The sequence below is a fragment of the Salvelinus fontinalis genome, chromosome 38 (genome assembly GCF_029448725.1).
Source record: "Salvelinus fontinalis isolate EN_2023a chromosome 38, ASM2944872v1, whole genome shotgun sequence".
In the NCBI taxonomy this organism is placed as follows: Eukaryota; Metazoa; Chordata; class Actinopteri; order Salmoniformes; family Salmonidae; genus Salvelinus; species Salvelinus fontinalis.
In genome coordinates, this window is record NC_074702.1 from 9,197,340 (window position 1) to 9,267,584 (window position 70,245).

Here is a 70,245-nt window from a genome sequence, read left to right on the forward strand (position 1 = left end):
CTTCACCTCCCTTATCTCACCTCATTTGCTCACATTGTATAGACTTATTTTTCTACTGCATTATTGACTGTATGTTTGTTTTACTCCATGTGTAACTCTGTGTTTTTGTATGTGTCGAACTGCTTTGCTTTATCTTGGCCAGGTCGCAATTGTAAATGAGAACTTGTTCTCAACTTGCCTACCTGGTTAAATAAAGGTGAAATAAATAAAATAAATACAATTATTCACGATTCATTCAATACTATCCTGGTAGCATCCACCTTAATGTATAAGAGAGGATTTGACAGGTGCAATGTGGAGCTATTGCCATATTACTAACACCTGTCAAATCGTCTTAAATCTGCACAATTGCATGGGGTGTAGGGTGTAGGGGTTGATTTTAGATTTGCCTACTGTTCTGTCTCTGATGCATCTCAATGACGTAATATTTGGCGCCGGAAAAGGAATGGTAAAGATTGAGAGGGGGCGGGATTTCTCTCATCTGCCTCACCGTTGTTTGCTTCACACAATAATCAGAAAAACATCACCAAAGATTCCTTCCAAAAGCAAATGCGTAAAACGTTTACGGATAAAAGCTGGATTTTATATTTAAAAGGTAAAAAATAAAGGTCCAGGAGATTGAGGTAAGAGAAAGAGTTCACAAAGCCTTGCAATTAACTTATTATCTAGCTCTAGCTTGATAGCTAGCTAGCTATGCTAACGTTAGCCAGATGGACTATTGCTGCAATGATCTCGCCTAGGTTTTGTTCTAATTCAACATTGCCAGTCATTGAAAGTAAATTATATAGCTATCTAATATCAAACGAAATTGTCTGTCCTTCATTTTGAATGTCTAATTTAACGTTTTAAACGTTTGGAAGAGCACACTTGTCCGTCCATGTTCTCTCCTGGTGCATCCCTTTCGGTCATCGATCATGTTGTTGACAGCCAGCCGGTCTCCTACCGCTAATGACAATTTCACCCATTGCATTCGCTAGCTAACAATAGCAACAACATAAAGCAAGATATAGCTTTAACAGTTATGGCCAGTTAATTTATAGATTAGATTAGAGCGTGATACCTGGGTAGGGGTCTATTGAGGTCAAATGTCTGCTACTGAGAATATAGATTTCTAGTTAATAAAATTGCTTTGCAATTGTTATGGTATATATTTTCATATAAGAAAGAAAAAAGTATTATTTGACAGTACTGTAAGATATTAGTGCATGATTTGATTGACATCTGTGTTTTGTGCAGAGAGCATGGATGCAGGTGATGACCAGAACACGGGCTCTACCAATGGGAATGCTCCGTCTGCTGGGAACTCCCGCCCTCCCCAGATAGCCCACATGTCTCTGTATGAGAGGCAAGCTGTGCAGGTGAATTATTATTATTATTTTTTTTAAGCCTGCTGCATGAATTATTATCTTTGACAATAGGGCGACTGTCTGCACTGAATGTTGAACTACTAGCCTTGCCTAGGAATGACCAGTCAAGAAGAGCATGTGCATACTGGAGGGTTGCTGGTATCAAATCCTAGATGCCATTGCCTGCAGTTGTGCCCTGGAGCAAGGCACTTAACCCCCCCCCACATTAACAGCACCCCGGGTGCCCAGTGTCGCAGCCCCCCGCACCTCTCCAAAAAATACCTGTATGTGTGTCTTTCGTAGTGGTTGGGTTAAAAGCGGAAGTCAGATTTCGCTTGGACCTTGTGTGTATTTGAACAATAAAGTGATGTTAATCTTAATGAATATGATGTTGAGGATGATGGTGGTGATTTGTACTCTCTAGGCCCTTCAGGCGCTGCAGAGACAGCCGAACGCAGCCCAGTACTTCCAGCAGCTCATGCTGCAGCAGCAAATCAACAGTGCCCAGCAGCTTCACAACCTGGCTGCCGTGCAACAGGTAATAATAACGGGTAGCACAACAGATAATAACACAATGAAAGGTAACAGAACAGGTAATAACACAAACAGGTAACACAACAGGTAATAACACTAATGGGTAACACAACAGCTAATAACGCAATAATAACAGGTAATAAGACAATTGCAGGTAACACAAGTAATAACACTATTATACCATGGCATTGTTGAATACTTGTTTCTGATGGGCTTGAATGGCATTCTAGAGCATGCACTATTTCCCTATAACACACTGTAGAATTCAATGGCTATAGTTCATTCTTGCATGTTCTGTTTGAGCTTCTTTTGAAAGCAAAAGTTGAATTGAAAACATTGGTATTGTTGAATTCGATGTTCATAGCAGCAAGCTAGGTATGACGTTTTGGTTAGCTAAACTAGCAAGTCTGTTTGTTTACTAAGACAACTGTGGCTATCTATTAAACTTGCTAGCTACTTCAGTAGATGTTGAACACATTTCTACCGTCAAATTAACACATTTCTAGCGCCAAATGTGTTAAATTATAGCCATGGTCTAAAAGGGATAATCAACTCGGCACTTTGCGTTCTCTGGAAAATAATGCAACCCTGTGGAACGTCACTTCCACTTCGCTAGCGCGTCGCGGAGCACACCTTGCACGTCATTCATTATTTTCCATAGAACACATAGCCCCTCGTTAATTATCCCTTACATAACAGGTAATAACACTAAGCAGAGGAATGCACTGCACTGTCACAAAACGTTCAAAGTTGTTACTTTCTCTTGACCTCTTTCATTTTGTGTTTCTCTCTAAGGCCACCCTTGCTGCTAGTCGCCAGTCCAACTCTCCCAACCACAGTGTCTCCCAAGCAACCACCACTGTAAGTTTCACAGTCAATAATTCAAATTAAACGTGGCAAGAATTGTTATCCTGAATTGCAGTTTCTTAGCTTTCTTTGAGAGTCCTGACATATGGCAGCGTCAACATTTTCCCTCTTGTCACAGGTCAATCTGAGCACCACCTCTGGGGGAGGGACCATGAGCAATCCCCGCCCACTCGGCCCTGCCACATCAGTGACATCATCAGCTCTCAGCCAATCAGTGCTGCTGGGTGGGAACTCAGCCGGACAGGGCCAGATGTACCTGAGAGTGAGTTGAATGAGGAGAAGACTGATGTTTTTGTCAATTGAGAAGGAGCCTCTTTATATTCAATAACCTCTGACCTATGAGCCCACAGGTCAACCGCTCCCTCAGGGCACCCCTCGCAGCCTCCCAGCTCATCTTCATGCCTGGTGGCACAGCAACGGCTGCTGTAGCGACAGTTGCACAGCAACAGCCTCAGCAACAACAGCAGCAACAGGAAGTCCATCCCACCTCCAATGCCCAATCTGACAATGACCAGGTAGTGACCACTTCCTGTTGTGAGAAGCATTTTTTTCTCAGTCAACAGTTGTCTGCAATTAAGATTTTGCACAGATAATATTGTTTCTAATTGTTTGCCTTATTTTCTCTCTCACTCGACTTACTCTTTCAGGTGCAAAACCTGGCTCTCCACTGTATCTCCACTCCCAGAGTGGCCGCAGTGAAGACGGAGTTTCCAGACAGGAGAGACGCAGGTGAAAGGACTTATCTTTGCCTCCAATATGCAGACACAATTCTCTATCAATTTGTGTGCCACTAAGATGCAAAGAACTGTGTCTCTCATTCCAACTTTAAACATGCTTTAAACTCTCTCCCTTTATCAGCCAACTATTCTCCTAGTCAACAACAGCATCCTCAGCAGCAACAGCAGCAGTTCTCTCAGAACACCCAGCAGCAGATACAACCCCAGCAGCAACAGCAACAAATGGCCAACAAACTGACTAGCTACACTCATCCCACTACTCTCCCCAGTATAAATGTCAAGACTGGAAACCAGCTGAATATGGCCCCAACCGCTGCCACCTCAGTTCCCGCCTCCTCTCCCACGCTCCCTCTCTCCCAGCTCCTCCTCTCCCCCTCAGGCCTTTGTCAGGCCCGGGCGGTAACCACGGTTACCCCTGCTGCCACGGTGACGCACATCCTAGTCCCCACCTCCAACGTTCCTACCTCCTCTCAGGGCTACCCCATAGGTTCAGTCGCCCCCAAAACTAACGTCAACACCCAGACCTTGGTGGTGCAGCCACTGCAGCAGTCCAACACTAACATGGACAAGGTGAGCCACAGCTCTGGCCCTGTGCACATACAGCCCAAAACCTCACAGGGTCACCGCTTACCTGTCCAGCTGCCCCCACGCCACCCTCCCCCTATCCTCCCGGCTCCGCTCAACACGGGGGGCCATCACCCGCCCCATGTCCCAGTCCAGCTGGTGGGAGCTAGGCAGGGCTCAGTAGGAAACTCCCAGGCTTTGGCACAGGCCCGAAGCTGCTGCCCCCAGGACAAAAGCATCGCTATAGCCTCTACTGGAGGGAACACCACGGTAACTCTCTTAGAAACTAAAATAGTTGGGATGTGTGTGTGTCTGTGTGTGTGTGTGTTAATCAAAACTTGTCTCTTCCTGTTGCATTAGGCAAAGCCTGCAATTGGCTCATTGAAGAGGAAGTCGGAAACTGATGCAACCAATGAGATGGCAGTCGAACCTTCCCAAATTTGCTGTCCACCAATGAGAGATTCTGCCCCTCTATGTCCCGCCCCCATGTTGGACTCAGGTAAGATGTCTGAAGATATAATGTATGTTCTTGTTTAGTTGAATCCTATCTAAGGTTGGCGATTGCTTGATACAAGGATTTAAGGTTAAGTTGTAAAACACAGCATGATTCATATTTGGTAAACTCATGTTTGTTTTTTGAATCAATAGTGTAAATTCATGTTTGTTTTTTGAATCAATAGTGTAAATTCCCAAATTCCCACACTCTTTTCTACCCTGGTTCCCTCACTTTCTCTCGCGCTCTTTCTCCAGCTCCTAAAGCGGTGCCAGCCTTCTCCTCTCCCCCCACCCTGTCTTGGGGGGTGGGGGGTCAGGGAGACAGAGCCCCTCTGCCCCAGGCGGTGGTCAAACCTCAGGTCCTCACCCACCTCATAGAGGGTTTTGTCATCCAGGAGGGAGCTGAGCCTTTCCCTGTGAGTTCACATACCTGGCTAGCACCTAGCTACCTGCTTACCATGGATCAGGTTTGCACAGAACTTATCCTTCTCTAACAACCAAACCTGACATTGATTAACAGGTGACTGGGCCAGTGAAGGAGCCTCTAGCCATGAGTGTTCAACAGGCTGACAATGGAGGCCCTGCAGGTTAGTGGGTGGTACATTTTCTACCTTCCTTAAAGAATACACTCTATACTAGCTGACTGATGCGCTAGCCTTTTTAAAAAATTGATTTTGCCTCTGATCCAGTTGCCTGGGAGAAGTTGCAGTACTATAGCTCGATTCTGCCTCTGATCCAGTTGTCTGTGAGATGTTGCAGTACTATAGCTTGATTCTGTACAGTAGTTGTCATCCCTAGCATTGGAGGCTGGTGGGAGGAGCTATAAGAGGACAGGCTCATTGTAATGTGTTTGACAACGTTCCATTTATTCCATTCCAGCCATTATAATGAGCCCGTCCTCCTACAGCTCCTCCCACCAGCCTCCTCTGACCCCTAGTCATCTCTGTACTAACAGTCTGACTCTCTCCTCACCAGTGTTGAAGTGTGAGTACTGTGAGAGCTTGGCTCCAGCTAGCCAGTTCAGGGGCTCCAAGAGGTTCTGCTCCAAGACCTGTGCTAAGAGGTACCCTAGCCACCTCACCTGTCTTCTCACTATATCACACACCTCTCTGACCAGAACAGATCTACACTTTAAAGTCAGCACTGTTGACATCACATTTTTGTCCTGGGTGCATCCAACAGTATTGACTCCTTGTTATTACCTGCTTTGTCCACTCTCCTCCAGATACAATGTGAGCTGCAGTCACCACTTCCAGGTTAGTAGGGGGCGAGCTTCTGCACGGCCGCCTGGTCCTCCCGTTCCCCCAGACAGCATCGTCAGACGCAGGGGTCCTCGCAGGAGTAGCTCGGAGATCGCCTGCGCTAAAATAGCCGGCAGACATTTGCCTGTCAAGGAGGTAAAGTGGAAATTTCTGATCCATGAAATAGAAATGTTGTTTTTTACTCTCCTCCTGTTTCAAGTTTGAATGTCACATACACAAGTACAGTGAAATTAGTTTCTCACCAGCTCTAACCCCAACACTGCAGTAATCAATAACAATGTAATACCAAAAATAACAAGGTAGAACTGAAACACACCAGATAGAAAAATAAGAAGAACATGATAAAGTAAGTAAGCATACTATACTGAACAAAAATATAAACGCAACATGTAAAGTGTTGGTCCCATGTTTCATGAGCTGAAATAAAAGATCCCAGAAAATGTCCATACCCTCAAAAAGATTATTTCTCTCAAATTTTGTGCACACATTTGTTTACATCCCTGTTAGTGAACATTTCTCCTTTGCCAAGATAATCCATCCAGCTGACAGGTGTGGCATATCAAGAAGCTGATTAAACAGCATGATCATTACACAGGTGCACCTTGTGCTTGGGACAATAAAAAGCCAATCTAAAATGTGCAGTTTTGTCACACAACACAATAGATGTCACATGTTTTGAGGGAGTGTGCAATTGGCATGCTGATTGCAGAAATATCCACCAGAACTGTTGCCAGAGAATTTAATATACATTTTTCTACCATAAACCGCCTCCAACGGTGTTTTAGAGAATTTGACAGTATGTCCAACCGGCCTCACAACCGCAGTCCACATGGTGTTAAATGGGCGAGCGGTTGGCTGATGTCAACGTTGTGAACAGAGTGCCCCATGGTGGCGGTGGAGTTATGGGAAGGTATAAGCTACAGACAATTTTTTTATTTTATTATTTATCCATTATTTTACCAGGTAAGTTGACTGAGAACACGTTCTCATTTGCAGCAACGACCTGGGGAATAGTTACAGGGGAGAGGAGGGGGATGAATGAGCCAATTGTAAACTGGGGATTATTAGGTGACCGTGATGGTTGAGGGCCAGATTGGGAATTTAGCCAGGACACCGGGGTTAACACCCCTACTCTTACAATAAGTGCCATGGGATCTTTAATGACCTCAGAGAGTCAGGACACCCGTTTAACATCCCATCCGAAAGACGACACCTTACACCGAGCAGTGTCCCCAATCACTGCCCTGGGGCATTGGGATCTTTGTTTAGACCAGAGGAAAGAGTGCCTCCTACTGGCCCTCCAACACCACTTCCAGCAGCATCTGGTCTCCCATCCAGGGACTGACCAGGACCAACCCTGCTTAGCTTCAGAAGCAAGCCAGCAGTGGTATGCAGGGTGGTATGCTGCTGGAACAATAAACACAATTGCAATTTATCGATGGCAATTTGAATTCACAAAAATACAGTGACGAGATCGAGACCCTTTTTTCTTTTTTTTGCTATCTGTGACCAAAAGATGCATATCTGTACTCCCAGTAGGGAAATCCATAGATTAGGGCCTAATGAAGTTATTTCAGTTGACTGATTTCCTCATATGAACTGTAACTCAGTAAAATCAATGAAATTGTTGCATGTTGTGTTTATATTTTTGTTCAGTGTGTATGTATAATACATACATACATACATACAGGGTCAGTTCCAGTACCATATTTAAACTGCAGGCCTACATGTATGACGCTCTTCTCTCTATGATTGGCTGTAGTGTCGTTCTGAGTCCAGTCGCTCGGAGGATGTGTCCAGCTGTGACGAGGAGGAGGAGGAGGAAGAAGATTCCCCATCACTCTCCCCTAGCTCCTCCCTCTCCTGCCCTAGGCCCGCCCACTGCGATCCCCATTTGGACGACTCGGCTCAAGGCAGCCTCCCATTGGACGAGGCCAACTTCCTGTCTGGGAGCCCCGCCCATTGGGGTGTGGAGGAGGTCTGCAGGTTCATCTCTTCACTACAAGGTCAGTACTCATTCATTAACAGTCAATGAAGTAAACAATGCATAAAGAGTCTTCATAGGGGAATCTGTAAAAATGGAACCCATGGCCAACTGGTCAATTAGATCAGGGTTTCCCAAACTCGATCCTGGGGGCACGTTTTGGGTTTTTCCCTAGCACTACACAGCTGATTCAAAGCTTGATGATGAGTTGCTTATTTGAATCAGCTTTGTAGTGCTAGGGCAAAAAAAACAAAGTGTGCACCCAAGGGGGCCCAAGGACTCAGTTTGGGTAACCCTGAAATAGATCAAAGAAATCCAACAGTTCTGGTTTGTCTATAACCCACGCCAAAGTGTATTTTAGGTTGATGTTCATTCCTAGTGAGCAGTCCCTTTTCATAGCGTATTCACTCTCTCTCCTCCCCTCCCAGGTTGTGAGGACCTGGCTGCCCAGTTCCTGTCCCAGGAGATTGATGGACAGGCCCTGCTGCTACTCAGAGAAGAACACCTCATCTCCACCATGAACATCAAACTAGGACCCGCCCTCAAGATCTGTGCCTTCATCAACAGCCTACGAGACTGACGAGGGAAGGAGGAGGAAGAGGGGTTCCAATGAACTTCAAACTGAGACCCACACTAAAGACTTGTATTAGTGACATTCAAGCCTGAGACCAAGACTGAAAGGGAGGGGAAAATGGGGGTTGATTTTAATCATAAACATCAATCATTTTAGAAACTAGATAAAGAGAAGGGGGTTGAATATAGGTAAGAGGGGAAATAATTAGGATATGCTTTGACTTTCCTGGACATTGAATGTGCAAAAAAATCTGTTAGTTATGAGTGAGAGGTGAGCATGAGCATCTGATAGTCTGTCTTTAGAGTGTTCATGTTTGTGAGGTAAACTGACAATGTATGGGTGAGTTCGTGTGTGTGTCTTTCAGGAGAAACATACTCATGTGACACTACAAACGTGGTCACCTACAGTAACCGTGGCTAGCTAGCTAGGACAGTTCAAGTTGCCTTTTTCTACATTTCAACGGTGCTATAACCATAGTGTTATTATTGAAAATGGTCCATTTCACTTTTCTTTTTACAAAGTGGATTTGTAATGTTAATGTAGATGCCAGGCTCTAATCAAGTGTATGAAAGGACATTAAAGAGCTTTAATTAACAAATAGTTTTTTTTTTTTCACCAGATACGACTGTTTTATAGCTTTTATCTTTTGTACTACAATCAAATTTCTTATTTTGGTGTGGAAGTTTTTCATGGAGAGGATGTAGTGAATATTAGTAACTGACTGAACTACCTGAATATGGGCATTTGTCCTGAGAGGAGAGGTACTACCAATAAACACCTGTTACTGGAACTATGCTATTTAGCTCTGAGTGTTGTTTGTATATTGCTGCTACAGATTCAGGGCTGTTCAATGCCGGTCCTGGAGGGCTGAAACACTTCTGGTTTTTGTTTCTACTTGGTAGTTAATTGCACTCACCTGGTGTCCCAGGTCTGAACCAGTCCCTTATTAGGAGAGGATGAAAACTAGAAATATTTCAGCCCTCCGGGACCAGAATTACACTGGACAAAAATATAAACACAACATGTAAAATGTTGGTCACATGTTTCATGAGCTGAAATAAAAGATCCCAGAAATGTTCCGTAGGCACAAAAAGCTTATTTCTTTCAAATTTTGTGGATAAATTTGTTTATTTCCCTGTTAGTGAGCATTTCTCCTTTGCCAAGATAATCCATCCACCTGACAGGTGAGGCATATCAAGAAGCTAATTAAAGAGCATGATCGTTACACAGGTTTGCCTTGTGCTGGGGACAACAAAACTGCACTCTAAAATGTGCAGTTTTGTAACACAACACAATGCTACAGACGTCTCAAGTTTTGAGCGTGCAATTGGCATGCTGACTGCAGGAATGTCCACCAGAGCTGTTAGCAAATCATTTTATGTTAATTTCTATACCATAAACCGCCTCCAATGTCGTTTTAGAGAATTTGGCAGTACGTCCATCCGGTCTCACAACCGCAGACCATGTGTATGGTATTGTGTGGGCGAGCGGTTTGCTAATGTCAACATTGTGGCGGTGGGGTTATGGTATGAGCAGGCATAAACTATGGGCAACAAACACAATTGCATTTTATCGATTAGCCATTTGAATTCACAAAATTACAGCGATGAGATCCTGAGGCCCATTGTGAGGCCCATTTTTTTTAAGGTATCTGTAACCAATAAATCCATATCTGTATTCCCTGTCAATTGAATTCCATAAATTAGGGCCTAATGAATTTATTTAAATTGACTGATTTCCTCATATGAACTGTTTCTGTTCAGTATAACTAGCCCTGACTCTATAGTGGCATTTTAATGACTTGTAGGGTTCTCACTGCGCAATGATACAATCATTCAAGGCCAAACTCTTATAACACCTGGCTTGTAGAAAAGCATTAAGTAGAAGTATAAAAAAATGACAAAAGAATTCAAAAGACAAAAACGTTTGGGAGCCACTGGAACAGAGTACTGCTGACCAATTCAGATGAGAAAAAGCATCAGTGTGAAAGGTTTTAATTGACATTGGTAAACTTCTACATTGATTCACATTGTGGAGAGTGTGCAAATAATGTGAGTTCAGTTTGTGCTTATTTACAGTAGAACATCAACCACTGAACTCTGACCTTCCATATAGCTTGTACCAAATGTCCCACTCAGATCATTTACCATAGAACAAACATTTTTACAGTTCCGGTCTCCATGGATTTAGCAGCTGGGTCTGGTCTGCTTAATTTCATTAACTGTTTATGAACCAGAAAAAAGGAGTGACAGATTTCGCTTCCTCTTCCGGGAGGTTTCATGATCACATGACCTGACCAGAACAAACTTGAGGCGCAACCAGGGTCCTGAGTTTTTCCGCAGGAGAATTCAACTCTGGCCCTACTTATGAGACAGACGTATTTAAAGCTAGAATCATTAGTTGCTACATACTGTTTTGGACTTAAAATGATAAATGAAGTGTAGCAAAACAACTTATAAACCCCTTATAAATCTCTTATGAAGCCTGGTGTCTCCACCCATATGTTCTTTCAGTCCCTCAAATCACAACAAAAATAATGATTTCTAGTCATATATTATTACTCCTATTACACAATCATTTTGAAGACAAGATTTGTAAACCTTCATAAACAGCAGGGATGGGGAAAAGTGGACTTAAGTGGGCTTAAGGACTTAGCAAACGCAGGTGATTAAATTAAATGCATCCTAAACTGAAAATCATGATTAGTTGATTAGTTGATTATTGGAGTCAGGTATATTAGCTGGGGCTAGGGCACAAGTGTGGCACCAATCAGGCCCCTGAGGACCGGAGTTGCCCATCCCTGATATACAATAAATACACTACCGTTCAAAAGTTTGGGGTCACTTAGAAATTTCCTTGTTTTTTGTCCATTGAAATAACATCAAATTGATCAGAAATACAGTGTAGACATTGTTAATGTTGTAAATGACTATTGTAGCTGGAAACGGCAGATTTTTTATGGAATATCTACATAGGCGTACAGAGGCCCATTATCAGCAACCATCACTCCTGTGTTCCAATGGCACGTTGTGTTAGCTAATCCAAGTTTATAATTTTAAAAGGCTAATTGATCATTAGAAAACCCTTTTGCAATTATGTTAGCACAGCTGAAAACTGTTGTACTAATTAAAGAAGCAATAAACCTGGCCTTCTTTAGACTAGTTGAGTATCTGGAGCATCAGCATTTGTGGGTTCGATTACAGGCTCAAAATTGCCAGAAACAAATAACTTTCTTCTGAAACTCGTCAGTCTATTCTTGTTCTGAGAAATTAAGGCTACTCCATGCGAGAAATTGCCAAGAAACTGAAGATCTCGTACAACGCTGGGTACTACTCCCTTCACAGAACAGCGCAAACTGGCCCTAACCAGAATAGAAAGAGGAGTGGGAGGCCCCGGTGCACAACTGAGCAAGGGAACAATTACATTAGAATGTCTAGTTTGAGAAACAGTCGCCTCACAAGTCCTCAACTGGCAGCTTCATTAAATAGTGCCCGCAAAACACCAGTCTCAACGTCAACAGTGAAGAGGCGACTCCGGGATGCTGGCCTTCTAGGCAGAGTTGCAAAGAAAAAGCCATATCTCAGACTGGCCAATAAAAATAAAAGATTAAGATGGGCAAAAGAACACTGGACAGAGGAAGATTGGAAAAAAGTGACAGACGATTCTAAGTTTGAGGTGTTTGGATCACAAAGAAGAACATTCGTGAGACGCAGAAAAAATGAAAAGATGCTGGAGGAGTGCTTGACGCCATCTGTCAAGCATTGTGGAGGCAATGTGATGGTCTGGGGGTTCTTTGGTGGTGGTAAAGTGGGAGATGTGTACAGGGTAAAAGGAATCTTGAAGAAGGAAGGCTATCAGTCCATTTTGCAACGCCATGCCATACCCTGTAGATGACGCTTAAATGGAGCCAATTTCCACCTACAACAGGACAATGATCCAAAGCTCAGCTCCAAACTCTGCAATAACCTTTTAGGGAAGAAGCAGTCAGCTGGTATTCTGTCTATAATGGAGTGGCCAGCACAGTCACCGGATCTCAACCCTATTGAGCTGTTGTAGGAGCAGCTTGACCGTATGGTACGTAAGAAGTGCCCATCAAGCCAAACCAACTTGTGGGAGGTGCTTCAGGAAGCATGGAGTGAAATCTCTTCAGATTACCTCAACAAATTGACAACTAGAATGCCAAAGGTCTGCAAGGCTGTAATTGCTGCAAATGGATGATTCTTTGACGAAAGCAAAGTTTGAAGGACACAATTATTATTTAAATTAAAAATCATTATTTATAACCTTGTCAACATCTTGACTATATTTCCTATTCATTTTGCAACTAATTTCATGTATGTTTTCATGGAAAACAAGGAAATGTTTAAGTGACCCCAAACTTTTGAACGGTAGTGTACATCAGTGGAGCCTGCTGAGGGGAGGACGTCTCATAATAATGACTGGAACGGAGTGAAACAGCTGGAATTGAGTGAATGGAATGGTATCCAACACATAAAATTGATACCATTCCATTACCTCCATTCTGGCCATTATTATGAGCCGTCCTCCCCTCAGCAGCCTCTACTGGTATACACAATCAACTACAAACTGAGGTTGACTCAACGAATGTATCTGTTCAAGTATACCTATCTTAAGTCTATGGTACAAAGACATTCAGTACCCCATGAAGGGGACTGAAAAAGGGCAGAAGGAAGTGAATATCTTTCTGTAATGAATGGAGGCATACATATATAAACATCCACCGTTGTCGTTGGCCGGCACATCCGCCACTCAGAAAACAGTGTAGTTGTTGGACTCCCCATATCCAGCCTCTTGCAGGTACTGCTCGATGTTGATTGGCTCAGGCACCTTGAGGACTTTGTCGTTGGCACTCTTCTCTCCTGATTGGAGCTTGCGGTCGACCTCGGTCAATGTGGCGCGATCCTGCTCCTTCCATTGGCAGCAGGCCTTGATGATGGAGTACCTGTGAGAAGGGTGGGCGTGGTTACGGGGGAATAGAGGGATATCTCCATCATAAAGACAGAGGACAGAGAACATTGTATCTGTCTGTCCCATTATGGCATCTGTGAGAGCATGGGCAGCGTCATTGAGGCCATCTCCATTTTGAACTAGTCAATTTTCTTCTTCGACTACTTCTATGAGTTGGTAAACAAACTGAAAGGGTGCATACTGCCACCTAGAGCGTGTTGTTTGAACAGGTATAAAGCCAAGGTTTGTGATTTACTGCCACCTGCAGTTATGGAATGTTTGCTCACAAGCACGGGTGAAAGTAGAATTAATTTCTTCCTGGTACGGGACCTCCTATAAGCGTGTGCATAAATAATTTTATGTATGGGGTTAATCATTAATTACATATAGAATCCCTATTCATTTAATAGGATCTCTGTGGGCCTAGTACTAAAGATTTGTCAATTAACTTTTACAATGTATTACCTTCTATTGTGGCATAAACACAACCAGTCATGATGTTTTCATCTGATTGTCAAACACTCACTTCAAAGGGCTCCTTTACTAGGCTATCCAGGCACTTGAATCTGTTACACCAAACCCCACTAAGTGTAATGACATTAGGCAATAAATTATGAGTCCACTGCTGTCCTCGCTCGTCTCTGTCGGACACTCATCGCTGCCTTGCCAAATTTCAGTGTTCTCGTCGAACAACATTGCATTTTGGAGCGTAGGCTATACCACCCGTTTTCAAGTCAGTTCACTCATTTTTCATGCCTCTGACTTTCGGTAATGATATAAAGTGGTGGAATAGCCTACAGTTTTTTCATTTTGCCTGAATTATTGCGATAGGTGTTTTACCGGTACGGTGTACCTCAACTATTTATTTTGCCGGGACGCTGTACCGCTTTACTTCCACTCCTGCTCACAAGTATATTTCATTTGCCGATCTCTCCTGATCACCTGGATGGAATTATGTGACCCTTCCTTAACCCATAGGAAGTCCCATCCATTTGACTACTTCAAAATGGTGAAATTCCTCAATGGTGCTGCCCATACTAAAACAGGCTTTTAGGCACTAGATTCCTCTATCTATCTCTTTGATCTCGGTCTAAAGAAGCCCCCTCTCCTGGCAATAACACAGTAATAATAGTGCTGTATAATGGATAGTTACAGTGAGTTGGAGCAGTTGGCTGGCTTTCTCAGTGTTTTCCCTCTCTGGTGAAACTGTAGAAGCTCGTTGACGGAGATATCTGAAAACGGAGCATCACCTGAGAGAGGGAGAAAGAGAGAAAGAGCGGAGAGAAGGAAAGGTTAATGACACAAATTAGAGATTGTAGCTCAGAGAAAGAAAGAGAGTATATCAGAATGAATGAGAGTGGTTGTTATGTGTATCATTGGCCAAATGGGGCACTCAAAGTCAGAAGAATAGATTTCATGTAACTCACCCAAGGTCGCCATTTCAAACAACAAGATGCCAAACGACCAGCTAGTGAGAGAAAGACAAACATGTATCAGTGTATTTTGCATATCTTGAGAATTGATTGAAATGTCAGCATAGACTAAGTAGAGTAACTCACACGTCACTGCTATGATTGGCAGGCCTCCTAGCCAATAGCTCAGGGGCCTGCCATTTCTTCAAGCCGGGAACTTCAGTCTGAGTAGCTCCCTGGGTATTCCTGGTGTAGACCCCGCCCAGTCCCCACAGCTTGGCCGTCAGCTCCCGGCTGACCAATACGCTGTGAGCACGGACGTTGCCATGAAGAAGGTCTCGGCTGTGGAGGAACTCCTGATTGGATGACAGGGGATAACGTGAGGTCAAAGGTCAGAGGTTAAAGCTGTGGGACAGTGTCATATCTCAACATTCGTAAATGATTCCCTTTCATTCAATTAGTCTCTAAAGTCCACAGTGACTTTGTCCTCTTGTTTCCTTTCCCTCTTCTGTACATAATACACAGGACAGGTTCAGTACACTAACATACAGGAAACCTACCATGGTAAATAATACACAGGACAGGTGCAGTACACTGACATACAGGAAACTTACCATGGTAAATAATACACAGGACAGGTGCAGTACACTAACATACAGGAAACCTACCATGGTACATAATACACAAAACAGGTGCAGTACACTAACATACAGGAAATCTACAATGGTACATAATATACAGGACAGGTGCAGTACACTAACATACAGGAAACCTACCATGGCATTCAGCTGACCAAATCAATGCAGAGAAGGAAAATATGTAAGCACAGGAAGCCACTGTGGAAAATACATAAGCACAGGAAGCCACTGTGGAAAATACATAAGCGCAGGAAGCCACTGTGGAAAATACATAAGCACAGGAAGCCACTGTGGAAAATATATAAGCACAGGAAGCCACTGTGGAAAATACATAAGCGCAGGAAGCCACTGTGGAAAATACATAAGCGCAGGAAGCCACTGTGGAAAATACATAAGCTCAGGAAGCCACTGTGGAAAATACATAAGCGCAGGAAGCCACTGTGGAAAATACATAAGCGCAGGAAGCCACTGTGGAAAATGCATAAGCACAGGAAGCCACTGTGGAAAATATATAAGCACAGGAAGCCACTGTGGAAAATGCATAAGCACAGGAAGCCACTGTGGAAAATGCATAAGCAAAGGAAGCCACTGTGGAAAATACATAAGCACAGGAAACCACTGTGGAAAATACATAAGCACAGGAAACCACTGTGGAAATTACATAAGCACAGGAAGCCACTGTGGAAATTACATAAGCACAGGAAGCCACTGTGGAAAATACATAAGCACAGGAAACCACTGTGGAAAATATATACGCACAGGAAACCACTGTGGACTTTTGAGACACAGCGCACACATCTTTCAAGATCCTTTCTGATCCTAATTATGGAAAAGCAAACAAGGTAAAGAGATGTTAGTAGTAGACAATGAGGAGGTCAGGATGGGGCAGGTTCATGGTCTGATGGTTTGAACATGGGGCAGGTTCATGGTCTGATGGTTTGAACATGGGGCAGGTTCATGGTCTGATGGTTTGAACATGGGGCAGGTTCATGGTCTGATGGTTTGAACATGGGGCAGGTTCATGGTCTGATGGTTTGAACATGGGGCAGGTTCATGGTCTGATGGTTTGAACACAGGGCAGGTTCATGGTCTGATGGTTTGAACATGGGGCAGGTTCATGGTCTGATGGTTTGAACATGGGGCAGGTTCATGGTCTGATGGTTTGAACACGGGGCAGGTTCATGGTCTGATGGTTTGAACACGGGGCAGGTTCATGGTCTGATGGTTTGAACATGGGGCAGGTTCATGGTCTGATGGTTTGAACACGGGCCAGGTTCATGGTCTGATGGTTTGAACACGGGGCAGGTTCATGGTCTGAACACGGGGCAGGGTCATGGTTTGATGGTTTGAACACGGGCCAGGTTCATGGTCTGATGGTTTGAACATGGGGCAGGTTCATGGTCCATGGTCTGATGGTTTGAACACGGGGCAGGTTCATGGTCTGATGGTTTGAACATAGGGCAGGTTCATGGTCTGATGGTTTGAACATGGGGCAGGTTCATGGTCTGATGGTTTGAACATGGGGCAGGTTCATGGTCTGATGGTTTGAACATGGGGCAGGTTCATGGTCTGATGGTTTGAACACGGGGCAGGTTCATGGTCTGATGGTTTGAACACGGGGCAGGGTCATGGTTTGATGGTTTGAACACGGGCCAGGTTCATGGTCTGATGGTTTGAACACGGGGCAGGTTCATGGTCTGATGGTTTGAACACGGGGCAGGGTCATGGTTTGATGGTTTGAACACGGGCCAGGTTCATGGTCTGATGGTTTGAACATGGGGCAGGTTCATGGTCCATGGTCTGATGGTTTGAACACGGGGCAGGTTCATGGTCTGATGGTTTGAACACAGGGCAGGTTCATGGTCTGATGGTTTGAACATGGGGCAGGTTCATGGTCTGATGGTTTGAACACGGGGCAGGTTCATGGTCTGATGGTTTGAACATGGGGCAGGTTCATGGTCTGATGGTTTGAACACGGGGCAGGTTCATGGTCTGATGGTTTGAACACGGAGCAGGTTCATGGTTTGATGGTTTGAACATGGGGCAGGTTCATGGTCTGATGGTTTGAACACGGGGCAGGTTCATGGTCTGATGGTTTGAACACGGAGCAGGTTCATGGTCTGATGGTTTGAACATGGGGCAGGTTCATGGTCTGATGGTTTGAACATGGGGCAGGTTCATGGTCTGATGGTTTGAACACGGGGCAGGTTCATGGTTTGAACATGGGGCATGTTCATGGTTTAAACATGTTGATTTCTGTGGCAGAAACACATTAAGCCAACATATTACCATAGTCTACTCACCAGAGCAGAGGCTACCTGTTTGGCCATGGTAAATATACGTCTCTCTGTGATCTCACATAGAGGGTCCCCGCCCACACCATCCTGACATAACACAGAAAGAGAATCAATTTATACCCAAAATCACAAACAGCTCCTAATTTTACTATAAATAATGGGCTTGTAGGGACAATGCCTCATGGGTAATGTGGTTCCTACCTGTCTGCACCGCCACAGGAAGCTGAGCAGATCTCTGTTCTCTAGCTCCTCAACAACGGTAACTAGGGGTACACGCAGAGAGACCACGCCCAGGAGCTCCGGTAGGAAGGGGTGTGGCCCCAACTGAGACAAGAAGGAAGCAAAGCCCAGGAAGTTGTGCCTCTCTGTGGCACTCGCAGAGTCTGAGGGATAGGAGGAGAGGAAGATGAAATTGCCTGCCAACATGCTGTGCGAAAATGGCCTTCCAAAGCCTTTGATAATCAACTGCTATGGCTGAACATATTTTGTCTGTATCTCAAAGCCTTGAAGCAGACTTGCTGTACCAGTTGGTAACTACATTTCTGAAAGGGAGGTCAGAGAAACAGGTTGTAGAGAGACCAGTTTTACAAAGTAAACAGTTGCTGTAATTATGGTGGTGATGGTATTGAAACTAGGGAAGAAACTGCCTAATGACGCTGTGCCCCCACTCAATGGCAGGGGAAAGGCTCTTTACAGTGGCTGTTTCCTCACTTTTTGAAGTACCATGCTTTGACCACAAATTCTACCTCACACTAATGTCAACCCTAACTTTAACCCTTACCCTAACTCTAAGTAGTTGTGACTATATCACCACTTTGGTATGCTAATACACTGCTTATAAGCCCTTATTAAATAGCTTGTTTCAGTAGTAGATGTTTTTCATCCTCTCACCGTTGAGCACTCGGAGCACAGCGTTCCTGTTGTCCATGCGGGCCCTGTAGAGGGAGACAACCTTGTCAGAGCGCAGGGAGAAGGCTGCGGGCAGCGAGGCCACTAGGTTGAAGGACTCTGGCAGCCTCTGGCGAGGCAGCTCCCTGGGCTGGACCATAGGGGTGAAGGAAGGTGTCAACAACTGGGGCAGGGGGCTGGACAGGGAGGATGGGATGAAGGTCTTGGGTGGGGGGATAGGGGGGAGAGAGGGAGTCCTCACAGAGAAGGAGAGACAGTTTGAGGAGGGGTGGGAGTGAGTTGGGGAGAAGGTAGAGTAGGAGGGGGCATCGAGAGCAATAGTCTCATGTTCCAGGGGGTTGATACCCAGGGGAGCTACGGAGTGGGAGGGGAGGATGAATAGAGAGAGAAGGAGGGGAAGGACAGAGAGGGAAGAGAGAGGAAGAGGTTATTGCCTGAAGTTTAGAAGTAGATAGCTACATTATAATAACAGGTTTGATTCTGTTCATTACTAGCCTGTGCAAATAGAATAAGAGCCTATGTTGTTGACTTAGACAGAAACATACACACTCATTACCTCAAATTACCTACAGTATTTCACTATGAAAACAGTCTTTCAAAGTCACATCCTTGAACACAAATATACACACATACACACACACTCACCATCAATGCCGTGCAGTTGTCTTCTGGAGCGCTGTGATCTGGACGTGGCCACAGTGTTCTGTGGTCGGATGCGGTCCACCTTCTCAGGACAGTACCGTAGCAGGATGATGAAGACCAGCATGACCAGGAAGCTAGCCAATAGGAGGATGGGCACGATGATCACTTCTTGCTCGTACACACGGATATCTGAGGAACAGACGTGAGCATTAAGACAACGAAGAGAGATAACTGTGTGTGTGTGTGTGTGTGTGTGTGTGTGTGTGTGTAACACTTACTGCAGATGGTGTCTCCTGGTTTACAGTGGGAGTCTGCTTCTGACATTGAAGACATTCTAACAACAAAGCAAGGCAAAGTGGGTAAAAGATGAGGCCTTGTAGGTTACAACATTGTACAGTACAGGTCAAACGTTTGGACACCTACTATTTCAAGGGTTTTTCTTTATTTGACTTTTTTCTACATTGTAGAATAATAGTGAAGACTTCAAAACTATGAAATAACACATATGGAATCATGTAGTAACCAGAAAAGTGTTAAACAAATCAAAATATATTTTATATTTGAGATTCTCAAAGTAGCCACCGTTTGCCTTGATGACAGCTTTGCACACCCTGGCATTCTCTCAACCAGCTTCAAGAACAACAGTCCATCATTCCTTTAAGACATGAAGGTCAGTCAATACTGAAAATTTCAAGAACTTTGAAAGTTTCTTCAAGTGCAGTCGCAAAAACCATCTAGCGCTATGATGAAACTGGCTCTCATGAGGACCACCACAGGAAAGGAAGACCCAGAGTTACCTCTGCTGCAGAGGATAAGTTCATTAGAGTTACCAGCCTCAGAAATTGCAGCCCAAATAAATGCTTCACAGAGTTCAAGTAACAGACACATCTCAACATCAACTATTCAGAGACAGCGTGAATCAGGCCTTCATAGTTGAATTGCTACTAAACCACTACTAAAGGACACCAATAAGAAGAAGAGACTTGCTTGGCCCAAGAATCACGAGCAATGGACATTAGACCGGTGGAAATCTGTCCTTTGGTCGATGAGTCCAAATTTTAGATTTTTGGTTCTAACCGCCGTGTCTTTGTGAGATGCAGAGTAGGTGAACGGATGATCTCCGCATGTGTGGTTCCCACCTTGAAGCATGGAGGTGTGATAGTGCTTTGCTGGTGACACTGTCAGTGATTTATTTAGAATTCAAGGCACACTTAACCAGCATGTGTACCACCACATTCTACAGCGATACACCATCCCATCTGGTTTGCGCTTAGTGGGACTATAATTTGTTTTTCAACAGGACAATGACACAAAACACACCTCCAGGCTGTGTAAGGGCTATTTGACCAAGAAGGAGAGTGATGGAGTGCTACATCCAGAAACCTGGTCTCCACATTCACCCGACCTCAACCCAATTGAGATGGTTTGGGATGAGTTGGACCGCAGAGTGAAGAAAAAGCAGCCAACAAGTGCTCAGCATGTGGGAACTCCTTCAAGACTGTTGGAAAAACATTCCTCATGAAGCTGGTTGAGAGAATGCCAAGAGTGTGCAAAGCTGTCATCAAGGCAAAGGGTGACTACTTTGAAGAATCTGAAATATAAAATATATTTTGATTTGTTTAAGTTTTTTGGTTAGTACATGATTCCATGTGTGATTTCAATGTTTTTTTGTATTCACTATTATTCTACAATGTAGAAAATAGTAAAAATAAAGAAAAACCCTTGACTGAGTAGGCATGTCCAAACTGGTACTGTATGTCAAGAGGTGACATTACATTTCTTGATCACGGTGCATAACCAATGTAATTGATGAAATGGTTGACATTGAGTCCTTTTTTTAGACCTTCCCAGAGGAACTGTGCTGAGATGTCCCACATTTACTTTGTCTTGAACTTTCACATTTCAACCGAGTCATGTTGCTTCTGAAATCCTGTACGAATCGCTGGTTCAATCAGGTTTAAAACAAGGTTTCAATGGCAGACGGCTCAGTGCCTGGGAGAAGAATATTCACATCCTCTGTTTCTTTTTTCCCCATGATGAAAGGTCACACTTACACACATAACCTGCTTAAACATTAAAACACAAGAACGTATGAATTACATGAATGATGAACAACATCATCCTCACATGATGACCAGTAATAGTGAGTTTCAGATCCTCTGCTTATAGTGGACTAACTAGATCAGATCCTGTGATGTGAATTAAGACTGAAATTGGACTTCTGTTTTATCCCAACACCTCCTCCAAAAGACAAACGAGACAGATGTTTCACCTTGTCGGCTCCAGGATTCGAACCAGTGATCTTTCAGTTACTGTTCTGAATACTGGAGCCAACAAGGCAAAACATCTGTCACTGTGCCCTTGACCAAGGCACTTAACCCTAATTGCACCAGGAGCCCTGTTCAATGGTGACCGTGACCCCACGCCCCACGAGTGTCTCAGGGGTAGTTGGGATATGAAGAAACACATTTCCATTACACACTTGTGTAAAAGTACAAATATAAGCACACCCCAAATTCTTATTATTACATACATATACAGGCTGAAGCAGTGGGCTGCCACACTGGTCGCCCGTGGTGCAGTTGTTGTGGGAGAATGAATTGTATAATGACCATGGTAGATATATCATATCATTACTCTCATCTCTTTGAGCTCATCAAGATTCACCTCAGCGCAGACCTTATCCAATCATATCCTAATCAGTATAAGCAGATGTCTGGGTTTAGAGTGAACTGAGACAAGGCTAGCAGGAACCTCAGAGATTCTCACAATCTGAGGCGTGCTTAGACACTAATACAACTTGTGATTATCATAGACACACACACACTCACCTCCAATTTATTCAAAAATTGTACTATAACTTTAAGGAAACCAATTCTCTCTCTTTGTCCTGTCAAGTCTTTCTATTCCCTTCTCTCAACTTCCCCTCCCCGTTTCACTCTCACATACACAGCTCATTGTAGCTGTGAATGCAAAATGATATGCCCAAGCTTCACAACAAAAGGGCACATCCTGGTATGAAGCATCACATTGCAGCACCAATGCACATCTGTACACCTATGTGGCACAGCATCTGGTGTTTCTGCCTGGTTTGCCATTAACACACTACTACCGTTTTACTATAGGCCAACTACAAAAATGTGTCTCCCAGTTACACAAGGAAAATAAATGTCCCTAATCACCTGTTTGTGTCAGTGCAGTGATGATTTAACTTGTCCAGCTGCATTTTTTTCCAACCAGGTAAAGCACAATGACACACACCCATTGACAAACCGGTAAAACACACTCAGCAGAGGAACACAAACAATCTCTATCGCGAATATACAGTAATGGAACCAATATCTAGTTCAGAGAAATCATTATAAACAATCACAGACAAAGTAAACACACAGTGGTCATCTTACCTCTCTCCCTGTGTGTGTGTGTGTGCCTCAGAGAAAGAAACCTTAACAATCCAGTGATGTAATCCTTTGACCTTTCCGTCACAGAAACCAACACATTTCATACATTTTCCATGTTGTGTGTCAGTGTGTGTAGTCCAGGGTTAGTGTTGTGGTTTCTCTCCCATTCTCTCTCCTCTCAGGGGGTTTGTCAGGCTCCAGGGATTACTGTGTTGTGTGGTTGTGTTTGTCTAAGTCACACATTCAGTGTTGTCTCAACCCCGCCCTCTTCACCTGCACTACATCCATCTTTCTCTCCCACCATTTCTCACTCCATTTCCTCCCCCTCTCCCCTTTTTCCTCATCCAGGGAGTCTATTGTAATGTTGTTACACCAGTTTAATGGATTTATTTCTCTCCCTCTGTAGAAGTTATTTCCCTCCTTATTCTGTCTTGACCTGTCAAACTCTTGTTGTGTTTGCTAGCCCTTTGCCATCTCTCTTTTGACCTGGGGAAACAGGTTCTTCCACTTCTTTCCAGTCTATTTTCTGTCCTCTTCCTTTTGTTTCGCATATCTGGCATCATTTTCTCTCACCCTAGCTGGCAACTAATGTTCCTAAAGCCTTGCTTGTCCTTAAATATGAATGTCAGGTTTCTTTCTGTGGCAGTAAAAATTATTAGTGAAAAGACAGTCATCTATCTATTTCAAATAATCATTTTCAGTCCGATTTAGAAAATAGACAACTTCAAATCATATGTATAGTATTTATAAATCTTAATGAATTCCATGTGACAGGTTTCAAGTCCCAGTCACGTCCCAGTTTCATGTTTTAAGTCACAGTTTGGCAGCAGCAGGCTGGGGTCCCATCCACTTCTCTCCTAGAAGACAGAAGGATATGATTGGATAAGATCTGCGCTGAGGTCAATATTGATGGGCTCAAAGAGATGATAGTAATGATATAGGAACCAAAATTCAAAACAATAGAATCTACCATATTTAGCAACCAGGATGCAATAATGATAACTGTCTTGAGTTGTGTGATTACATACCTTTTGATTGCTAAATCTATCAAAAGGTTGTGAGGTGCATGACATAAAACGTATAAAATGACATGTGATGTATTACAATAAGATGTACAGTATTGATTGCAGTCCCGTGTAGATCAGTTGGTAGAAAATGGCGCCAGGATTGTGGGTTCGATTCCCACGGGGACCAGTACAAAAAAATAGTATTAAAATGTATGCACTTACTACTGTAAGTTGCTCTGGATAAGAGCGTCTGCTAAATGACGTAGAATGCCAAATTGCTGTAAGTATATAGCCTACAGTAATTATTATCATCTTAAAGGTTAACTTTGGACACAAAACATTTTTCGAACTCCGCCCCTTTCTCAATTTGGGGTGTGACTTTGATGGTTCGTCGATGTGTCATTCTGGTCATGCGCGCCCCGTGACCAACTTGGCTAGTTCGTTAGCTAAGCTAGCCACTGTAGCTAGCCAGTAACTCCTCCAGTATGTGTTGACCTAATATCACAGGATTCGTTTTTGGACAGACGCTATAGAGATCGGTAAGAAATGGCACTTCTGTGGCTAAATATTGTATTCATCCAATTTGTTTTTAAGCATTACATGCCCTGGTATGATGGTGGATTGATCAGTCATATTGGTTAAAGTAAATTCTATAATATGCTATTTGTGAATATTCTGATGCATCCAAAGTGGGAGTTTATGCAGGAACATGACACCTTATGATGCCAGAGGAAGTGTGGGCTCACCTATGCAGTGGGCAATGAGCTCAAACCGGTCAGAGCCAAAGAACACCTCCGCCTTTCCATTCACATGACACACAGCCAGAGGAAAACCAAAGGCCTGAGATAGAGAGTACAAAGACAAGGTGAGATAGCGAAAGAAGTGAATGTACTGATACTGATGTCCACTCCCACACTGATGGCTGCTATTGCCATTGGTATGGGGCTAGGGGTTGGTTGGGAGGGAACAGGGAGACGAGGGGGAGACACTGACCCTATGGTCCAGTGCTTCCTGGGTGGATCTCTTCAGCTTGTCTTTGATTTCCTTAGAGGTGGACAGTTTCAACAGCTCTTCTACCTCACTGGCTGAGAGCCCTGCCTTCATGGCTGCCTGGAAAAAACATGAATCACATTAAAAACAAACAACCTGCAATGTTCAAATCCATGACGCCACTATCTACCCAGACCCAATCTAAAAATGCTCTAGGATTATGCCCTCCAGCACTCAGGGATTGTGATCTTGAGAGCAATGGCATTAGTGTTGGGAGATAACACTTGTTAAACACTTTAGTAAAATGCAAATTTTTCAGATATTATGTGAAAGGCACATGGGAAAAATACTAGACAGATGATGAATGGAGAGAAGCCTTGAATTCAAGCTACAGTGACTGAGTACATCCTGGTACCTCAGAGAGTGATGCAGGCTGGGTAATGTCTTTGTCTTGGCTCCAGATCCTCATCCACAGCTCCCGGGACACCTGCTCTACCTGTTTATCTCCTCCCACCTCCCTCTCCTGTACCGCCGCCACAAAGCGCATGGCAGACAGCGAGCCTGGGACAGACAAATACATGGTTGCAAGAGGAACATGTGGTGACCGTGAGGTCAGCAAGGAGTTTATTTTGCTTGACGGCGAGGCACAAAAAGGTTAAGAGAGACCATACAGAGCAGTGTATTAGGTTCATAGGGATAACGCTCATTGATAATATAGAACAGACATGTTGAAAGCACAGATGTTTTCCTCCTTGAGTGTCCCCAACAGACAGCAGTACTCAATGGAATGTTGAGCTACCAAATGTTGCCCTACTGCACTGAGGCCAAGACCTGTTAAAGATGCTGTTTGATCTATATTAGGAAACCTTCCTTGATCTTTAAGATATGTTAAGATACGTTCTATATAAGAAACAGTACTGCCATATTAGTGCTGTTCCCACCCAATGTGAACATATATCCAATGGCGTTGTTATAAGCTTGGCAAAATAGGCTACTGAAATATTTACATAAAGGAGATGCAGGGGGGGTGCACCTTTTTCAAACATGGCCTCAAAGGGGTCAGCAGGGGGACTGATGGGGACCTGGAAGTACTGGGCTAGACGGTGCAGGTCTGTGGTCATATACAGGAACTTGTTTGGGACCAGACCTGGGGGCTTATTACCTGGAATACAGAATAAAAGTACAATCAGACTTTACATCACAATACAGATGACTCATCATAATGACTTTTTAATGGCTGACTGACAACATGTGCAATGTAAACATAACAATCCATCCATAGCCTATTGTGTAGCCTGGTTTGTGTAATGTTGATCTCAGCTACTTACCTGACCCTTGCATGATGCCACCCAAGAATGCAGGACGTAGTTTAAGGTCAATGTTCCACACATTTCTGTAACGGCACATGACCTACAGATCAGATACATGCACAATGATTAGTCAATGCATAGACTCTACCTCTGAAATTAAAAAATGTACAATCTAAAGACACTAACCTCAAAGCCAAGCCATGAGTAGGGAGAGACCACGTCATAAAACAGTTCAATCACTTTCCGGGAACTTGCCATCTGAAGGATTTTATTTTTTTATTACTTAAAAAAAATAAGTTTATTATGATAACTATTTATCATTGGAAAAAATAATAACAATATTACACATCAATACAGGGACATTACTGTGAACACAATGAAAACAATTAAATAATAGAACACCAGGCAACCCCCCCCCCCCCCCCCCCCCCCCCCCCCCACCCCACCACACACACACACACACACACACACAATTTAATAATTCAGGACATCATTAATGTGTGGATGCAGTTAGCTGTTGTAGCCAAACAATTTATCTAGTTGTAACATCCGTGTAACAATGTCATTGCACTGCAAGTAAAAACGTTCCTGTAGCCACAAAAACTTAGTTATAACGTTATTTTGTGGGGTAAATTAAATCTTACGTCATTGTTAATTATGTGCACGTTACCTTTGAGCACCAGCTAGCTGTCCGTCTGTTAAAAAAAAAACTGTGTCAAAGTTCAACCATTGAAAACAATCAAATGCATTTTGTACTCTGATTGTTTTCAAGTTTAGAAATGTGCACATAGAGTCCATACAAATTACCCGTGCAAAAGTCAAACCAGTTGTTAACTTTGTTCTTTCGTTGATTATTTCAAGCGTACATGTAACCTACCAATAAAGACACTTAACTGGAGCTGCTTTAAATAACCCGGATAGAATAACTTGCAGTCTACGCCCCAGTGCTTCTGGGTCATGGCTAGATGGGATACATTGTGTTAAATTACATCTAAAGTAGTGTTTTTTCCATAGCTAATCTTAATCCTTTTCCTAACCTTAACCTAATTCCCCCAACCTGTTGCGTAAGATCTCCTTACCTGCTACGAAAAGTAAATTCTAGTCAATTGTGACATAAACTGTATTCCATCTAGTCAAAACCGTGTTTGCTTACTTTCTATAGTCTTCTTCTTGAAATTTTATTGATAGGTGCATACACCGCCACCTACTGTACTGGAGTGTAAGGCCCGTCACGACCTACCGTACCGATACCACTAGACATTCTTCAACCGCTCTGCTCGTTTTGAAGAAGAAAAACACTGACCTAATAATAGTGTAATGACCCGGCTGGGTCATTAAAGAGAAAAGAGACGGACTCTAGGTGTACAGGTTAGAACACAGGTTTATTCCTAAACTGGGCTATTGTTCAGGCCACAGCCCACGCCGCTAAATGCCGAACGTACACAATTATACATGTCGAGTTAAGGTCACTCATAGGAACAGATCAAGGCCCGAACAGAAGAGAGAGATAGGAGAAAGCCCGCCGTAGGCAGACATGGCTCTCAAGAGAAGACAGGCTATGTGCTCACTGCCCACAAAATGAGGTGGAAACTGAGCTGCACTTCCTAACCTCCTGCCCAATGTATGACCATATTAGAGAGACATATTTCCCTCAGATCACACAGATCCACAAAGAATTCGAAAACAAATCCAATTTTGATAAACTCCCATATCTACTGGGTGAAATTACACAGTGTGCCATCACAGCAGCAAGATTTGTGACCTGTTGCCACCAGAAAAGGGCAACCAGTGAAGAACAAACACCATTGTAAATACAACCCATATTTATGTTTATTTATTTTAACTTGTGTGCTTTAACCATTTGTACATTGTTACAACACTGCATATATATAATATGACATTTGTAATGTCTTTATTGTTTTGAAACTTCTGTATGTGTAATGTTTACTGTTCATTTTTATTGTTTATTTGACTTTTGTATATTATCTACCTCACTTGCTTTGGCAATGTTAACACATGTTTCCCATGCCAATAAAGCCCCTTGAATTGAATTGAATTGAATTGATATGAGACACTCATCCCTCTTTATGCATTTCCAAATCCCGTGGGATTACCCATCATACCCCCCCAACCTTCCCATCTGTCCTGACATATTTAACCCCTGCTAGTAGCCATGAGAACCATAACACACCCACAAACACAGAACACAATACCGGGTCGTTACAATAGTTTGCAGCCATCAACGAAAAATATAAACGCTGCATGTAAAGCGGTGGTCCCATGTTTCATGAGCTGAAATAAAACATCCCAGAAGTGTTTTATACAAAAAAATGATTATTTCTCTGAACTGCACAAATTTGTTTACATCTGTGTTAGTGAGTACTTTATCCTTTGTCAAGATAATCCATTCACTTATCGCAGTTGCTAGCTGTGCTACTAGAGATCCTGGTTCGAGTCCAGGCTCTGTCGCAGACATTTGGCCCAGCGTCGCCCGGGTTAGGGGAGGGTTTTCACGCTGACGGGCGCATGCATGCTGACACGGTCGCCAGGAGTACGGTGTTTCTTCGTATATATTGATCTTCAAATAGTAGTCGTAAACCACCTGAATATTGGTCTTCAGCATGGAGTCATAAACCACCTGAATATTGATCTTCAACTAGTAGTCATAAACCACCTGAATATTGATCTTCAACTAGTAGTCATAAACCACCTGAATATTGATCTTCAACTAGTAGTCATAAACCACCTGAATATTGATCTTCAACTAGTAGTCATAAACCACCTGAATATTGATCTTCAACTAGTAGTCATAAACCACCTGAATATTGATCTTCAACTAGTAGTCATAAACCCCATGAATATTGATCTTCAACTAGTAGTCATAAACCACCTGATTATTGATCTTCAACTAGTAGTCATAAACCACCTGAATATTGATCTTCAACTAGTAGTCATAAACCACCTGAATATTGATCTTCAACTAGTAGTCATAAACCACATGAATACTGATCTTCAACTAGTAGTCATAAACCACCTGAATATTGATCTTTAACTAGTAGTCATAAACCACCTGAATATTGATCTTCAACTAGTAGTCATAAACCACCTGAATATTGATCTTCAACTAGTAGTCATAAACCACCTGAATATTGATCTTCAACTAGTAGTCATAAACCCCCTGAATATTGATCTTCAACTAGTAGTCATTAACCCCCTGAATATTGATCTTCAACTAGCAGTCATAAACCACCTGAATATTGATCTTCAACTAGTAGTCATAAACCAGCTGAATATTGATCTTCAACTAGTAGTCATAAACCACATGAATATTGATCTTCAACTAGTAGTCATAAACCACATGAATATTGATCTTCAACTAGTAGTCATAAACCACCTGAATATTGATCTTCAACTAGTAGTCATAAACCACCTGAATATTGATCTTCAACTAGTAGTCATAAACCACCTGAATATTGATCTTCAACTAGTAGTCATAAACCACATGAATACTGATCTTCAACTAGTAGTCATAAACCACCTGAATATTGATCTTCAACTAGTAGTCATAAACCACATGAATATTGATCTTCAACTAGTAGTCATAAACCACCTGAATATTGATCTTCAACTAGTAGTCAAAAACCCCATGAATATTGATCTTCAACTAGTAGTCATAAACCACCTGATTATTGATCTTCAACTAGTAGTCATAAACCACCTGAATATTGATCTTCAACTAGTAGTCATAAACCACCTGAATATTGATCTTCAACTAGTAGTCATAAACCACATGAATATTGACCTTCAACTAGTAGTCATAGACCACCTGAATATTGATCTTCAACTAGTAGTCATACACCTGAATATTGATCTTTAACTAGTAGTCATAAACCACCTGAATATTGATCTTCAACTAGTAGTCATTAACCCCCTGAATATTGATCTTCAACTAGCAGTCATAAACCACCTGAATATTGATCTTCAACTAGTAGTCATTAACCCCCTGAATATTGATCTTCAACTAGTAGTCATAAACCACCTGAATATTGATCTTCAACTAGTAGTCATAAACCACCTGAATATTGATCTTCAACTAGTAGTCATTAACCCCCTGAATATTGATCTTCAACTAGTAGTCATAAACCACCTGAATATTGATCTTCAACTAGTAGTCATAAACCACATGAATATTGATCTTCAACTAGTAGTCATAAACCACCTGAATATTGATCTTCAACTAGTAGTCATAAACCACATGAATACTGATCTTCAACTAGTAGTCATAAACCACCTGAATATTGATCTTCAACTAGTAGTCATAAACCACCTGAATATTGATCTTCAACTAGTAGTCATAAACCACCTGAATATTAAAATTCAACTAGTAGTCATAAACCCAGTGAATATTGATCTTCAACTAGTAGTCATAAACCACCTGAATACTGATCTTCAACTAGTAGTCATAAACCACCTGAATACTGATCTTTAACTACGAGTCATAAACCACCTGAATATTGATCTTCAACTAGTAGTCATAAACCACCTGAATATTGATCTTCAACTAGTAGTCATAAACCACCTGAATATTGATCTTCAACTAGTAGTCATAAACCACCTGAATATTGATCTTCAACTAGTAGTCATAAACCACCTGAATATTGATCTTCAACTAGTAGTCATAAACCACCTGAATATTGATCTTCAACTAGTAGTCATAAACCACCTGAATATTAATCTTCAACTAGTAGTCATAAACCACCTGAATATTGATCTTCAACTAGGGGACATAAACCACCTGAATATTGATCTTTAACTAGTAGTCATAAACCACCTGAATATTGATCTTCAACTAGGGGACATAAACAACCTGAATATTGATCGTCAACTAGTAGTCATAAACCACATGAATATTGATCTTCAACTAGGGGACATAAACAACCTGAATATTGATCGTCAACTAGTAGTCATAAACCACCTGAATATTGATCGTCAACTAGGGGACATAAACCACCTGAATATTGATCGTCAACTAGTAGTCATAAACCACCTGAATATTGATCTTCAACCAGTAGTCATAAACCACCTGAATACTAATCTTCAACTAGTAGTCATAAACCACCTGAATATTAATCTTCAACTAGTAGTCATAAACCACCTGAATATTAATATTCAACTAGTAGTCATAAGCCACCTGAATATTGATCTTCAACTAGGGGACATAAACAACCTGAATATTGATCTTTAACTAGGAGTCATAAACCACCTGAATATTGATCTTTAACTAGGAGTCATAAACCACCTGAATATTGATCTTTAACTAGGAGTCATAAACCACCTGAATATTGATCTTTAACTAGGAGTCATAAACCACCTGAATATTGATCTTTAACTAGGAGTCATAAACCACCTGAATATTGATCGTCAACTAGTAGTCATAAACCACATGAATATTGATCTTCAACTAGTAGTCATAAACCACCTGAATATTGATCGTCAACTAGTAGTCATAAACCACCTGAATATTGATCGTCAACTAGTAGTCATAAACCACCTGAATATTGATCTTCAACTAGGAGTCATAAACCACCTGAATATTGATCTTCAACTAGGGGACATAAACAACCTGAATATTGATCTTCAACTAGTAGTCATAAACCACCTGAATATTGATCTTCAACTAGTAGTCATAAACCACCTGAATATTAATATTCAACTAGTAGTCATAAACCACATGAATATTGATCTTCAACTAGTAGTCATAAACCACCTGAATATTGATCTTCAACTAGTAGTCATAAACCACCTGAATATTGATCTTCAACTAGTAGTCATAAACCACCTGAATATTGATCTTCAACTAGTAGTCATAAACCACCTGAATATTGATCTTCAACTAGTAGTCATAAACCACCTGAATATTGATCGTCAACTAGTAGTCATAAACCACCTGAATATTGATCTTCAACTAGGAGTCATAAACCACCTGAATATTGATCTTCAACTAGGGGACATAAACAACCTGAATATTGATCTTCAACTAGTAGTCATAAACCACCTGAATATTGATCTTCAACTAGTAGTCATAAACCACCTGAATATTGATCTTCAACTAGTAGTCATAAACCACCTGAATATTGATCTTCAACTAGTAGTCATAAACCACCTGAATATTGATCTTCAACTAGTAGTCATAAACCACCTGAATATTGATCTTCAACTAGTAGTCATAAACCACCTGAATATTAATATTCAACTAGTAGTCATAAACCACCTGAATATTGATCTTCAACTAGTAGTCATAAACCACCTGAATATTGATCTTCAACTAGTAGTCATAAACCACCTGAATATTGATCTTCAACTAGTAGTCATAAACCACCTGAATATTGATCTTCAACTAGTAGTCATAAACCACCTGAATATTGATCTTCAACTAGTAGTCATAAACCACCTGAATATTAATATTCAACTAGTAGTCATAAACCACATGAATATTGATCTTCAACTAGTAGTCATAAACCACCTGAATATTAATATTCAACTAGTAGTCATAAACCACATGAATATTGATCTTCAACTAGTAGTCATAAACCACCTGAATATTAATATTCAACTAGTAGTCATAAACCACCTGAATATTGATCTTCAACTAGTAGTCATAAACCACCTGAATATTGATCTTCAACTAGTAGTCATAAACCCCCTGAATACTAATCTTCAACTAGTAGTCATAAACCACCTGAATATTAATATTCAACTAGTAGTCATAAACCACCTGAATATTGATCTTCAACTAGTAGTCATAAACCACCTGAATATTGATCTTCAACTAGTAGTCATAAACCACCTGAATATTAATATTCAACTAGTAGTCATAAACCACCTGAATATTGATCTTCAACTAGTAGTCATAAACCACCTGAATATTGATCTTCAACTAGTAGTCATAAACCACCTGAATATTGATCGTCAACTAGTAGTCATAAACCACATGAATATTGATCTTCAACTAGTAGTCATAAACCACCTGAATATTGATCGTCAACTAGTAGTCATAAACCACCTGAATATTGATCTTCAACTAGGAGTCATAAACCACCTGAATATTGATCTTCAACTAGGGGACATAAACAACCTGAATATTGATCTTCAACTAGTAGTCATAAACCACCTGAATATTGATCTTCAACTAGTAGTCATAAACCACCTGAATATTAATATTCAACTAGTAGTCATAAACCACATGAATATTGATCTTCAACTAGTAGTCATAAACCACCTGAATATTAATATTCAACTAGTAGTCATAAACCACCTGAATATTGATCTTCAACTAGTAGTCATAAACCACCTGAATATTGATCTTCAACTAGTAGTCATAAACCACCTGAATATTGATCTTCAACTAGTAGTCATAAACCACCTGAATATTAATATTCAACTAGTAGTCATAAACCACCTGAATATTGATCTTCAACTAGTAGTCATAAACCACCTGAATATTGATCTTCAACTAGTAGTCATAAACCACCTGAATATTGATCTTCAACTAGTAGTCATAAACCACCTGAATATTGATCTTCAACTAGTAGTCATAAACCACCTGAATATTGATCTTCAACTAGTAGTCATAAACCACCTGAATATTAATATTCAAATAGTAGTCATAAACCACATGAATATTGATCTTCAACTAGTAGTCATAAACCACCTGAATATTAATATTCAACTAGTAGTCATAAACCACCTGAATATTGATCTTCAACTAGTAGTCATAAACCACCTGAATATTGATCTTCAACTAGTAGTCATAAACCCCCTGAATACTAATCTTCAACTAGTAGTCATAAACCACCTGAATATTAATATTCAACTAGTAGTCATAAACCACCTGAATATTGATCTTCAACTAGTAGTCATAAACCACCTGAATATTGATCTTCAACTAGTAGTCATAAACCACCTGAATATTGATCTTCAACTAGTAGTCATAAACCACCTGAATATTGATCTTCAACTAGTAGTCATAAACCACCTGAATATTGATCTTCAACTAGTAGTCATAAACCACCTGAATATTGATCGTCAACTAGTAGTCATAAACCACCTGAATATTGATCTTCAACTAGGAGTCATAAACCACCTGAATATTGATCTTCAACTAGGGGACATAAACAACCTGAATATTGATCTTCAACTAGTAGTCATAAACCACCTGAATATTGATCTTCAACTAGTAGTCATAAACCACCTGAATATTAATATTCAACTAGTAGTCATAAACCACCTGAATATTGATCTTCAACTAGTAGTCATAAACCACCTGAATATTGATCTTCAACTAGTAGTCATAAACCACCTGAATATTGATCTTCAACTAGGAGTCATAAACCACCTGAATATTGATCTTCAACTAGGAGTCATAAACCACCTGAATATTGATCTTCAACTAGGGGACATAAACAACCTGAATATTGATCTTCAACTAGTAGTCATAAACCACCTGAATATTGATCTTCAACTAGTAGTCATAAACCACCTGAATATTGATCTTCAACTAGTAGTCATAAACCACCTGAATATTGATCTTCAACTAGTAGTCATAAACCACCTGAATATTAATATTCAACTAGTAGTCATAAACCACCTGAATATTGATCTTCAACTAGTAGTCATAAACCACCTGAATATTGATCTTCAACTAGTAGTCATAAACCACCTGAATATTGATCTTCAACTAGTAGTCATAAACCACCTGAATATTGATCTTCAACTAGTAGTCATAAACCACATGAATATTGATCTTCAACTAGTAGTCATAAACCACCTGAATATGAATATTCAACTAGTAGTCATAAACCACATGAATATTGATCTTCAACTAGTAGTCATAAACCACCTGAATATTAATATTCAACTAGTAGTCATAAACCACCTGAATATTGATCTTCAACTAGTAGTCATAAACCACCTGAATATTGATCTTCAACTAGTAGTCATAAACCACCTGAATATTGATCTTCAACTAGTAGTCATAAACCACCTGAATATTAATATTCAACTAGTAGTCATAAACCACCTGAATATTGATCTTCAACTAGTAGTCATAAACCACCTGAATATTGATCTTCAACTAGTAGTCATAAACCACCTGAATATTAATATTCAACTAGTAGTCATAAGCCACCTGAATATTGATCTTCAACTAGGGGACATAAACAACCTGAATATTGATCTTTAACTAGGAGTCATAAACCACCTGAATATTGATCTTCAACTAGTAGTCATAAACCCCATGAATATTGATCTTCAACTAGTAGTCATAAACCACCTGAATATTGATCTTTAACTAGGAGTCATAAACCACCTGAATATTGATCTTTAACTAGTAGTCATAAACCACCTGAATATTGATCTTCAACTAGTAGTCATAAACCACCTGAATATTGATCTTCAACTAGTAGTCATAAACCACCTGAATATTAATATTCAACTAGTAGTCATAAACCACCTGAATATTGATCTTCAACTAGTAGTCATAAACCACCTGAATATTGATCTTCAACTAGTAGTCATAAACCACCTGAATATTGATCTTCAACTAGTAGTCATAAACCACCTGAATATTGATCTTCAACTAGTAGTCATAAACCACCTGAATATTGATCTTCAACTAGTAGTCATAAACCCCCTGAATACTAATCTTCAACTAGTAGTCATAAGCCACCTGAATATTGATCTTTAACTAGTAGTCATAAACCACCTGAATACTAATCTTCAACTAGTAGTCATAAACCACCTGAATATTAATATTCAACTAGTAGTCATAAACCACATGAATATTGATCTTCAACTAGTAGTCATAAACCACCTGAATATTAATATTCAACTAGTAGTCATAAACCACCTGAATATTGATCTTCAACTAGTAGTCATAAACCACCTGAATATTGATCTTCAACTAGTAGTCATAAACCACCTGAATATTGATCTTCAACTAGTAGTCATAAACCACCTGAATATTGATCTTCAACTAGTAGTCATAAACCACCTGAATATTGATCTTCAACTAGTAGTCATAAACCACCTGAATATTGATCTTCAACTAGTAGTCATAAACCACCTGAATATTGATCTTCAACTAGTAGTCATAAACCCCCTGAATACTAATCTTCAACTAGTAGTCATAAGCCACCTGAATATTGATCTTTAACTAGTAGTCATAAACCACCTGAATACTAATCTTCAACTAGTAGTCATAAACCACCTGAATATTGATCTTCAACTAGTAGTCATAAACCACCTGAATATTGATCTTCAACTAGTAGTCATAAACGACCTGAATATTGATCTTCAACTAGTAGTCATAAACCACCTGAATATTAATATTCAACTAGTAGTCATAAACCACCTGAATATTGATCTTCAACTAGTAGTCATAAACCACCTGAATATTGATCTTCAACTAGTAGTCATAAACCACCTGAATATTGATCTTCAACTAGTAGTCATAAACCACCTGAATATTGATCTTCAACTAGTAGTCATAAACCCCCTGAATACTAATCTTCAACTAGTAGTCATAAGCCACCTGAATATTGATCTTTAACTAGTAGTCATAAACCACCTGAATACTAATCTTCAACTAGTAGTCATAAACCACCTGAATACTAATCTTCAACTAGGAGTCATAAACCACCTGAATATTGATCTTCAACTAGTAGTCATAAACCACCTGAATATTGATCTTTAACTAGGGGACATAAACAACCTGAATATTGATCTTCAACGAGTAGTCATAAACCACCTGAATATTGATCTTCAACTAGTAGTCATAAACCACCTGAATATTGATCTTCATTAGATTTTTATTGAAGGTTGCGTCATCTTGAAAATGTATTTTTATATCAAGAACATTTTCAAACACCCAGCACTTGTTGAACATAGATCTGGTTGTCCAAATCTCCTGGATATTAAGCAGGATTTTCTTTCCATCCCTATTTTAAAGAGATTGATCCTAAATGACAAAATATTTATCTTTTGTGTCCTTACCTTCAAAGCAGTCTTTGGACAAGCAGATTCCAATCTATGATTTGGTTACCCACTACCATCATCCACTAATAGTAACACACTCCTCTCCATGTATCTCATACAACTTTCCACCTGATAACATGGATCAATCCCAGCTTCCAACCTTCCCACTGTTTTTAGCATTTGCCTGTCTCCCTACCTCATTTAATTACTGTCTGAATAAAGTGTCAAACCACCTAAAAAAATTGAAAAAACATATTAGCATTCTTCACATTTCATACCCCAAAAAAGTAACAAAGTAGTCAAATTTGGAGTGTTCATTTAATGTTCAAAGCATCCTGAATAAACCTAATTTTCCACCCTGGTAATAGGCCTAAGCCATGTCAAAATACATAGAATTTCAGGAAATTCACTTTAAAACAGTAAACCCCCAGTCCCTCGTCTATGGATTGGCCAGGGGGCAATGAAATTCACATAGCAAATCTCACTCCAAACTTTCTTCAAATGTTGGCAGCCCTGAATTGTTACAATGCACTAAAATAGTAAAATAGTAATAAATATTGCATGACTTCGTTATCATACATTTACTACAATGATGTCCACATATTAACATTGAAAATATTCTAAAATATATTATTACTTGTATTACTTACTATTATTTTAAACATCTTATTTTACAGCTTGTACAGTGCATTCGGAAAGTATTCAGACCCCTTTACTTTTTACACATTTTGTTACGTTACAGCCTTATTCTAAAATGGATTAAATATTTGTTTTCCTCATCAATCTAAGCACAATACCCCATGATGATAAAGTGAAAACTGGTTTTTAGTTTTGTGAAATACCTTATTTATATAAGAATTCAGACCCTTTGCTATGAGATGCAAAATTGAGCTCAAGTGCATCCTGCTTCCATTGATCATCCTTAAGATGGTTTTTTACAACTTGACTGGAGGCCACATGTGTTAAATTCAATTGATTGGACATGATTTGGAAAGACACCTGTCTATATAAGGGCCCACAGTTGACAGTGCATGTCAGAGCAAAAACCAAGCCGTGAGGTCGAAGGAATTGTCCATAGAGCTCCGAGACAGGATTGTGTCGAGGCACAGATCTGGGGAAGGGTACCAAAACATTTCTGCAGCATTGAAGGTCCCCCAAGAACACAGTGACCTCCATCTTTCTCAAATGGAAGAAGTTTGGAACCAATAAGACTCTTCCAAGAGCTGGCTGCCTGGCCAAACTGAGCGATCAGGGGAGAAGGGCCTTGGTCATGGAGGTGACCCTGAAACCGATGGTCACTCTGTGACAGAGCTCCAGAGTTCCTCTGTGGAGATGGGAGAACCTTCCAGAAGGACGACTGTCTCTGCAATACTCCACCAATCAGGCCTTTGTGGTAGAGTGACCAGACGGAAGCAACTCCTCAGTAAAAAGCACATGACAGCCAGCTTGGAGTTTGCCAAAAGGCACCTAAAGGACTCTCAGACCATGAAAAAACAAGATTCTCTGGTCTGCTGAAACCAAGATTGAACTATTTGGCCTGAATGCCAAGCGTCACATCTGGAAGAAACCTGGCACCCTCCCTACGGTGAAGCATGGTGGTTCCAGCATCATGCTGTGGGGATGTTTTTCAGCAGCAGGGACTGGGAGACTAGTCAGGATCGAGGGAAAGATGAACAGAGTAAAGTACAGAGAGATCCTTGATGAAAACCTGCTCCAGAGAACTCAGGACCTCAGACTGGGGCAAAGGTTCACCTTCTAACAGGACAATGACCCTTAGCACACAGCCAAGACAACGCAGGAGTGTCTTCAGGACAAGTCTCTGAATGTCCTTAAGTTGCCCATCCAGAGCCCGGACTTGAACCCGATCGAACATCTCTGGAGAGACCTGAAAATAACAGCTGTAATGGCTGTCAAAGGTTCTTCAACAAAGTACTGAATTTGCAAAAATATCTAAAAACCTGTTTTTAATTTGTCATTATGGGGTAATGTGTGTAGATTGATGAGGGGAAAAAACTATTTAATAGATTTTAGAATAAACCATTTTAGAATATGGCTGTAACGTAACAAAACGTGGAAAAAGTCAAGGGGTCTGAATACTTTCCGAATGCACTGTACATACAAAGTATCTACTCGGTTATTACTAAAATATACACATAATTCTGTCTGTCTATGTATTCTCCTGGGGACTGGAGTGGTCTTTGACCTCTGTGGAGCCCAGGTTGTCTGTGGGAAAGCTGGGTTCAGGGGGCTTGTAGGCCAACTCACTGGAAGACAAAAAACAACATCTGTCTGTCTGTCCATCCATCTGCCTGATTTGTCCGTTCTCTGTAGTGTCTTACCTCTCTCCATCTCTCTCTGTAGCAGCCTGGAGAGGGAGACAAAAACCAACAGGGGTGGTCAGTATTTCCCACAAACATATCAATAAGATATTCACTGAAAAAAGAGAAAGTGCTTCCATCTTCAGTATGAGTTACCTTGGGCTTCTGTGGGAGCGGCACCCCGCCCATCTTTCTAGGTCCCCCAAGAGTGTCAAAAGAATTACTGCGTACCCTAATGGCTCTCTGCAACAAAGACAGGAAATATGGATGCCATATCCAAAACCCACCCTTTCCCCATACTGGAGTGAAAAGTCAAGGATTTCTGACTTCACCTTAAAGTTTTCGATGAACCCTCCACTCCCCTCAGTTACACCCCTCATCCCCTCAGAAGTCGAGAGAGCGGACACAGGCGAATCTCCAATCATGCACTGGGAGCGGGTGGACAGTTCAGCCTGCAGACCCTCCAGGAGGGACGAACGAGTGCGCAGCTTGAAAAGAAAGGATGAGAGGAGAGAGGGAGGGAGGCAGAGACGGAGGAGAGAAGGAGGCAGAGACGGAGGAGAGAAGGAGGCAGAGACGGAGGAGAGAAGGAGGCAGAGACGGAGGAGAGAAGGAGGCAGAGACGGGGGAGAGAAGGAGGCAGAGACGGAGGAGAGGAGGCAGAGACGGAGGAGAGAAGGAGGCAGAGACGGAAGAGAGAAGGAGGCAGAGACGGAGGAGAGAAGGAGGCAGAGACGGAGGAGAGAAGGAGGCAGAGACGGAGGAGAGAAGGAGGCAGAGACGGAGGAGAGGAGGCAGAGACGGAGGAGAGAAGGAGGCAGAGACGGAAGAGAGAAGGAGGCAGAGACGGAGGAGAGAAGGAGGCAGAGACGGAGGAGAGAAGGAGGCAGAGACGGAGGAGAGAAGGAGGCAGAGACGGGGGAGAGAAGGAGGCAGAGACGGAGGAGAGAAGGAGGCAGAGACGGAGGAGAGAAGGAGGCAGAGACGGAGAGAAGGAGGCAGAGACGGAGGAGAGAAGGAGGCAGAGACGGAGGAGAGAAGGAGGCAGAGACGGGGGGAGAGAAGGAGGCAGAGACGGAGGAGAGAAGGAGGCAGAGACGGAGGAGAGAAGGAGGCAGAGACGGGGGGAGAGAAGGAGGCAGAGACAGAGGAGAGAAGGAGGCAGAGACGGAGGAGAGAAGGAGGCAGAGACGGAGGAGAGAAGGAGGCAGAGACGGGGGGAGAGAAGGAGGCAGAGACGGAGGAGAGAAGGAGGCAGAGACGGAGGAGAGAAGGAGGCAGAGACGGAGGAGAGAAGGAGGCAGAGACGGAGGAGAGAAGGAGGCAGAGACGGAGGAGAGAAGGAGGCAGAGACGGAGGAGAGAAGGAGGCAGAGACGGGGGAGAGAAGGAGGCAGAGACGGGGGGAGAGAAGGAGGCAGAGACGGAGGAGAGAAGGAGGCAGAGACGGGGGAGAGAAGGAGGCATCATAGAGGAGTTAAGTAAGAGATGGGGAGCAGAAGAGAGGAATTAGAGAAGAGGAAAGACTTGTTTCTTTGGTTTCTGTTCCACATAAAAAGATATCAGATTTGCATCTAGAAAGTCTTTGGATATGTGCATGTAATGCCTCAAGCATTACTGTATACATTTATAATGGTGTTGGTGTTGTTCTTCTGTGGTTACCTCCAGTCTACTGAACCTCTCAGCCTTATAACAGGAGATCTCTGCATTGATAAGCTTGGTCAGAAGGAACTCTCTCAACAGGGAGCTCTGGAAGATAAGTCAACAGAGACACACTGAGAATGCATCATGGCCTTTTACCATGTCACCAAGTTCAGATGTGAACTCTACTCACCTCTGTGAATATGGGAGGATCAGGGAGGGAGGGACCAAAGGGAGGTACATCCTCTCTGGCTGTGACTGACACCTGCAACAGACCACTTCCAAGTTTGAAAAAGGCTTTCCATTCCAATAAAAATACCTACAGTGATAAGAGATCAATGTGTCTCTCATTTTGTTTTATCTTCTTACCTGGAACACCCCTCCTCCTCCTGCCTCCTCCCCCTCGTCCCCCACTCCCTTCCTCACCCTCCTGACCACTAGGAAACAGTGCAGGAAGTGTGAGCCGATGACATCAGACAAAAAAGGGGTGTGGCCCTCCTGGTAAACAACAGCAACGATGTCATTGCCAATGTGTCTCTTCCTCTGTAGCTGTAAGGAGTAATGAGCAGAGGGTAAGAGGGAGCCACTGGAGCTGGGTTGAAGTGATTGACTGTGGGTGAGGATGATTTGGTGTCGTTATTCAGGCTAACCTGTTGTGTATCGCCCTCTGTGAAGGGCAATTTGGTGGACACATGGAACATGATCTCTCTGCCGTGGAAGGAAGTGAAGACCGCATCATTTCCTGTCTGGCCGTGACACACGTCCAAACCTCCTCGGAACCTGGAAGAGAGGGAGGGATAGAAAGAGGGGAGAGGTAGTTGGGGAGAGGGAGTGACAGTAAGCTGTTGGTATCTTCTTATTCATCTCTTCCTGTTACAATGCCATATTTCTGTAATTTCTCCATAAGGCCATGTCACCATGTAGGTTACTGTACATTACCCAGGGAACCCTTGAAGTGCGACTGTAGCTCCCAAAATAGAGAGGAATTCTTGAAACTCTTCACTTTCCTCATTGTTACAGAGTATGTCCTCCTCTGTCAACTGTAAAAGATAGAGAGAAAATATGAGAGGTAATGTACAGTAGACTAGTGCTACTATTTAATGCGTCCAAGCTTCTGCCTGCATTCCAGTTATTTACCTGTCCCTCTCTCTGATACAAGACACCAAACTTGAAATTCGGAGACACTCTGTGTTCATCAAATGCTGTTATAAGATCTGGTGCCTGAAAGACAGAGAGGGGAAGAGAGAAAGAAAGAAGCAAAGAGAGGGAGAGAGGGAGGGAGGGAGAGACAGAGAGATAAAGGGGAAGGAGAGAGCACACATTTTTGTCAAAATGGTCTCAGGGTTTAGAGGTCATTTGAAGAGTACATTCTGTGTAACATGAAGGCCTAAAGCATTTGGGAATATGTACAGTGAAAAAGAAGTACCTTGAGGTAACTGACCACATCAAATCTGAGCACAGTCACACTGTCGCATAGCATCTGAAAAGGACATGGTCAGTTTGGGTTTTTTCAATGATGGTAAATGTTTTCAGTAAAAGTACAATAAAGGTTTATCTAGAATACACACGTCTGTTGGAGAGACTAGTAATGGTACCTTGGCCAGCTCCACAGCAGACGGGATGTTTGGGAACAGAGACACAGAGAAAACCCCATGCATAGAGCATTCCCTCATTCTGGAAAGGAAAGACAGACGTAATAACCGTTGCTCATGGAATTCACCAGGGTGTTTCATTACATTAATTGAATCATTTCCATTCTTTCTGATACAACCTCAGTATTACTCTCAGCCTCTTCTCTTCTTCCTCCAAACAGACAGAGAGAAGGAGGGGTCCCAGGGAGGGGTCCACTGCTGTGAACGAGTGATGATACTGACATAGGAGAGAAAGTCACACAGCTACTATGTATGTATTTCATCATCTTGGATCATAGTCCATCTCTACCATCAAATGGAACAGAATAAGAGTAGTCCTATGGGCGGTACTCTACTAACTCGTGAGCGGAAGAACTCCTGGTAGTATGTGGCCTCGCTGTCTCTCTCCATGATGTCATAGGTCTCTGGGTCTAGTCCGTAATGAGAGGATGTCGGACTGGTCTCAGCAAACTTCTGTAGCGGGGGGTCTATCCAGTAACCACCCAGCTTTGGAGGCAGGATCAGAGGAAGGTCACGACCTATCTTCAAAAGCTGAGACTTTCAAAAGGGTGAGATGATAATTAAATAGTCTGGTGTATCCAATTAAATGTACATCTAGCAGTATCCGTAGGATGATGTTTGAACTGACATGCTCATGGTTGCATCAGCATACCTAATAATGAGTTTTATGTATGCTGGTATGAGTGTTATAACTAATGTGATGTCAGTGTTTTAGGGAACAAAAATGTCTGTATCGTTGATAATATTGAAAGGTCATTGTCAACACACACACACGTGTGCACACAGATCTTGACATGATATTTTAGGAGAAAGACTCACCCTCAAAGGCAGAGGGAATTCACAGCGCTGTTCATCTAGCCTGCTGCTCTGATGAAGGAGAGGGAAGGTAACAATGACTGACTGATTGACTAACTGCAGAGAGAACTGTTGTACACACAGAGACTACACAAAACAGAGAGGGAATGGTGCTGTACACTCACCTGCAACTTCTCAATGATCTCAAACAGCTCTGTCACCTTACATGGAAAACACAGACAGACAGACAGTCAGACAGACATACAGAGTCAGACAGACAGACAGACAGACAGACAGACAGACAGACAGACAGACAGAGTCAGACAGGCAGACAGACAGACAGACATACAGAGTCAGACAGACAGACAGACAGACAGACAGACAGACAGACAGACAGACAGACAGACAGACAGACAGACAGACAGACAGACAGACAGACAGACAGAAAGGAGGTTTAGGGAGAAACAGGAAGAGAAAGAGAAACAACATTAGACAAACACAGATGCAGGGAAATGCAGGGAGACTAAATGAGTGATTATGTGATCAACAAATTCAAAAAGGATATGATGAAAGACACATTATCACAATTAAGTCCTTTTACCTTCTGGTTGCTGCCAGCAGAGAGTAACGGTTTGGTCTCGCTGGTAGGGGAGTCCAAAATATCCAGAATGCTGTGCTCTAAAGGTTCTGGTCTGCTGCAACAGGTGGAATGACAGAGCAATGCAACCCATCACTTTTCCTATTCATCAACTGCAAGTGTATCAAACTTTAAATCCAGTGTAAAATAACCAGCGAGAAATAAACTACATCTAATGTGGATAAAGGTAAATTAAGGTATTATTAAGTTTTGCTCACCTAGTCTCATTTTCACATATGAACTTGTCCACACTGTGAATAGAGTAACTCCTTAGACAATGTGCATGACATTAAGGACTACTTCTATTATCAACTATTTCAAGATTTTATTCAGATTCTGACACTAGAACGAAAGCATTTTAATTTGTTCTCAATACTGTGACTGTTACTCACCCTCCATATGCCCCAAAAGTGAAACTTCTCTTTCTGGAGAAGAACTTCTCATTTCTGCTGTCTCTCTCCATCGTTCTGTGTGGGTGTTAGTGCTTGTGAGTGCCAGTGTGCTAGCTATAGTCAATCAGTGCTGCTTAGGGATGAACTAAATCACTCCCCTCCCTCTCTCTCTCTCTCTCTCTCTGCCCCCTGCCTCTCACTCATTTAATCTCTCTACTTCCTTCCCTCTATCCTGCTGTCAGCCAGACTAGCAATTTTAACCCCATCTTGGCCACAGGGAAACACACTGATGGATAACAAACCCCCGTGACCCTGCCCTGACAAGCAGTACATGTAGGACACAGAGACAGAGGGGTCGCTGGGTATCGGTCGCCATGCTCTAAGAAACACAGGTAGTGGTCTCACTGACTTGTTGTGTGTAAAAATAGGAATGGTAAATAAATAAATAAACGCATGAGAGATTGCCTCTTTAGACCTGTTACCCTTTGAGTCTGTAGAACCATCAATTATTGACAGCACATACTGAGAGAGGTGCAAGGCAGCGGGAGAGGAGAGGAGAGAGGAGGGGAATGGGGATGGGTGGTAGTGGAGGGGGGGAGTGTTGAGGCACACTGCTAAAGGGGGAATAAAAAAGAGGAAGGGAGGTTAAAAATACTGTATCTATGAATACAACATTAGGCTTCATTTGTGCAATAAGTTCAATTATGTTGTGGCATTGGTCGTATTTAAAAAAATATTTTATCAAGGAAGATTTTTCATATCAATCAAAATACCCTTTTCTGTGTTTGCAAACATTTCCACAGGTGGGTGATGCGCACCATATTGGAAATTCTCATAGACGGTCAGCTAAAAAAGCCTCCATTTACATGTTGCGTAGATTATGAGTAGATTTATTATAATAATAATTATAATAATAACAATAAGGTGGGTGCTTACATTTGTCCTATTTCACACATGTACAAGTGTGTATTATACACATTTGTAACGGCTGTCTATCTCTTCCTCCTCATCTGACGAGGAGAGGCGAGAAGGATCGGAGGACCAATACGCAGAGTGGTAAGTGTCCATGTTTTAATAATATAAACTGAACACTACACAAATAACAAAATAACAAATGTGAACGAACCGAAACAGTACCGTGTGGCAACAAACACTGACACGGAAGACAAACACCCACACACCAACAGTGAAAACAGGCAACCTAAATATGGCTCCCAATCAGAGACAATGCAAAACACCTGCCTCTGATTGAGAACCATATCAGGCTAAATGAACAAGCCTAAACATAGAAACAAATAACATAGACTGCCCACCCCAACTCACGCCCTGACCATACTAAATAAAGACAAAACAAAGGAAAATATTACTTAGGGATTATAATTGGATTTTCGCATTCTAGCTAACAACTGCTACATCCAAAATATGTTTTTTAAAGATCACAAACAAATATAATCTTTGCGACTATTCAAGCAATAATCAAAACATTTTAAGTGTATGAGAAACCAAAAAAGTGTTCGCCCAGCAAAACGTCAATCAAAATTCCCTGAACTGTCATTGGCTATAATCCAAAACGTTTTCTGCAGAGGTGCGGAAGTTGGTTGTTAGTAGGGTACGTTGTTAACCTCTGATGTAAAGTCCCTTATTTAGGGGACTAGTCGCGGTTCTGGACTGGTTCTGAGAGACCAAAATGTTTGTGTACAGAACGTTCTATGAACAGTGCAACGTCAATTGCTTTAAACTCAGCAAAACAGCTCTCCCCATTCAGATGGCACCGTTCGCAAGGACCTAGGCTTTGAAATCTTGCACCTCATTTGCATACGAGTGACTTGTCACATTTTTTGTCCTATCCAGACAAAGGATCTATTCCTCTGGCTGTGAGCATAGGAGCCCCACTTCCTATAGAGCCGGGCTCTTCAATCAATGAAACTCAAGATTCTCAAATGGAGATAACGTTTGCGGTATTAAGTTTTAGCTATGTTGAATGAACAGATTACTATATTCTATATGAAAACCCTTCAGTTGGCAGTCAACAAACATAATATTTCTGTCACAACTTCCGCCGAAGTCGGCTCCCCTCCTTGTTCGGGCGGCGTTCGGCGGTCGACGTCACCGGCCTTCTAGCCATCGACGCTCCATTTTTCATTGTTCCATTTGTTTTGTCTTGTTCCCTGCACACCTGGTTTACATTCCCTAATCAACTGCATATATATATATATTCCTCTGTTCCCCCCATGTCTTTTTGTGGGATTGTTTTGTTATGTGTTTTAGATTGATGCGCCTAGCTGTTTTTTTCCCCGGATACTATGTTTCAACGCGGAGTATGTTTAATTGTTAAAAGGTTTTGCTTATTTGTGACTTTGTCGCGCTTTGCACTTTTGCCTTTGGATGGAGGGTTTGTTGGACACTGTTGCGTCCGTCTGTTGTTTGCTTCTGCCGAATAAAGTGTGCGCCTGATCACAACTCTCTGCTCTCCTGCACCTGACTTCATCACCAGTAGCGCACACACTGACAAGTTCCCCAGTTTGACTGATAAATAAAATGTATCAGGAACATATTATACATGTAGTTGTATTCATGAACATTGAAGGGAGAAGTCTGAATTTGCTCTATCTAGTTCTGTTTATCCACCACACATATTTATTTTGATGGAGACCAAAGTTCACAACTGGTTCCATAGTGGCGACATTCTTATTGATTTCAAGGAGCTGCAAACACAACTCATGGTAACCTTGCAGAATCATCCGTATCAGTGAGCTGTTGTGAAGCTCCTTCTAAGAATCGACCTTACAAAAAAATGTCATATTTGCATTTTCACATTTGAAATAGCTGCTTTCACATGTTGAGCTGAAATTTTCACATGAAACCATATGTTCACATGTATTGCATTTTAAGATCACATGTAACACCACCTTTTCGCATGTGAGGAGAATAATATGTTTTTACCTCACATGTGAATTGCAGTTCCACATGTGAATAATAAAAGTAATGAGTAATGATAACTTTTCTTACCAGTACCGAGTCGATGTGCAGAGGTACGAGTTATTTGACGTACATATGTACAGGAATAAAGTGACGGATAGTAAACAGTAAGCCAACGTCAATTAGTGAGAGCTGAGAGCTGTCAAAAGGAGAATATTCCTTCTTGAAGCCTCACAGGTCATAGACAGCTTGGTTAACCAACTGGGCATAGAGAGGCAAAGATCCACCAGAAAAGGCAGGAGTTATGAAGAGTTCAAGGAGGTGAGTGAAGAAGAAAGGCCAGCATTGTCAGAGCTACGGAATATCCTCAGTGCCTTGTAGAGAGCTGAGTGGCATAGAAGGCATAGGAAAAAGAGGGCAAGGAAGCGGGCTGCCTTTTTAGCAAATCTCTTTGGATTTACTGAACAGCTGCTAGGTCAGAAGCACAGTGGTCACGTTACCTGCTCCAAAGATGAGATCAACAACCATCTACACAGCACATACAGCGACGCAATCAGAGAGCAAGATCTGGAGCACGGCAAGGCCTTGATAGATCTACCAGTACCAACCACAGAGTTAAACAAGAAGGAGCCCTGCTGGAAGGATGTACAGGAGGTTGTCAAAAGGGCAAGAGCATCCTGAAGGTGATCTGGAGGAGGGGAAAAGTCTCTCAACAATGGAGATATGCAGAAGGATTCTGAAGTAGAAGAACTCGAAGAACATCGACCATTTCAGTACCATCTCGCTGCTCAATGTTGAAGGAAAGATATTCTTCAGCATTGTGCCCAGCCATCTGACAGACTACTTCCTGAAGAACTCTTACATCAGTCCAGAAAGAAGGGATCCCGGAGGTGAAAGGATGACTGGAGCACACAGGCGTGGTCAAGCAGATAATCAGGGAAGCCCGGGAGAACAGAAGATACCTTGTTGTACTGTGGCTGGACTTCACGAATGCCAACGGCTTCATACCCTACATCCCAGGCAAGATCATGGATCTCATGCTGAACTACTACAACAGTTTCAGTTTGAGAGTCACCTCTAGGTCCACAACATTGGAATGGCACAGGCCTGGGAATGGAATCATTACGGGCTGCACCATTTCAGTGATCCTGTTCACCCTTGCCATGTCAGCGGAGGTGGAATGTAGAGGCCCGCTAACCAAGTCTGGCGTGCGACAACCTCCTCTCAGAGTCTTCATGGATGACCTGACTGTGACAACAACATCCATCCCAGGGAGTAGATTAATTCTGAAGGGGTTGGGGAAGCTTGCCACTTGAACTTCAAGCCAGCAAAGTCTAGATACCTGGTGCTGAAAAGGGGGAAGACTGTGGACAAGTTCCGCTTCACCATTCAAGACACAGAGAAACCGGTAAAGAGTCTGGGCAAGATGTTTGACAGCAGCCTGAGGGATACAGCATCCATCAAGACATCCAACCAGGAGCTGGCTGCAGTGGACAAGTCAGGTTTACCTGGCAAGTTCAAGGCCTGAATATACCAACATGGTGTCCTCCCACGGAACCTCTGGCCCCTCCTTGTATACAAGGTCCTGATTTCTACAGTCGAGCAAATGGCTGGGATTACCTCGAAGCCTGAGCAGCACTGCCCTGTACAGTCAGAAGAACAAACTGAAGCTACCCATCAGCAGCCTGAATGAGGAATTAATGGTGACTCGTACAAGGGAGGTGCTGCAATACAGGAAGTCAAGCAACTCGAAAGTCTCCTAGGCAGGTATAGAGGTGAGGACAGGAAGGAAGTGGAGGGCTCAGGATGCAGTAGAGCAGGCTGTGTCACGGCTATGGCACAGTGTGCTGGTGGGTAATGTGACTCCGGGAAGAGCTGACCTTGGTAGCATTACAACACCACACTACGACCAGGCCCAAGGGAAAGACAGGTGGAAGCTGGTGCTGGAGGAAGTGTGAGCAACAGTTGAGGAGGAGGGAGCCAGCAGGAGGGTAGGAATGCCGCAATAAGATGGGAGAAAATAGTGGAAAGTACATGGCCCGAGCTAGGGCTGGGCGATATGGCCAAAATCTCATATCCCGATAAAGGTCATTTCATATCCTGATAACGATACATATAACGATATATCACATTTCTGTAAATTCAATGAATAAATAGTTTATATAAAACGACCACAAGTAAAGGCCTATTTCTTATTACATTTTGAATTATACTCAACAAATAAAGGTACTTACTTATATTTGATTATTTCTCATTTTATTTAGAACCTTTGTGCAAATTTTCAATTAAGCATGTAACAAAATATAATATATCAATGTATAAAATCTAAAAAGGTAAATAGAAAACACTTCAACTATAGTTGCAAACAAAATAAATATAGGCCTAATATATGCATTTTTTTGGGGGGGCTTGCCTGTTTTGTATGTTATTTTGGTATTCTAGATGCACTATTGTAAAGTGGCTGTTCCACTGGATATAAGGTGAATGCACCAATTTGTAAGTCGCTCTGGATAGGAGCGTCTGCTAAATGACTTAAATGTAAATGTAAAATGTATTAATACGTGTCACATATCAATTTGCATTTGGTACCTTGGGTCAAGTGTTAGCACCAACTCACGAAACACCCATTTCTCGACCGTGTAAATTGGGGCCTTGTCTTTGCAGATGTAAGTTGTAACGGCAGCGGTTATCTCCTTCCACCTTCGTGATTTTTGTCATATGGTGTGCCGCCGGCAACAGCCTCTTGCAACGTCTGAGTCGGGGGTTTGTTTTGAGCACTCGACTGTACTTGTTTGGGTCTCATCCGTAGACTCTCTCTGTACTGTTTCACATGATTCTTGCGTAGGTGGTAAAAGAGGTTAGTGGTGTTTAAGCCTGTTGTCGGGAACGGCCTACGGCATATTTTGCAGAGGACGGTTTTCTGGTCCGTGGCAGACTTTTCATACCCAAACCACGTCCGTGCGACCGAAGTAGCCCCTCTTTTAGGTACGGTCTCCGTGCTCTGTGTCACGTTCACTCTCCTCCATGTTTGTTTGTGTTGGAAATTTCCTTCCACACAACGCAAAGCGACGTCCAATTGACTAAAAATATTGCCGTAAAGAGTGTGATTTGCGACATAACAAAATAAATGATAGAGCATAATATGAAACGATAGATGTTTTTCTATCGTCACACGATATATATCGTCATATCGCCCAGCCCTTTTCCGAGCTGTGGAAGGCCGAGCCCCATCGCATCAAGTTCTTGATCCAGGAAGTCTACGATGTCCTGAAAAAGAAAAGGAGAGCCGCACACTCTAGGAGCTCAGATGCAATAATTTAATAAACAGCCAAGCTGTCTTCATCAGGGTATAGTCTACAACATCCTACCAAGCCCATCTAACCTGTTCTGCTGTGGCAAGGTCGATTCACAATCATGCTCTCTGCCAAAAGAGAGGAGTACATCCATTCTCAACTGCTGCTCAACAGCCCAAGGCGAGGGTCACTACCGATGGTGCCACAACCTGGTGCCTAAAGCCATTGTGGAAACAATCTGTCAGAATGCAGGTATTATGGTTTAAGACAAAAAAACATCTTCAGTGGGATCAGCCACTGCAAGCGCCTCGGACAAGCTAAGTAGGCCAATGCAATCGTCAGAGCCAGGGAAAAGCCAACACCAACTACCAGAACCTCCACAGGTCTTTTCGCAACAGCTCAAGACTGGGAGCTGAAAGTTGACCTGGGAAAGCAGATCAAGTTCCCAGACATCATCACAGCGACAACACTGAGGCCAGACATTGTGCTGTTTTCCAAAACCTCCAAGCAGGTCATCTTAACGGAGCTCACTGTCCCTTGGGAGGACCGCATTGAGGAGAATGAAAGAAAATATCCCGAAGTACGAGGACCTGGTGGAGCAGTACTGAAGAGCAAGGTCTGAGTCTGTCGAAGTGGGATGCAGAAGGTTCGCAGATCAATCCTTCTACAGGGCATTAAGCCTACTAGGCACCACAGGGAGGAAGGCCATCAAGACAGTGGAAGCAATGCTTTGGCTGTTAATTGTTAATTAACCATGTTAAATTGCAGAAATGTCAACTTCAATCGGGTTGGGATGTCCCAAGGATTTTGGATAGCACAGATCCAAGTGCACATTGAGCTGTGCTAGTGTGCAGGTGTTATCTGCTCTATTAAACCGAATCTAAAAAGAGGGCAATAAACACAGGTTTTGCCTAGATGGTTAGTTTGTCAGAAATTACTTTTCGTAGCAGGTTAGGAGAACTTACACTGCAGGCTAGGATAATAAACGTAGCATGTTTGAAGAATTAGGTTAGATTTGGGAAAAAGGTTAGGGTTAGCTGAAATGAAAAAATTCGCAACTTTTGACATCATTTTGATAAACTGTATCCCATCTAGCAACGACCATGCGAAAGTGAGAAGTTTATGTTGAAAACAACACGTTGTTGGACGTTGTCTCTCGTTCATTTATAAGCTAAGTGTATTCTGCTCCTAAAATGAATACCAACTTTACCCTCTTCATGTTAAAATGAAAGACTGCTGTTGGGTAAACTATACGCCTATACCTGAAAATATATCTACTATGTACAAAATGTATTAGCTAAAACGATTATAATTATTATCGTTTGTAGTTCATGATTAGCCATAATTGTATATTTTTTTGTCCATAATTGTCGGTTATACGGCCAGCTATATGTTTATTGTGCCAGCCCTACTGCTGCAGCTGTTTATTAACAAATAGGCAATACCTGTCACATTCTGACCATAGTTCTTTTGTGTTTTCATTGTTTTAGTGTTGGTCAGGACGTGAGCTGAGTGGGCATTCTATGTTGTGTGTTTAGTTTTCCTGTTTCTGTGTTTGGCCTGATATGGTTCTCAATCAGAGGCAGGTGTTTTGTGTTGTCTCTGATTGGGAACCGTATTTAGGTAGCCTGTTTTGTGTTTGGTTTTGTGGGTGGTTGTCTGCTGTCTTTGTGTCCATGCACCAGATAGGACTGTTTCGGTTTTGCCACATTTGTTATTTTGTATTTTGTAGTGTTCACGGTTTTGTCGTTATTAAACATGATGAACACTAACTACGCTGCGTCTTGGTCCGATCCCTGCTACACCTCCTCTTCAGACGAAGAGGAGAAAATCTGCCGTTACAATACCAGTTGCTTCTATGATTTCCTAAAAGGTACGTCACTGTTTTAGCAGTATATTACCAAAGTTATCTAATGTACAGTAGACCGGAACTAAACCTTGCAATGGGTAGGTTATCCTTTGGAACCAGGATTGATCATCACGTGTTGTTAAAGGGATAGTTCACCCAAATAAAAAAATTACATATTGATTTACTTATCCTGTAAGCAGTCTATGGAAAAGGTATGAAAGCAATCCATGATTTGGTTTAGTTTTCCTAGCAGTTTGCACATGAAAACGTTAGCATTTGTGGCACAAATCCAATACAAGTCATGAGCAATGTTCCCTCACATTTTTTGAGGCACTGAGCAAATTTCAGGTCTGCAGTGCGCAAACTTGAAAAGTCAGTGAAAAGTTAGTGCAACTTCCAGCACGCATTTTCTGTGAACACAGAGGCTGTACACGCTTTAAGTTACAGTTTTAACAGTGGCCAAGTAGGCTTCTGTGGCTATTTGTAGACCCACTAGAATGGGCTACCATCAAACAATGGAGAAAATGCAACCCATAACATTGTTACATAGAAATAGCTATTCTGTCATTAAGCCTACAGCAGCAGCCATTGAGTGGTGTTCAATGTAGGCCTACATTCCATGAGACTTTTGAAAAAAACATGCAGGGCTTGACATTAACCTGTTTATCCACTTGTCCTTCAGACAAGGTGGTGACTGAAAATGTTGTGTTGTTTGATGCAAGAAACCACTTTACAAAATAAATTCATTATTATTCCCATACCATTATTACAGAGAATCAGACAAATTATGCTACCCTCTGCCTATTGGCTACTTAGCTTATTCAACCCTGTCTCAAAACACAACACTGGCCCTTTAAGACAAAAAAAAGCTCTTTACCTGACTCGCTTTGCAAAGATGCCTAGGAATGTGCACGTTTGTCCTCTTGTAGGAAGCAATCACTCCCCTATTGCTGACTACAAATGATCTAACAGGGCTAAAAACTCACTAACTAGAGAAGGAGATGAACAAAATGTGCACACGTTGGCTACATGTAATTCTTGTTTTGATCTCAAAACAAGCACATCTACTGAAGAGGGTTAAACCAAGGCCTTGTACCTTTTAAAGGGTTAATAAATGATGTTATGATAAGCTGTAAGGTCTCCTCTTCAGGAGACCTCTGTGTGTTAAAACCTGTTTTGCGTGTTGTGACCTTCAGACACTATCAGAAGGTGTCTACATTCAGACTCCTCCTGTCTGGATCCCACCGTGGTTATCTGGTTTTCTGAGAACACAAGGCTGTCACAGACCTGATGAAACCAGCCACCTGTCAGAAGATGCTTACACTTGTTCACATTGTTATGACTCTATACTTGTGATGGAAGTTCAAGTTTCGGTCAAACCAACTTCTGAGCTTTTAATTGCTGATAAGATGGTTACTGCTGTCAGAGGGAGGTTAGATTTATTAAAATGTTGTTGCCAGGGGAACTCATGCAAGGAGGACTGGGAGAGGCTATATGAGTTGCAGGATGTCTTAGACATTTTGCAGAACTTGGGGAGAACTATCATATACTGTTATACTGTACTCTGTAACAACTTCTGCCTACAATTGTATTACTAAAGGAGTATTTTTAAACTTAAAGAGTCTGTGTTACGGGTGTCCTCCTCCTCTTCGGACGAAGAGGAGGAGTAGGGATTGGACCAAAGTGCAGCGTGATATTTGGACATAATGAAGTTTATTAAAGTACAGACGAAAACCAAAAACACTTCAACAAACTACAAAATAAGAAAACGAACGATGTAGACAGACCTGAACATGGAATTTACATAAAGACACGAAGAACTCACGAACAGGAACAGACTACATCAAACGAACGAACAAACCGAAACAGTCCCGTGTGGTGCAACATACACAGACACAGAAGACAATCCCCCACAAACAAACAGTGTGAACAGCCAACCTTTATATGGTTCTCAATCAGAGGAAAAGTCAAACACCTGTCTCTGATTGAGAACCATATAAGGCTAATTACAATCCACCTAAACATAGAAACACAAAACATAGAATGCTCACCCCAACTCACGCCCTGACCAACTAAACACATACAAAAATAACAGAAAACAGGTCAGGAACGTGACAGTCTGTTTCCTTTCCGTTACTAATGTATGTTTGATAATTATATAGACCTGATCATTTGTTGAAGAAATTGACCAACACTGCTCATGACCACTCATGCTATTTACATTCTATTTACTATAAACACAGTCCAGTTCAAAATAAATGCCAGAGATCCAGTTGAAGTCGGAAGTTTACATACACCTTAGCCAAATACATTTAAACTCAGTTTTTCACAATTCCTGCCATTTAATCCTAGTAAAAATTCCCTGTCTCAGGTCAGTTAGTATCACCACTTTATTTTAAGAATGTGCAATGTCAGAATAATAGTAGAGAGAATGATTTATTTTATTTCTTTCATCACATTCCCAGTGGGTCAGAAGTTTACATACACTCATTTAGTATTTGGTAGCATTGCCTTTAAATTGTTTAACTTTGGTCAAACGTTTCGGGTAGCCTTCCACAAGCTTCACACAATAAGTTGTGAGTTTTGGCACATTCCTCCTGACAGAGCTGGTGTAACTGAGTCAGGTTTGTAGGCCTCCTTGCTCACACACGCTTTTTCAGTTCTGCCCACAAATCTTCTATAGGATTGAGGTCAGGGCTTGTGATGGCCACTCCAATAACTTGACTTTGTTGTCCTTATGCCATTTCTCCATAACTTTGGAAGTATGCTTGGGGTCATTGTCCATTTGGAAGACCCATTTGTGACAAATCATTAACTTCCTGACTGATGTCTTGAGATGTTGCTTCAATATATCCACATAATTTTTCATCCTCATGATGCCATCTATTTTGTGGAGTGCACCAGTCCCTTCTGCAGCAAAGCACCCCCGAAACATGATGCTGCCACCCCCGTGCTTCACGGTTGGGATGGTGTTCTTTGGCTTGCAAGCATCCCCCTTTTTCCTCAACATAACAATGGCCATTATGGACTATTTTGTTTCATCAGACCAGAGGACATTTCTCAAAAGTACAATCTTTGTCCCCATGTGCAGTTGCAAACCGTCTGACATTTTTATGTCGGTTTTGGAGCAGTGACTTCTTCCTTGCTGGGTGGCCTTTCAGGTTATGTCGATATAGGACTCATTTTACTGTGGATATAGATACTTTTGCACCTGTTTCCTCCAGCATCTTCACAAGGTCCTTTGCTGTTGTTCTGGGATTGATTTGCACTTTTCGCACCAAAGTACGTTCATCTCTAGGAGACAGAACGCATCTCCTTCCTGAGCGGTGTGACGGCTGCATGGTCCCATGGTGTTAATTCTTGCATACTATTATTTGTACAGATGAATGTGGTACCTTCAGGCGTTTGGAAATTGCTCCCAAGGATGAACCAAACTTGTTGAGGTCAATAATTTTTTTCTGAGGTCTTGGCTGATTTCTTTAGATTTTCCCATGATGTCAAGCAAAGAGGCACTGAGTTTGAAGGTAGGCCTTGAAATACATCCACAGGTACACCTCCAATTGACTCACATTATATTATTATCAGAAGCTTCTAAAGCCATGAGATCCTTTTCTGGAATTTTCCAAACTGTTTAAAGGCACAGTCAACTTAGTGTATGCAAACTTCTGACCCACTGGAATTGTGATGCAGTGAAATAATATGTCTGTAAACAATTGTTGGAAAAAGTACTTGTGTCATGCACAAAGTAGATGTCCTAACCGACTTGCCAAAACTATAGTTTATTAAAAAGAAATTTGTGGAGCAGTTGAAAAACAAGTTTTAATGACTCCAACATAAGTGTATGTAAACTTCCGACTTCAACTGTACATTGCCTTCGGACCGTATTCAAACCACATTACTTTTTCCACTTTTTGTTATGTTACAGCCTTATTCTAAAATTGATTCCATTTTCCCTCATCAATCTACACACAATACCCCATAATGACAAAGCAAAAACAGGTTTTTACACATTTTACATTGACATAAGTATTCAGACCCTTTACTCAGTACTTTGTTGAAGCACCTTTGGCAGTAATTACAGACGCGAGTCTTATTGCGTATGACGCTACAAGCTTGGCATATTTGTATTTGGGGAGGTTCTCCCCTTATCTGCAGATCCTCTCAAGCTATGTCAGGGTGGATGGGGAGCGTTGGTGCACAGCTATTTTCAGGTCTTTCCAGAGATGTTCGATCGGGTTCACGTCCGGGCTCTGGCTGGGCCACAAAAGGTCCGTCAGAAACTTGTCCCGAAGCCACTCCTGGCTGTGTGCTTAGGGTCGTTGTCCTGTTGGAAGTACAGTCCGGGCTCTGTTCTTTGTTCTGTTAATCTTTCCCTTGATCCTGACTAGTCTCCCAGTCCCTGCCACTGAAAAACATCTACAGCCTTAGCAGAGGTGACCGGTCCGCTCCTGTTCCCCGGGATCGTCATCTTGGTCAGCGTCCTGCAGATGGAGCCACGCGTTGGGGAGGGGGTACTGTCATGTGTAATCCCTCTCCGGCCTCTAGGTCACCAGGCTGCTCATTAGGGTGCACACCTGTCACCAGCATTACACGCATAATGACACTCAACTGGACTCCATCACCTCTTTGATTACCTGCCCTTTATATGTCACTCCCTTTTGTTTCTTCCCCAGTCGTCATTGTTGCTGTTTGATGTCGGTGCGCTGTTTGTGTTTCTTGTTTTGTTCATTTATGAATTAAATGTATTCACTCCCTGAACTTGCTTCCCGACTCTCAGCGTACAACATTACAGGGACCTTCAATGCTGCAGAATTTTTTTTGTACCCTTCCCCATATCTGTGCCTCGACATTCCTGTCTCGGAGCTCTACGGACAATTCTTTCGACCTCATGGCTGGGTTTTTACTCTGACATGCACTGTCAACTGTGGGACTTTATATAGACAGGTGTGTGCCTTTTCAAATCATGTCCAATCAATTGAATTTACCACAGGTGGACTCCAATCAAATTGTCGAAACACCTGAGCTCAATTTCGAGTCTCATAGCAAAGGGTCTGAATCCTTATGTAAATAAACTGTGTAAAAACCTGTTTTTGCAAAACCTGTTACTGCTTTGTCATTGTGAGGTATTGTGTGTAGATCGATGAGGAAAAAATGTATTTAATCAATTTTAGAATAAGGCTGTAATGTAACAAAATGTGGAAAAAATCAAGGGGTCTGAATACTTTCCGAATGCACTGTATGTGTAACGGATGTGAAATGGCTAGCTAGTTAGCGGTGGTGCGAGCTAGCAGCCTTTCAGTCGGTAATGTCACTTGCTCTGAAACCTAGAAGTAGTGGTTCCCCTTGCTCTGCAAGGGCCGCGGCCTTTGTGGAGCGGTGGGTAACGATGCTTCGTGGGCGACCGCTGTTGATGTGTGCAGAAGGTCCCTGGTTCGCGCCCGTGTCGGGGCGAGGGGACGGTCTAAAGTTATACTGTTACATTGTCACTATATCTAGGTTTCAGAGCAAGTGACATGAAAGGCTGCTAGCTCGCACCACCGCTAACTAGCTAGTCATTTCACATCCGTTACATATGTTCATAGTGTATCTATAAATACAACATATTTGGCTCCATTTGCGCAATAAGGTAAATTATGTCGTGCCATTTTAAGTATAATTTCTCACATCAATCAACAGTATTTGGGCAAACATAGATTTCTCACAATCAAAAATTCCTTGTGGACAGATGTGAGCTGTTTCCAGTTCATTCCTGAATCCCACTCTCTTAATTCCTACAAATGACATGCCATCCTCTACTTCGTCTAAACATTAGATAGCTGTTTATGTTAGTCTTCCATGATCTTCTTTACAATTGGTTGATTATTTACTGTAACAACAGATACAAATTCAAACTTCCTTTGTTCAATATCTTTCCAACCACGCCCTCGCCATGGGAAAGTTGACTTGTATTCGCCCAGGAAAACGTCAATCCAAATTCTCCGAACTGCATTGGCTGTAATTCAACACAATGAATTTAGACCACTACCACACATTGCAGAGGCGCGGAAGTTGGTTTAGTAGGGTACGTTGTGTTGTTAAATTGTGCGAAATAACTTCAAATACAGTTAGTTAAATCTATTTTTAAGGACATGTGGTTTGGGAGCAGATGAACGCATTGAAAGTGTTCTGAATGTTTGAAATCCTCGAAAAAAATAACATCCCAACGTTAGCATGCCGATGTAACAATGTGTTAAACGAACCTGACTGGCTAACGTTAGTTATTTGCATATATAAAGTTAAATGTACATTGTTTTCTGAATGCAACTATACTGACTGACATTTGCTTACAATTTAGTATTGTTTGGACGTCAAAGTGATGTCAACTTTATCTTCACGCATTCATTTTTAGATAGCTAACGCGTTAGCTGGAGACAGCTGGCTACTAACAGCCATTGTAAGTAACGTTATCTGCTGCTAAGTGTTACCAGACTTTGGAAAGAATAGGAGATAACTACCAATTACTTTCTCGTATTCATCCAGACAGCTACTATAGCTAGCTAGTATAATGTTAGTTGTCTTAGAGAAAGACACATTCAGCATCCTTACCACTCCGATTTAGAAAACAAGATAAGTTGAGCTATTATAATAGCTAGATACAATGCCAATGAGTAACGTTAATAGGTTGTTGTTGAGAAGCTAGGCCTATATACCGCTCCACGGTTTTACAAGAAGAATGGAAGTTGACAGTAAATGAAGCGTTTTCCTGTGTCTTGTCTCGTAGCAGAATGTTGGGGGAATGCGGTATGCTGGAACGAGACAGAAGGGGGCTTCGGAAATGCTCTGTGACTCTCTGCAAAGAGATGGTGGTAGACGAGCTGTTCATTCAGTCGCTGCAGACAGACGACATTCTTACCGACAGCATGGCAGAAAGCATCCTGGTATGTTGAGTTCACCATGTTAAATTGTGTCGTTCGATACTACTACCAGGTCAGGTGACTTATGACACTATCAACGTCCAAAAAATGGATGCAATCATGGCCCAAATGTCTTATTGTTGATTTATTTAATTAACTTCAATCATGTAATCAAATGTGAATGTTAGTTTAGATCAGGGTTTCCCAAACTCGGTCCTTGAAACTTGTCCTTGCCCCTGTGTGCATGTTTAAAAATGTTTTGCCCTAGCACTACACAGCTGATTGAAATAATCAAAGCTTGATGATGAGTTGGTTATTTGAATCATGTGCTAGGGCAAAAAACTAAATATGCACAGGGAGGGGGGGCCGAGGACCGAGTTTCAGAAACCCTGGTGTAGATTACCATGTCTTTCACTTTCTATTTTTTGTAATCTGTGTTGTTATCCGTTTTTCCCCAGGTGGAGCCGACCTCCCACAAGCGGAGCTGGCGTCTGCTGTCCCTGCTTCCCAAGCGTGGTCCCAGAGCCTTCAGCAGCTTCTGCTCAGCACTGAGAGACACAGAGCAGCAGCACCTATGTGCCCTGCTCACAGAGTCACCAGAGAGGGACGGAGAGAGACAGGTGAGTGAGCACACAACACAATAATCAGACGTTGATCCAGACAGACGAGCAGAAGGACAAAGATAGAAAGGGAGAGGGGTGAGCGCCACAACCAACCTAAGCCTCAAACTGTGCCCTATACACAGTGTCCCCAGACAGCTAAGGCGAAAGACAGGGCTGAGGAGGTGATTTCCACAACATACCCAATCCAAGCTTCAGACCGCTACGCCCCATTCACAAAGACCCCAGTCAAAGACAGTGAGGAAGAGAGGGATGAAGAGAAAGAGGTGAGCTCTAACCAACACCTAACCCAAGCTACAGACTAAGTTAGAATTTTTTCCAGGTATTTTACAAATTTTCCATCCCAAGAATAAAATAACTTTTCTCCCAAGTAACCCTGTATTTCCCTTCAAAACTGGAAGTGTCATTCAAAAACATTATAAATCATATGTAATGAAAAACGTTCAAACCTAATGCTACCTGAGTCTGATACATTTTACGAGCCCTACATTAAAGACATTTAATGAGCCCAAAGCCCATTATCTATAGGATATAGGCTACTGCACATTATGCACGACAGAGAAGCATAAAACCCCATAGATGTAGCTAGCTATATGCTCTCTTCGGTAAATAAATGAAACAAGCTCCAGTAGGCTAATCTTTTTGAGTGTGAACTGTATTACTGTATTGTATTATACTGTATTATATAGACTGGAATTATGCACATCGTTCAAACCATGATAAAGTAGAAGAGAACATGAAGATTGAATGATTATGGGTCTGAATTTATAACTGCAATAGTCTGCCGCCATGGCACGCATTCACTGTTCTTTCAAACTAGTTCTGTTGGCTTTATTTATCATTCAGCCAAAAATATATTGCGTCCCTCTTCGAGTAGTCTATTGGTTTAAGAAATGCTAAAAAGATTGTCTAGCTTTTCCTGCATGGGACTCAGAGCTAAGGAGCGTTTTTGTAAGGCGTGGCCAGCGGAGCACAGGCGCTTGCGTAATGCGCAAGAGACACAGGCTATAAGTTAGATGCTTATTATGCATTACCCATCATTAATTACCTAAATATAAGGCTAATAATGTATTACCTGAAAGAGGTAGGCTAGAACATCTATATATCTCAATTTAGAACAGGATTATCTATTTTGGATGCAATTTGAATGGAGTTGATAGAGAGAGTGTGTTCACTGATTTAAAGCAACAATATTAGAGTGATAGGCTGTTTTTAAAACTCGAGCTGCAATAAAAAAATTTTTTTTACCAAAAATACAAAAACAAGGTGACCCCTGAAAGCCAGGTGGAGATGGGTAAATTGGACGGGCATTCTGTTTTTATATTACTGTTGCATAGGCTATGCTGCAGTCAATGTAGGCCTACCTGTCACAAGAAAAAACGTTACTATGATGAGATGATACAGGAAGCGTAGCTGCTGCTTTTGCAACAGCTAATGGGGATCCTAATAAAATACCAATACAGTAGGTCTACATGCATTGTGAACTGCGCTCCATACTGAGATGGGCTGCCTGTCTCGCCCCTGAGCATTGATTCATCATGCAGCAGCCGTAGAGAAACCAGATTTAGACATTGCGTATCATTTTAACAGTTCCATTTCACTCCATGCTGTTCATATAAATCATTTATTATAATTTACCGGTTTCTCGCAGTTATTTAAAAAGGGGAGTGGTTTTGGACGGTAAATCTCAGAAACCGGGTTCCTGCCATTCAACCCTACTACAGACTGTCCCCCCCAGAGTCCCCAGGTAGTCACTAGAGAAAGAAGTGACCACAACACTCCCAACCCAAGCTACAGACTGCTGTAACAGGAAGATAGAGGGGAATGGGGAGAAAGAGGGGAATAAGAAAAGAGAAGGAGAGATGTAGATTGGGAGAGAGGTGAGAGTCAGCCATCACTCCCAACCCAAGCCTCCTCTGGATGTTTTGGTATTCACACTGCAGACGAGAGAAAACAAATCAGGAATTAACTGGTTTTGCCTATAAATGTTCAGATTGTATTGACGTCGAAGGTAAGTTCAAACATGGTTAAATTCTCATTTTCCTTTGTCTTTCAGAGATATGTGGACTCTCCCCTCCCACTGCCCACCCAGGAGGGGATGGTTCCAGCCAAGAGAGCCAGAACACAAGGTGAGTAGAGCAGTCATCTGAGCTGGGTGCATTCAAGATCACAGTTTTACAACCGTTTCATTCACAATATTTGCACGTTTCCTAGGAGATCATGGGAAGTGGGAGGGGTTGTTTGTGTGGTTGTTTGGAGAGAAGAACATGTATAAATGTAATCATTCTGTTTGTTGTCTTGCAACTCAGTAGAAGCTTATTTTTAATAAACCCAATAAAACTGTGTAAATGAAAATGTCCCTATTGAGTCCAGTTGTATAATTTGATCAGTGTGGAAGCAGTGTGCTGTAGCCTTGGTATGGAGTGCCACTGCCCAGCCAGTCTCGCCACCTGCAGGCACCACGCCCGTGTGACTTGCTAACATAGCTGTAGTACAAAGGTTGTTACAACACCATTATATGTTGCTAACAGCTTCCCTTTCAAGACAGAAACGTGACCTTGAATGGAACCCTTCTCTTGAATGGAACCCTTCTCTGATGGGCATTATTGTAATTGTTTGTCTCCACTGGTGTAATTTATGAAATACATGCAGGGTGTAATGTCATCCTAATATGTGTTTCAGAGTCAATGGAGATGTGTCTGGATGCAGACAGTCCCATCACCAGCCCTGTTCTTCCTTGTACACCAGACTTCTACCTAAAACACTGCCAACAGGTACAACGCTCACTGTTAATACAAACCTCTAAATCACCTGTCTGTACCATGTCACTGCCAACAGGTACAACACTCACTGTTAATACAAACCAGTAAATCATCTGTCTGTACCATGTCACTGCCAACAGGTACAACACTCACTGTTAATACAAACCAGTAAATCACCAGTCTGTACCATGTCACTGCCAACAGGTACAACACTCACTGTTAATACAAACCAGTAAATCATCTGTCTGTACCATGTCACTGCCAACAGGTACAACACTCACTGTTAATACAAACCTCTAAATCATCTGTCTGTACCATGTCACTGCCAACAGGTACAACACTCACTGTTAATACAAACCAGTAAATCATCTGTCTGTACCATGCCACTGCCAACAGGTACAACACTCACTGTTAATACAAACTAGTAAATCACCTGTCTGTACCATGCCACTGCCAACAGGTACAACACTCACTGTTAATACAAACCTCTAAATCATCTGTCTGTACCATGACACTGCCAACAGGTTAAACAGTCTCTGTCTGGTATTTCTTACCTGAGACAATTAACGTTGTTAACTGCTGAATATTTTTGGTTCTCATATTTGTCACTGCAAATACAACTGTTTTAATACAATGCAACTTTATGCAATCCCCTAGGGCAGTTAGTTTCAAGGCAGCAGCCACTGCAACATGCACCTTTGCAACAAACACATGCATGTACTTCCTGTGTCCAGAATGTGTTTCCAGCTGCTGTTTAGCTGCATTGTCCCCCAAGGTATTTCTAGGGAGCTGCAGAGCAGATCTTCCTATTCATCCACCTCAACCTGTAACAGCTGTTGAAGTGTCTCCACTCTAAAGAGACAGATATTAGACTTCTGCAGTATAGACAGAGTTTAGACAGTACCAGGGGAGTCCCACTGGTCTGTAGAAGACAGTGTTTGTCTAGACCACAGTCAGTTTGACAGGAAAGAGACAGAGGGAGAATTCCCCCAGCCCATGTGTTGAAGTCTCTGTAAACCTGCTCAGGTTGGGGATGATTCATCACTGAGCTCCACTGGGGTGTAAAACTGTCATTGAAGTACAGGGACAGAAACCACAACAAACACTGCCGAGAACAGCAGCAACGTAAGCACATCATTATTTTCCTTCAGGTAAACCATGTCATTTTCTCACGCTGCATTTTTGTCTCTTTTCCCTCCCTCTTTTCTCCTCTTTTCCCTCCCTCTTTTCTCCTCTTTTCCCTTCTCGCTTTCCTTCCTCCCTTTGCATCTCTCTCCTCCCCTCACACTTTCTCTCTCCTCCCCCTCTCCTCTCTTTCTCCCTTCTCTCCCCTTCAGTCCTATAGTATGGTGTCCAGTCCTCGTGGCCTGGCCTTGGTGATCAGTAACGTCTCCTTTGACCCCTGTGCTGCTCCTGACCTGGACTCCAGGAAGGGAGGGGAGGTGGACGTGGAGGTCCTCAGGAAGGTGTTCACTGAGCTGGACTACATAGTCACCGTCCGGAGAGACCTCACAGCTCCGGTAACAGAGACATACAGTTGAAGTCGGAAGTTTATATACACCTTAGCCAAATACATTTCAACTCAGTTTTTCACAATTCCTGGCATTTAATCCTAGTAAAAATTCCCTGTCTTAGGTCAGTTAGGATCACCACTTTATTTTAAGAATGTGAAATGTCAGAATAATAGTAGAGAGAATGATTTATTTAATATTTTATTTCTTTCATCACATTCCCAGTGGGTCAGAAGTTTACATACACTCAATTAGTATTTGGTAGCATTGCCTTTAAATTGTTGAACTTGGGTCAAACATCTCGAGTAGCCTTCCACAAGCTTCCCACAATAAGTTGGGTGAATTTTGGCCCATTCCTCCTCTTGCTCGCACAGCTTTTTCAGTTCTGCCTACAAATGTTCTCTAGGATTGAGGTCAGGGCTTTGTGATGGCCACTCAAATACCTTGACTTTGTTGTCCTTATGCCATTTTGCCACAACTTTGGAAGTATGCTTTGGGTCATTGTCCATTTGGAAGACCCATTTGTGACCAAACTTTGACTTCCTGACTGATGTCTGGAGATGTTGCTTCAATATATCCACTTAATTTTCCATCCTCATGATGCCATCTATTTTATGAAGTGCACCAGTCCCTCCAGCAGCAAAGCACCCCCACAACATGATGCTGCCACCCCCGTGCTTCACGGTTGGGATGGTGTTCTTCGGCTTGTAAGCCTCCCCCTTTTTCCTCCAAACATAACAATGGTCATTATGGCTAAACAGTTCTGTTTTTGTTTCACCAGACCAGAGGACATTTCTCCAAAAAGTACGATCTTTGTCCCCATGTGCAGTTGCAAACCGTAGTCTAACATTTTTATGGCGTTTTGGAGCAGTGGTTTCTTCCTTGCTGAGTGGCCTTTCAGGTTATGTCGATATAGGACTCGTTTTACTGTGGATATAGATACTTTTGCACCTTTTTCCTCCAGCATCTTCACAAGGTCCTTTGTTGTTGTTCTGGGATTGATTTGCACCTTTCGCACCAAACTACGTTCATCTCTAGGAGACAGAATGCGTCTCCTTCCTTAGCGGTATGATGGCTGCGTGGTCCCATGGTGTTTATTCTTGCGTATTGTTTGTACAGATGAACGGGGTACCTTCAGGCGCTTGGAAATTGCTCCCAAGGATGAACCAGACTTGTGGATGTCTACAATTTTCCAATGATGTAAAGCAAAGAGGCACTGAGTTTGAACATAGGCCTTGAAATACATCCACAGGTACACCTCCAATTGACTCAAATTATGTCAATTAGCCTATCAGAAGCTTCTAAAGCCATGACATAATTTTCTTAGATTTTCCAAGCTGTTTAAAGGCACAGTCAACTTAGTGTATGTAAACTTCTGCCCCACTGGAATTGTGTTACAGTGAATTATAAGTGAAATAATCTGTCTGTAAACAATTGTTGGAAAAATTACTTGTCATGCACAAAGTAGATGTCCTAACCGACTTGCTTAACTATAGTTTGTTAACAAGAAATTTGTGGAGTGGTTGAAAAACAAGTTTTAATGACTCCAACCTCAGTGTATGTAAATTTCCAACTTCAACTGTACACACACACACACACACACACACACACACACACACACACACACACACACACACACACACACACACAGAGAGAGAGAGTAAGACAGTGGTGCCAAATGTACAGCAGTGCTTCAACCAAAATGGACTATCGGTGGATCCCCCACTAGCTTCCATCTGTGGCACTCAGGCATTTGTTTGCCTTGATCTTCACATAGACCTGTTGCTATTAGAGTCATGGTGCTAGTTAGTGGACACAGCTGTTTGTAGCATTGGTCTTTCCATGACCATGTGTTTATAATGCCAAGAACAAAGGGGGAATTTACAGCTCTACACTTCCTCTCTGTATAACTAGTGGCGCTTGCACTTTGTGACAAAATGTACCAAAATAATTCTAAAAGTGCTATGTAATTCGAATATAGTGAAATACTTGATTGATCTCTTGCTATGACAGGGCATGCGGGCCTGCATTGAGCAGTTTGGCAGACGGCAGCAGCACCAGACCGTATCCAGCTGTGTGGTGTGTCTGCTGTCCCATGGAGTAGAGGGGGCTATCTACGGCACAGACGGACAGCTACTGGAGGTGTGTGTGACCTCATTCAGTTGAGAGAGAAACCCTTTCTGATGATAATAATCATATTAATTGAATCTCTGTCTCTCTCTCAGTTGGACTGGGTGTTTGAGGCGTTTGACAACGCCCACTGTCCTCTACTGCAGAATAAACCCAAGATGTTCTTCATCCAGGCCTGCAGAGGAGGTGAGCTCACACACGATCTCTCTGCCCTCACTTTCCCTCCTTCCCTTTCCCCAACCCTCCCTCCCCTGTTCTCTTCTTCTAACCCGTCTTCTCTCTGTCTCTCCAGAGGAGATGGACTGTGGGGTGGAGCAGTCAGATGGGCCAGAGAGGACCCAGTCTCCTGGCTGTGAACAGAGGGATGCAGGGAGGGAGGGAGAGGGGGATGGAGACACCAGGCAGACGGAGGAGAGAGGCAGGCTCAGAGTCAAACTACCCCAGCGCTCCGACATGATCTGTGGCTTCGCCTCCCTCAAAGGTGTGTGTGTGTGTGTATGCTTATGTGTGTTGTCTGAGTCGGTTTATGATGTGAATGTTAGAATATTTCGTGGTATTTCTTTGTTGTGTGTGTTGGGCCCTACTAGGTAATGTAGTGTCTGTTGGGCCCTACTAGGTAATGTAGTGTCTGTTGGGCCCTACTAGGTAATGTAGTGTGTTGGGCCCTACTAGGTAGTGTTTGTTGGGCCCTACTAGGTAATGTAGTGTGTTGGGCCCTACTAGGTAATGTAGTGTGTTGGGCCCTACTAGGTAATGTAGTGTCTGTTGGGCCCTACTAGGTAATGTAGTGTCTGTTGGGCCCTACTAGGTAATGTAGTGTCTGTTGGGCCCTACTAGGTAATGTAGTGTGTTGGGCCCTACTAGGTAATGTAGTGTGTGTTGGGCCCTACTAGGTAATGTAGTGTGTGTTGGGCCCTACTAGGTAATGTAGTGTCTGTTGGGCCCTACTAGATAATGTAGTGTCTGTTGGGCCCTACTAGGTAATGTAGTGTCTGTTGGGCCCTACTAGGTAATGTAGTGTCTGTTGGGCCCTACTAGGTAATGTAGTGTCTGTTGGGCCCTACTAGGTAATGTAGTGTTTGTTGGGCCCTACTAGGTAATGTAGTGTCTGTTGGGCCCTACTAGGTAATGTAGTGTGTTGGGCCCTACTAGGTAATGTAGTGTGTGTTGGGCCCTACTAGGTAATGTAGTGTGTGTTGGGCCCTACTAGGTAATGTAGTGTCTGTTGGGCCCTGCTAGGTAATGTAGTGTCTGTTGGGCCCTGCTAGGTAATGTAGTGTCTGTTGGGCCCTGCTAGGTAATGTAGTGTCTGTTGGGCCCTACTAGGTAATGTAGTGTCTGTTGGGCCCTGCTAGGTAATGTAGTGTCTGTTGGGCCCTGCTAGGTAATGTAGTGTCTGTTGGGCCCTGCTAGGTAATGTAGTGTCTGTTGGGCCCTGCTAGGTAATGTAGTGTCTGTTGGGCCCTGCTAGGTAATGTAGTGTCTGTTGGGCCCTGCTAGGTAATGTAGTGTCTGTTGGGCCCTGCTAGGTAATGTAGTGTCTGTTGGGCCCTACTAGGTAATGTAGTGTCTGTTGGGCCCTACTAGGTAATGTAGTGTCTGTTGGGCCCTACTAGGTAATGTAGTGTCTGTTGGGCCCTACTAGGTAATGTAGTGTCTGTTGGGCCCTACTAGGTAATGTAGTGTCTGTTGGGCCCTACTAGGTAATGTAGTGTCTGTTGGGCCCTACTAGGTAATGTAGTGTGTTGGGCCCTACTAGGTAATGTAGTGTGTGTTGGGCCCTACTAGGTAATGTAGTGTCTGTTGGGCCCTGCTAGGTAATGTAGTGTCTGTTGGGCCCTGCTAGGTAATGTAGTGTCTGTTGGGCCCTGCTAGGTAATGTAGTGTCTGTTGGGCCCTGCTAGGTAATGTAGTGTCTGTTGGGCCCTGCTAGGTAATGTAGTGTCTGTTGGGCCCTACTAGGCACTGCAGCCATGAGGAACACCAAGAGAGGATCCTGGTTCATCCAAGAGGTCAACTCAGCACTCCGCTTCAGAGCCAGAGACACACACCTATCAGATATACTGGTGCAGGTAAACACACACACACCACATATCACAGTCATAGTAAGTACATTTTCCCTCAATAAAGTAGTTATCAGCTAATTCAGTGCTAGTAACCTTTTGTAACCTCTGTCCTCAGGTGAATGGTCGTATTAAAGACAGAGAAGGCTATGCTCCTGGCACCCCCCACCATCGCTGTAAGGAGATGTCTGAATTCACCAGCTCCCTCTGCAAAGACCTCTACCTGTTCCCCAAATACCACCCTCAGTACTGACACGCACACATTTCTGCACCCCTACAGCACCACACCCACTACTGACACACACACATACTGTTACACACAATCATAGAGGATTAATTCATTCACATTTGCTGTGCAAATTCCCTCTCACAGACAAACTCTTAGAAAGGAAAATGGAACAAGTTGTTGTAAATCTATGTGCTTGGTAATGGGCATGAAGTATACATGACTGGTATGCAGCTGATGTGTGTGCCTACCTATCAGCTAGGCTTGCTATATGTTAATCTGTGCCAGTTAGAAATGGGATTGAAATGTTCTAGGAAATATTTTTAGCTCGCTAACACACCAGAATATATTTAAATGTATCGCTTTTAATTTCTAACTAAACAGTAACTTTTGGGTTTCAAGTTTATTCTTTTTTTAAAATCATGTATTTTGTATGCAGATCTATTTTTATCAATTTATTTTGTATCAAATCATTTTTAAGCTGTTTTTTGTACGAATTTTAAAGCCCTTGTCTGCTTTTTGTATTCAAAAATGTTTATTATAAAATCCATAACATTATATGCATTAGAATAGGAAATCCCCCTGACCAAATGAAGGTGTGTATCTGTGTCCATCTGATGGGCAGACAGGTGGTGGTGTAGAGTTATTGGCTGAGGATGCAGCATGGACGGAGCTGAATTTCAATACCTTACTGTTTTACACCCTCCTAGTAATCTGAGTCTTCCACTGAAGGATACTGGGACAAGTAGATATGATATTGGGAGTTTCATGTTAGCAATGATTTGATGTGTTATTGAGGCAACAAGTGTACTGCATTCCATTTGAGTAGAATGGAGTCATGACCATTTCTCTCACAAACAACTGTCCTCCCCCTCCCATCTCTCTACTTCCATGAGGGGGTTACGGTCTAAGGCACTGCATCTCAGTGCAAGAGGCGTCACTACAGTCCCTGTTTCGAATCCAGGCTGTCACACATCTGGCTGTGATTGGGAGTCCCATAGGGCGGCGCACAATTGGCCCAGCGTCGCATCATCCAGGTTTGGATAGGGTAGGCCGTCATTGTAAATAAGAATTTGTTCTTAACTGACTTGCCTAGTTAAATAAAGGTTAAATTAAACATTTAGGTTAATTAATGTTGTAACTACACTGGTATCCAGACTGTTATTACTTAGATGTGATGAAAGAAATGTCAACATTTTATTTAAATTTGTTACATTTATATGTTACACCAATGAATTATATTAGAATTCTATGTAACTGCTTGTTATCTCTGGTCAACTTGAGACCTAAGTTATCCACTCAACGTTTCCTTGACCATTAAGATTTCAGTTCACAAGATGGATGTACATGGATGTTTTAAAGATGTATGGATTGATTTTAAAGCAGCTACAGTATTTTCCTTTTATATGCAATATTCCATAGCAATGTGTGCCATGTGAAAGATGTGTTAAGTATTGTCTTTAAAATACTTGGTTTATCATTTACATAGGATGATGCATCACATTCAAGTGTATGAGCAGCAATATTGATGTTTCTCAGAATGAGTAGCAATGTGTTTGATTCTAACAGTGTTG

The 70,245-nt window shown here is 42.2% G+C and overlaps 5 protein-coding genes across 16 annotated transcripts in view; 2 read left to right on the top strand and 3 right to left on the bottom strand.

Moving 5' to 3' along the window:
- Nucleotides 1–445: 445 nt before the first annotated feature.
- On the top strand, nt 446–9,153 carry LOC129837878 (polyhomeotic-like protein 1). 2 transcript variants are annotated; one of them, XM_055904371.1, is made up of 15 exons: nt 446–595; nt 1,237–1,358; nt 1,771–1,884; nt 2,676–2,741; nt 2,866–3,009; nt 3,098–3,262; nt 3,395–3,476; nt 3,606–4,318; nt 4,409–4,547; nt 4,799–4,959; nt 5,064–5,130; nt 5,519–5,606; nt 5,769–5,940; nt 7,568–7,811; nt 8,218–9,153. In XM_055904371.1, the coding sequence occupies exons 1-15, from the start codon at nt 550–552 to the stop codon at nt 8,367–8,369; spliced, it is 2,475 nt and encodes an 824-aa protein (XP_055760346.1). In that variant the 5' UTR covers nt 446–549; the 3' UTR covers nt 8,370–9,153. The 2 variants fall into 2 exon arrangements, with proteins under 2 accessions (XP_055760346.1, XP_055760347.1); XM_055904372.1 differs by having other exon boundaries at nt 483–623.
- Nucleotides 9,154–10,341: 1,188 nt separating this feature from the next.
- Nucleotides 10,342–23,253, bottom strand: LOC129837879 (tyrosine-protein kinase STYK1-like). 2 transcript variants are annotated; one of them, XM_055904375.1, is made up of 10 exons: nt 21,111–23,253; nt 19,508–19,563; nt 19,233–19,418; nt 18,570–18,941; nt 17,880–18,061; nt 17,685–17,765; nt 14,891–15,099; nt 14,759–14,799; nt 14,485–14,581; nt 10,342–13,326 (listed from the first exon to the last, which is right to left on the bottom strand). In XM_055904375.1, the coding sequence occupies exons 2-10, from the start codon at nt 19,560–19,562 to the stop codon at nt 13,134–13,136; spliced, it is 1,416 nt and encodes a 471-aa protein (XP_055760350.1). In that variant the 5' UTR covers nt 19,563; nt 21,111–23,253; the 3' UTR covers nt 10,342–13,133. The 2 variants fall into 2 exon arrangements, with proteins under 2 accessions (XP_055760350.1, XP_055760348.1); XM_055904373.1 differs by having other exon boundaries at nt 21,073–23,253.
- Nucleotides 23,254–23,359: 106 nt separating this feature from the next.
- On the bottom strand, nt 23,360–27,097 carry LOC129837880 (glutathione S-transferase kappa 1-like). 6 transcript variants are annotated; one of them, XM_055904378.1, is made up of 9 exons: nt 27,017–27,097; nt 26,608–26,632; nt 26,124–26,195; nt 25,956–26,037; nt 25,661–25,789; nt 25,043–25,188; nt 24,631–24,747; nt 24,384–24,477; nt 23,360–23,487 (listed from the first exon to the last, which is right to left on the bottom strand). In XM_055904378.1, the coding sequence occupies exons 3-9, from the start codon at nt 26,193–26,195 to the stop codon at nt 23,444–23,446; spliced, it is 684 nt and encodes a 227-aa protein (XP_055760353.1). In that variant the 5' UTR covers nt 26,608–26,632; nt 27,017–27,097; the 3' UTR covers nt 23,360–23,443. The 6 variants fall into 6 exon arrangements, with proteins under 6 accessions (XP_055760353.1, XP_055760356.1, XP_055760355.1 ...); XM_055904381.1 differs by having other exon boundaries at nt 26,124–26,219; nt 27,017–27,093; XM_055904380.1 differs by lacking the exon at nt 27,017–27,097 and adding an exon at nt 26,745–26,927 and having other exon boundaries at nt 26,124–26,219.
- Nucleotides 27,098–37,270: 10,173 nt separating this feature from the next.
- Nucleotides 37,271–44,573, bottom strand: rap1gapl (RAP1 GTPase activating protein-like). 3 transcript variants are annotated; one of them, XM_055904119.1, is made up of 19 exons: nt 44,406–44,573; nt 44,232–44,264; nt 43,978–44,068; nt 43,562–43,597; nt 43,401–43,448; nt 42,921–43,118; nt 42,701–42,798; nt 42,525–42,603; nt 42,356–42,409; nt 42,067–42,150; nt 41,869–41,969; nt 41,580–41,709; nt 41,299–41,478; nt 41,123–41,194; nt 40,951–41,037; nt 39,622–39,777; nt 39,446–39,532; nt 39,311–39,336; nt 37,271–39,235 (listed from the first exon to the last, which is right to left on the bottom strand). In XM_055904119.1, the coding sequence occupies exons 1-19, from the start codon at nt 44,474–44,476 to the stop codon at nt 39,139–39,141; spliced, it is 1,728 nt and encodes a 575-aa protein (XP_055760094.1). In that variant the 5' UTR covers nt 44,477–44,573; the 3' UTR covers nt 37,271–39,138. The 3 variants fall into 3 exon arrangements, with proteins under 3 accessions (XP_055760094.1, XP_055760095.1, XP_055760093.1); XM_055904120.1 differs by having other exon boundaries at nt 42,921–43,112; nt 43,978–44,071; XM_055904118.1 differs by having other exon boundaries at nt 43,978–44,071.
- Nucleotides 44,574–58,458: 13,885 nt separating this feature from the next.
- Nucleotides 58,459–70,245, top strand: part of LOC129837498 (caspase-2-like) — a 12,237-nt gene continuing 450 nt past the window's right edge. The window contains exons 1-12 of one of the 3 annotated variants that reach the window (XM_055903713.1): nt 58,459–58,527; nt 59,227–59,383; nt 59,818–59,979; nt 60,105–60,245; nt 62,036–62,108; nt 62,662–62,753; nt 64,079–64,261; nt 66,266–66,394; nt 66,478–66,568; nt 66,675–66,863; nt 68,345–68,454; nt 68,564–70,245. The exon at nt 68,564–70,245 is cut by the window's right edge and continues 450 nt beyond it. In XM_055903713.1, the coding sequence (XP_055759688.1) occupies nt 59,231–59,383; nt 59,818–59,979; nt 60,105–60,245; nt 62,036–62,108; nt 62,662–62,753; nt 64,079–64,261; nt 66,266–66,394; nt 66,478–66,568; nt 66,675–66,863; nt 68,345–68,454; nt 68,564–68,698 (1,458 nt within the window). In that variant the 5' untranslated portion in view covers nt 58,459–58,527; nt 59,227–59,230 and the 3' untranslated portion in view covers nt 68,699–70,245. The remainder of the gene's footprint in view (nt 58,528–59,226; nt 59,384–59,817; nt 59,980–60,104; nt 60,246–62,035; nt 62,109–62,661; nt 62,754–64,078; nt 64,262–66,265; nt 66,395–66,477; nt 66,569–66,674; nt 66,864–68,344; nt 68,455–68,563) is intronic. The other 2 variants (XM_055903714.1, XM_055903715.1) reach the window with 2 other exon arrangements.

Excerpts from the sequence above, each read along its gene's own strand:
- LOC129837878 (XM_055904371.1), top strand. The coding sequence starts at position 550 with ATGCGTAAAACGTTTACGGATAAAAGCTGGATTTTATATTTAAAAG. Across the intron at positions 1,359-1,770 it reads ATGAGAGGCAAGCTGTGCAG|GCCCTTCAGGCGCTGCAGAG; the intron begins GTGAATTATTAT and ends TGTACTCTCTAG. Across the intron at positions 5,607-5,768 it reads TCCAAGACCTGTGCTAAGAG|ATACAATGTGAGCTGCAGTC; the intron begins GTACCCTAGCCA and ends ACTCTCCTCCAG.
- LOC129837879 (XM_055904375.1), bottom strand. The coding sequence starts at position 19,562 with ATGTCTTCAATGTCAGAAGCAGACTCCCACTGTAAACCAGGAGACACC. Across the intron at positions 18,942-19,232 it reads ACAACTGCACGGCATTGATG|CTCCCCTGGGTATCAACCCC; the intron begins GTGAGTGTGTGT and ends CCCACTCCGTAG. Across the intron at positions 14,582-14,758 it reads GTTTGAAATGGCGACCTTGG|GTGATGCTCCGTTTTCAGAT; the intron begins GTGAGTTACATG and ends TCCCTCTCTCAG.
- LOC129837880 (XM_055904378.1), bottom strand. The coding sequence starts at position 26,195 with ATGGCAAGTTCCCGGAAAGTGATTGAACTGTTTTATGACGTGGTCTCT. Across the intron at positions 25,790-25,955 it reads TGGCATCATGCAAGGGTCAG|GTAATAAGCCCCCAGGTCTG; the intron begins GTAAGTAGCTGA and ends TCTGTATTCCAG. Across the intron at positions 23,488-24,383 it reads GCTCATTGCCCACTGCATAG|GAGAGAAGTGGATGGGACCC; the intron begins GTGAGCCCACAC and ends TCTGTCTTCTAG.
- rap1gapl (XM_055904118.1), bottom strand. The coding sequence starts at position 44,476 with ATGGAGAGAGACAGCAGAAATGAGAAGTTCTTCTCCAGAAAGAGAAGT. Across the intron at positions 42,604-42,700 it reads AGGCTGAGAGTAATACTGAG|AATGAGGGAATGCTCTATGC; the intron begins GTTGTATCAGAA and ends TTTCCTTTCCAG. Across the intron at positions 42,151-42,355 it reads ATGTGGTCAGTTACCTCAAG|GCACCAGATCTTATAACAGC; the intron begins GTACTTCTTTTT and ends TCTGTCTTTCAG.